The sequence below is a fragment of the Arvicola amphibius genome, chromosome 3, assembly GCF_903992535.2.
Source record: "Arvicola amphibius chromosome 3, mArvAmp1.2, whole genome shotgun sequence".
NCBI lineage: Eukaryota > Metazoa > Chordata > Mammalia > Rodentia > Cricetidae > Arvicola > Arvicola amphibius.
The window spans coordinates 74,099,983-74,170,746 of NC_052049.1; the positions used below are offsets into that span (position 1 = coordinate 74,099,983).

Consider the following 70,764-nt stretch of genomic DNA (forward strand, 5'->3'; position numbering starts at 1 on the left):
TTTTGTCTTCTAATTTTCTGTAAATCTATTTTATTACCTGGGAGATTGATAGAATCCCCTCTCTGCATTTTTTTTCAGGAACAATTTGTAATCCCCAATAAGGGAAATCTTTATTTACTTCTTAAAACTTGTTTTTTTTTTTTTTTTTTTTTTTTTTTGGTTTTTTCAAGACAGGGTTTCTCTGCAGCTTTAGAGCCGGTCCTGGAGCTAGCTCTTGTAGACCGGGCTAGTCTCGAACTCAAAGAGATCCACCTGCCTCTGCCTCCCGAGTGCTGGGATTAAAGGCATGCGCCACCACCGCCTGGCTGTATTCTTTTTTAAAGTGTCTACATTTGAATTAGATAGCAAAATGCCATCCATGTAATGGCAAATTATAGATTTAGAAAATTGTTTACATATTATTTCCAATGGTTGACTTATAAAATATTGGCAAATGGTGAGGCTAATGAGAATTTTCTGTGGGAGGACCCTCCATTGATATCTCCTATTAGGGTGAGAATTGTTATGAGTAGGTACTGTGAAGACAAATTTTTCTCTATCCATCACTTGTAAAGGTATAGTGAAGAAACAATTTTTTAAATCAATCACTATAAGAGGCCATTCGTTAAGTAAAGGAATTCCAGACTGTAGAGGGCCCATTAGTTGAATTACCTTATTGACAGATCTTGAATCTGTTATCATTCTTCATTTTCTAGACTTCTTTTTAACAACAAAAACAGAATTCCAAGGGCTGGTTGATTCTTCAATGTGGTGAATATCTAGTTGCTCCTGTACCAACTGTTCTAAAGCCTGCAGATACTCTTCTCTTAAAGGCCTTTATTTAATCCATATTGGTTCCTCAGTTAACAATTTTAAAGGTAGGACCGTTAGTACCTCTGAAGGTTTGCTACTTGCTTTGTGTTTTGTACAGCCTGAATTGCTGGTGTTTTTTACAGTACATTATAATAGCCTTCTCATAAACATGAGTGCTTTATATCCCATTGGTGAGACTGCAGGAATGCTGATCTGAATATTCTATTGCTGCATAGATTTACTGCTATACTAACCACCTATAGTCTCAGCCTTCCTCTCTGTCCTTTTGTTCCTATGCATTCAACCAATCTCGTGCTTTCTTTTACTTGAGGTAAGGTTCCAATTCATAGGAATTGAACATGTCTCCTGAGGAAGCCAATTTGAAGACCAAGATTCTAGAGTAATAATAGTCACATCTGCATCCATGTCCAGTAATCCTTTGATTACAATGTTATTTATTCATATTCTCAGCTTTGATCATTTATAGAAGTCTTTCAAAACATGTGTTTCCTATTTTCTCTTGAAATTTTTGATTCATCCTCCATGTTTATTCTACCATCCAGAGCAGTATGGTTTTTCTTACAATAGGCCTTGGAGTTTTTAAATTTTCCTGGGGAGACATGTCCTCCACAGTGACTGTGAATGACTAAACCACGTTTGACCTGGAGTTATATGAGAGGCCCTTCAAGGAGTTTCCCAATGGTAACGGGTTGCCTTGTTGGTCTCTTGTTGATCTACATTCATTGGTCCAATGTTGGTCTTTGTCACATCTTCTACATAATCCAGAGGTTTGAGACCTTCTGATTTTGTCATTCCCAGAGAACACATTTTTTTCTAGGAATGGCTTGCCTACAATCCCTTCTCAGAAGTCCTATTTTACCACAATTAAAACATTTGGCAGTTTGATATTTTTTCATACCTTTGGAAATTGTTGCTCATACTGAAACTTCAGCATTATAGTCAAATGCCTCAATGTTTACTGTATGCTGGATTTATCCATCCATTGGTCTGATCTAACCTTTAAAGACCCAAGTACCATTTTGCATTCTAAATTCACATTTTCAAAAGGCAGAGAATCAGTAAGTACTCATCTAGCTTCTGGATTTGTGACTCCTATTTGTTCAGCTTTAATCTTTATAAAAAAATCACTAAAGGGGTCTCTTGTGCCTTGTTTAATGTTAATATATGATTCACTTTTTCTTTCTGGTTCTTGAATCTTGTCCCAAGCATTTAAGGGTGCTACAAGGTATAGGGACAAGATATGTTCATTATAAATAGCTTGACTTTGTGGATGAGCATAACAGCCATTGCCAAGAATTTGATCTTGAAAAGCCTCAAATCCTTTAATCCTTTCTTGCTGTCCTAAGACTTTAGCCTCCTCTCTCCAATAGCACTTCCACTGTAACTGTCACCCAACTTCCAGAACCACTGAAACTAAATGAAGCCAATAATGTGGAGTAGCCTAATTGCTAGAATTCCATTTCTTTACCATTTCCCTAACAAATGGTGAACATATGCCAGAAGGTACTACTACTACTTGTATAACTTCTTTTAGATCTTTCATACCTATAGGTTTCCATTTATATCCATTTGCATATTGAGTGTTTGGTGGCATGTCAGAGGTAATAATGAAATAGGTAGCTAAAACTCTGACTTAAGAGTCATCTCTGACTCTTAAGAGGTACTGGTGATGCTAATTCCTTTGCTTGTACCTTCTCACCAGTTCTAATACTTTCCTCAATCATTTCAAATCTTTTTTTTACCATTGTCTTTTATAAAGCCTAAATCTTTTTACCTGTGAATATTTCTAATGATTTCATCAAATCAAATTATTTCTGGTCCTTATTGTGCACATGTGATTCCAAGGTAGTAAATTTTTCCATGATAAATAATTTCTTATCCTTGGATATTATTTGGATGGCATGTCGATTGCCTTCCTGAAGAGATACTTTATCTACTAACTTATCAACTAGCTTTTAAACAGATTTTGACTGTCAATTCCAAAAGTATGGATCCTTTCAGATAATCTCTCGGTACCTTTTTGTAAAATCCAACACTACTCTGTTGCAGATTATAATAAAATAATCCCATATTAGCCCAGAATAGAATATAATAAAGGTTTCTTTTTTAGGGGATATACTCACAGTTCAGCAGTCCTCTGCATGAGGGGGGAACTGGAATCATTTTCAGCAGCAAAGGGGCCAGGTACACTTTTACAACTTCATGTAGAATACATGTGACCTCATCCAAAGTGGGCCAGTATCTTAAAGGCTATTAACTGAAGGAGCTCCCACAGCATGTGAAGGAAGTAGTACGTGTCCCATTATACATTGTAGTGATTTTACTCTTTATATTTCACTTTTTTGGGTGGCCCATGACCCAGCTCCCAAATAAATAACATGGAGTCTTACTCTTTTCTATTAATGCCCAGTCATAGTGTGGGTTGTTTCTAGCCAGCTTTTCTTAAATTATCCCACTTACATTTTGCATCTGGGCTTTTGTTACTTCTGTATATCTTACTTTCACTATTTCTCCATGGCTGGGTTTTATAACTGGGTGGCTAGCCTAAATGTCCTCCTTCTCTCACTCATTGATTTCCTTACCAGATTTCACCTCCTCTTTATTCTCTCTGCTGACCAGCTCCACCTATCCTTTCTCCTGCCATTCAGCTCTTTACTAAACCATCAGGTGTTTTATATAGGTAAAAAAAAAAAAATCACAGCTTCATAGAGTTAAACAAATCCAACATAAAACAATTTAACACATCTTTACATCATTAAAGCAAATGTCTCACAGCATAAACAAATGTAACATCTTAAAATAATAATAATAAGGGAAGGAAGGTCTTTTCATAGCCCCTAGTTGGGGTAACATCTGTCAGCATCCAGAATCTCCAGGGTAGGGGTGTGTGAATTTAAAAAAAATTAGGAGGAATAGAGATACAAAAGAAATACAGAGACATAGGATAGAACTGGGAGGGCTATCCAGTGAATACTGAATATCGAATAGATCCACATTTATGTTCCATATGCTTATATACTCCAATCCGAAAAGGATAGAAAGTAAAAGATTACTTTTAACATGACACAAAGGAAAACAGAATAATTACTTGCTTCAAAACTTGAGAAATCAAGCAACTATTTCCTGAGTTAAGCATTATGTTTTAGGCAGGTCCTTAGACCAAGTATCTTGCGGGTGGCAGCCACTCCCTAGGTCAAACCTCCTGTCTTAAAAATGAAGGAACAGGAATTATCTGACCTTTTGTTAAGGTGGAGTGGATCTATCTCTATTAACCATCTCAATAGCTACAACACCAAGTCATCACACTCTAGGTCAGGATATCTTGTTTGTAGCCACTCCTTAGGTCAGATATCTTGCCAATAACTTTGAATGGGCAAGAGTAGGCTTAAGCTCTCTGATATTTAGTCAAGCTGGAGTGGACACACTTATGTCGGTCCCCACAAGATCCGAAGTGCTGGAGATTGTGGAGAGAATACCATGCAAATTTTGATAAAATGTAACCCACTAAAGAGATGTTATTTGAAGATCTGATGGAAATAATAGTGGACTGTATAAAAATATAGAGCATTCTAGACAGGGTGTAGGAGTGTGAATGGAAGACTCAAAGAACATGGTATTGGTGAGCTGCTACAAGTGAGATGATGAGTGGAAACCAATAGGAAGTAGGGTCAGGTAAGTATCTTAACCCAGTCCACACAAATTTCTGGCTTTTCCTCTGAGTAAAAGTGGCTGCCAAGAATTAACTGAGATGAGGGAAGAGTGGAAACAGTAAGGAGTCTGAGGTGATCATTCAGCTAAGAAAGTGGCTTAGATGAGAATGATTGCAGTGGACATGGTTTTACAAATTTGTTTTAAAAAAGCAGGTGTTATGTGTTGTTTCTGAGACAGGTTCTTGCCTTGGAACTCCGGTGAGCACTCATCTTACAGGTCAGGGAGGTCTTCAACTTGTATCAATCCTCTTGCCTTCATCTCTTGAATGCTGGATTTACAGAAGTTAGTCACTACACTGGACCAAACCATGTAATCTTCATTCTTTGTTAGCACATATAGTTTGGTTATATTCACCTCCCATTACTCTCAAGGTTCTGGCTTTCCTTCCACTCTTCTAATCCACACACACAGACACACACAAATCTAGGCTCTATGTACAAGAGACAATACTTGTCTTAAGTGTGTGATTTCCTGTGGAGGCATTAGCAAATATCTATACATCTCAAGGCAGGCAAAATAAATGATTCCACTCCAATCTAGGTTACTAGACCAGTAAGTTTATTAATTACTTACAAGTGTGGTGATTTGAAATAAAATGACTCCCATAAGCACGTATGGAGTGGCACTATTATAGGAGGGGTGGCCTTGTTGGAGTAAGTATATCACTTCAGTGGGCTTTGAGATTTCAGATACTCAAACTAGGACCAATGTCTCAGTCTCCTCCTGCTACCTTCTGATCTGGATGCAGAACTCTCAGCTACCTCTCCAAGTATGCCTTGGTGCCATCATGCTTCCCACAATGACGACAATGACTAAACCTCTGAAGTGTGTCAGCCCCAATTAAATATTTTTGTTTATAAGACTTGCTGTGCTCACGGTATCTCTTGATAGCAATAGAATCCCTAAGACAAGGAGTATTAATGTTTTAAGACAGCTGCATCATTGAAAACCCCACACCATCATGGGTATCAACAAATTTAAAAGCTGTATCCTTGGAGCTCCTTGTACAACTATCAGGCAGCTGGGCTGGTCAGTGTCTGCATCCCAGCATTTTCTTTTAACTGTTGTGTTTCATATGGGATGTTTTACATTTTGTTTACTTCCTCAGTGTCAGGAAGTTTCAATTCAAGGGAAACTGCAATACAAGCCTGTGAATATCTCTAAGTCAATTACATTTTCTTTCAGTGACAATTTTATTATCTATGCTTAAATAAAACTTAATTGGATACATATACCACATTTTGTTATCATCCATCTGTTGATGGACACTCAGGCCAAATCCATAACTTGGTTACTATGAATAGGTTCATAAAAACATAAAAAATCTGTAGCATGCCTAGATACCCGGAAGTGGAATATGTAATTCATATGCTATTTTGAAATCTCTTTTTGAGGAATACATTTAGACTACTTCACATGTCAATGATTGTGTGATGTTCTGCACACCCTCCTCCAGCATTTATTTGTATTATTTTTTTCTTCAACCAAACTTTTAGAGATGACATGCGGGAAGAACTATTTAATACAATTACCATCAAATAGAAGATGTATAATCAAACTTTTTACATAAATTTTATTGGCATTTAGATGATATAACAGGTCTTGTACCAAAGAAATTTTTCCACAGTATAGAGTAAATTCTCACAAGCATGGTAAATGCCCAAGCAATGTGGGTTGAATTTATTTAAATTATAAGCCATTGACCTATAAAGCTACCAATACCTCTAGAATAATGTCTATTAAACTCTAAAAGTGCTCTTGAAGAGACAGTACAGATATAGACATAATGACTATCACCCTTTCATTAAAAAGCCAGCACTCAAGTGACAGACAGACTGATCTCTGAGTCTTAGGCCAGACTGGTCTACAAGGTGAGAGCATAGACTAGAGCTACACAGAGAAACCTTGTCTCAAAAAAATAAAACAAACAAAAACAGGTAGGTAGGTAGATAGATAGGTATAGGTAACTAGAGACAGATAATAGATTAACAAAAAAAATCAGTAACAACAAAATAGTATTGTAAGCAATAAATTTCTATTCCAACAATTAAAAACAATGCAACCCTAAGTGATACCATGTTAATTTTGTGTCAGTCTACTAATAGCATGTGTTTACAAGGAGTTATTTTACTTTTGATGGTTTCATATATGTATAGAATATTATTGTGGTCATATTCATCCCTTATCCCATTACCCTTATCACTTATCTCTTAACTCCTGATGTTCTTCACAAGTAAACTCCATTATAAATCCATGTCTTTGTATGTAGGTGTATATGTATTATACAAGTAGTCACAGATGCTGTGTTCATGACTACAGTGACCATGCAATATCCCAAAGACTCTATCTCATGGTACTTCTTTCCAACTTCCAGCTTATAAAATCTTTCCACCCTATCTTCTGTGATGTTTTCTAAGCCCTGAGAGGTGACATATATGTCATTCAGCACTCAGCAGTTAATTCTCAGCACTTCAACAGTTGCAAGTATCTGTATTATATATAGTCCTCTGGAAAAAAAACAAAAAACAAAACAAAACAAAAAGCTTCTCTGACTCAGTGAGTAGCACTGGTTGAGGGATATAAAGATAAATATCTAGGAGGCAGTTTTGCTACATGTCCATGTAGCCAAATATCAGTACATTTGCCTAGGGCCTGTGATCTCACCAGCCATAGGCTTTCACAGTACCAGGCATTCACAGGAAGCTGGCCTCCAATTCAAGTAAAAAGTGGTTGATTATTCCCAATCATGTTACTATTACACCAGAAGATACACCTTGTCTGGCACATTGGTACTGTAACACACAGAACTCACAGTTGGGAAAGTCATTCTTAGTTAGGGTTTCTATTGCTATGAAGAGACAACATTGACTACAGAACTCTTATAAATGAAAACATTTAATTGGGACTGGCTTACAGTTTCAGTACTTAGTCCATGATCATTATGGCAAAAACCACAGAAGCATGCAGGCAGATGGTGGAACTGAGAGTTCACTGCAGGCAACAGTGAACTGTGTACCACACTGGGTGTGGCATGAGACCTCAAAGCACACACTTACAGTGACATACTCCCAATAAGGCCACACCTACTCTTAACAGAGCCATACCTATAGGCCAAACAAACACATTAGTCCATGGGGTCCATGCCTATTCAAACCACCATTGATGATTTACCTCAGCCAGTAACCTGCATAGGGCTTTTTTGTTTTGTTTTGTTTTCTTAATGTGCATTGGTATGAAGGTGTCAGACCACCTGGAACTGAAGTTACAATTTTGACCAGCATTTGGGTGCTGGGAATTGAACCCAGGTCCTCTGGAAGAGCAGCAGAGCTCTTAAGTGCTGAGTCAACTCTTCAACAACCATATCATACTTTCCTGCACTTCCAGCATTTAGGAAGTTCACAGCTGAGTTCTGGTTGATTTCTCTGAGCCATGTATCCAAACTATATGGTGTCTTGAGCAATAGGATTTTATAACCATTTCATTATAGTAGGCAACCAAGAGCAATGGCAATACTATCTGGGAAGGCTCTGGGGGCTCTCAGGCCAACAATTCACTGGTAACTTGCCCATGCTCCAGGAAGTAACCACTTCCTCAAATATATAAAAGTGACACTAAGTAAAAAAACACAAAATAGGAGGATGACTAGTTAGAAAGGAGTCATTATGAATATGATTACAATACACTGTATGTATGTAAGAAAGTCAAAAAACAAACAAAAAATGTGTTTTGTCTGTATAGTCAGATCTTGGCTACTCCCCGCCACACCCAGACAGGGTTTCTCTCAGTAGGTTTGGAGCCTGCCCTGGAACCCATTCTATAGACCAAGTTGATCTCAAACTCATGGCTATCCGCATGCCTCTGCCTCCCAAGTACTGGGATTAAAGGTATGCACGACGATTGCCCACCTGGCTGTGTCTTCTTTATTCCTCAAATAAAACACTATCTGAAAAAAAAAATATGGTATTATGTGCTGGTTACATATGTGACACGAGTCTTCAAGATTCTACTATGCCTGCCCCAGTATTGTTGGTTGTTCACTATTTACCAACACAACACAAAGCTTACAATAGTAGCTCAGTTTAGGCATTGGCATATATACTGAACAAACCTGAATAATAAATCTACCCACCAATCAATAGATGTATGGTTATACTGGCTAGTTTTATGTCAACTTGTCACAAGTTAGACTCATCAGAGGGAAATCTCAAGAAAATGTTTTCATAAGGTCAGACTGAAGGCTAAGCCTGTAGGGCATTTCCTTAATTAGTGGCTGATGTGGGAGAGTCCAGCCCATTATAAGTAGAGCTACCCCTGGGCTGGTAGGCATAAATTCTATAAAACAACAGCAGCAAAACAATCCAAGCTTAGCAAGCCATAACAGAACCAGTAAGTGGCAATCCTCCAGGCCTCAGCATCAGGTCTTGCTTCCAGAATCTTGTCCTACTTGAGTTCTTCCCTCACAACTTCTGATGATAAACTGTTATATGGAACTGTGATCAAAATAAATATACAAGTGTCAGCTAATATTTAGTGGATAAACTGAAGATCCATCTAGCCATCTTTACCAAACTCAAACTGACAGATTCTATGGTTGTATATTTATCCCTTATCCCCAATGAACTTCATTTGCTGTCTTCATGTCTTCTTATTTAAAAATATAAGTAGCTGAATTGCTTTAAGGGAATTTTTTTGCAATAGCCCTATGTACATTCTTCTGTTTAGTTCTCAAAGTTTAGATGGCAACATATCAAATACTGAGTCTGTTTTGTAAACCTAATTCTTTAACAGATTTTAAATACTGAGTAATGGAATTTGATAATTTTTAACTGAAAATTTGCCCAAATGTATAAAATTGCAAATGACAGACAGACACACACCCTTAAATTAACCCAAATTCTTGTGTACATGGTACAATGTAAACGATGTTTTTTTGATCAAAGAGACATGGATATGTTATAAGAAGCAGGGCCCCTTGTTTATCCCTGCTGCCCGGCCCAGCTAGCTTAGCCCCCCGAAATAATCGCACAGAAACTGTATTATTTTAAACACTGCCTGGCCCATTAGCTTTAACTTCTTATTAGCTAACTCTTACATATTAGTTTAACCCATTTCCATTAATCTGTGTATCACCACATGACTGTGGCTTACTGGCAAGATTCTAACCAGCATCAGTCTCAGGCAGAAGATCCATGGCGTCTCCCACTCTGCCCTTCTTTCCAGCATTCAGTCTGTCTTCTCTGCCTACCTAAGTTCTGCCCTATTGGGCCCAAAGAAGTTTTTTTAATTCGTTAGCCAATGAAAGCAACACATGAGCAGAAAAACCTCCTACACCATGGATACTTGGGAAAAAAAAAGTGGAAATTAAAATTATTAACAAAAAAGATGGGCTTGGAGTAAAGACAGGTAAATGATTTATGAAAACATCTAACTTCACATTACTTTGTTCAAGGAACTTTCCCTTTTTCTTTCAAATTATCAAAAAAAAATTCTGTCAAGTGCCTTTGTTATTAAGATGTCAATTGAGATTACATATCACCTAATGGAATACATACTGGGCAAAGGAAGTCAACACAGGAGAGAGACAAACAATCCTCAATATAATAGTGAGGGAGATACCATAATTCTGCTACACACCAGTCACAGAAAGCAAAATGACCAGACAATATAGCCATTTGTTCAAGAGCCATTATTTAAGATAGATTAAATTGACAGTATCAATGCTAGCTGTATAGTTACACAGAAGGTAATCATGAATCTGGCCAGGCCAATTATTAACACTACTGGCACACTATCAAGCCATTTTATTCTAATAAGACAAATGATTTTTCATTTCAGTATTACACTCATGCAGGAGTTAACAATATTTCATCTATTAGAAATGCTACAAGGTTTTCTATGTTTTGTAAAATTAAGCATGCTTAATAAAACAAAAAGTATAAAACATTTTTACTGAATAATTTTATACAACTTACACAATTTTTAATGTTAGTAATAAAAACAGCGACATTGTTCTATTTCTTAATATTTAACAGTAATAAGACTAATTCCTGAAGACATGCACTACAATCATACAGAAGATTCTTTCATCAATATGATGGTCTTGGCGTCTTAATATATTATGTTCACACTTTAAATTTATTTAGTAACTAAAAACAGATGAAGATAAACAAGAGGTTCATAAAAAATACAAATAACCAATAACAATAGCATATCAACCTCATTTGTAATGAAATAAATGCAGACTTAAAATATGGTATCAATTTTCAGTTATTCAGACCAACAAAAGGAAAGAACAAAAAAACTAAAAAAAAAAAAAAAAAAAAAAAAAAAAAAACCCATCCAATCTTCAGAAAATCGAGGCAATATCTACAGATGAACAGAGGGTACACAGATGGTGGTACTCATACATGACTAACTGACGTATAAACCACAGTTTTTCAAGAGCAATATAGTAACGCAAACCAACAATGTTTAAATCCTTTGAATCAATCATTCCATTTCCAAAATCTGTCTGCAAGACACAATTAAGCATGTCTCTGAAAATGCCAGAGCTTTCACTGCACTACCATTTACACTAATGATACAATTAAAACCCCTAAAAGGAAAATTAATACAGTATGGTACATCTTCCTTAAGCCCAGTAGTGTTACCTCAATAAAATTCTCCCAAGCCAGTCTTAGCTTTTCCTTTCAATAGTTTATTCTTGACAGTGGTAAAATATGTCAAACACATTTGACTGATGGAATCTTGGGGGGGGGGGGGGGAAGTTATTCATCTCTAATAAAACAAATGTCACAACTTTATAAAAAATAAACCTGGAAGCTCCAGCAGCAGTTTCTGTTACTGCCGCTAAGGCAAAATGAGTACTGTAATACTAATGACAACTTAACGCCAGAGATATCACAGAAGACAATATTTTAGAACCAAATTTATGCAGCAACAATAGTTACGAAGAGCAGATGTATTCTCTTAAAACTACAAAACATGTTATCACTTTTTAAAAAGTTAATATAGAATTTATTTAAATAAAAGTTTTTGGAACAATAACTCATTAGGGTAGTTCTCTAAAAATGCTTGCCTTCAGCATGTTTAAACTTTACTGTTTTCTTTCTATAAAGCACATTTATCATTGGAAGATTCTGTCATAATTTCTATCAATTACAGTTCTGGAAAGGAAGATGTACACATATTCAAAGAAGACACTGAACTAGAAATCTGCTCTTCAAAAGCCTTTGGGTCTTTAAAAATGTTTTAATAAATAAAATCTGACCACATCTAGCACTTTATTTTAATGAACACAGATTGCCATTTTCATCCCCCCCCCCCCCCCCCCCCGCACTCAGGGAATCTATCATGACTTGGTACCATTTCGTATTAGAATTTCTTCTGTAAAGCAGAAACAGTCCCAAAATGAAGGATCCTCAGGTGTCATAGGAATAGCAGATGCTATCAAATCATTAAAGTTAAGAATGGTAAACTGCCTCTGGGATGGTTTAGAATCATCTTGATATGAACTCTAAGAGAAAAAAAACAGAAACAAAAATAGATTGCCTTGTTTTTATTTATACTTCATGTTAACTGAATGATTAGTTTTATAATTATGAAATAATTTCAGTTCAGGAATATTAAATCAAGGCTTAGGAAAATTTCTAGAATATTGTTTTTACTCCTTATACTATTGTTACCAACTTAAAAAAGTGAAATATGAACTTGCTTTTCAAGTTACATATAGCCACCACCTACAAAATTTGCTTAAAACAGACTTAATGAGATCTGTATGCACAATGTTTGACTCAGCATACATACATACAAGAAATCTGAAGATCTGTAATTTCGGGAAGTAGAATTGGGCCACAGGCAAAATTTTGGAAACACTACTGAAGTGTAGGCCTACTATAACAGATGTGCTGTAACTGCATAGGGATGACACTCATTCAAGAAATTATTACTAAGTACCAACAAGGCACCTGACTTCATGTGACAAGCCAATCAGAACACAGAAACATGATGTGGGAGAGTCTTCTGTTTGTGTTGATTTCATTGGTTAATAAAGAAACTGCCTTGGCCCATTTGATAGGCCAGCCCTTAGGTGGGTGGAGTAGACAGAACAGGAAGAAGGAAGTGAGGCAGATGGCTCAGACAGTCGCCATGCCTCTCCTCTCCTAGACGGATACAGGTTAAGATCTCTCCTGGTAAGCCACCCCTCGTGGTGCTACACAGATTACTAAATATGGGTTAAAGCAAGATGTGAGAATTAGTTAATAAGAGGCTGAAACTAATGGACCAGGCAGTGTTTAAATGAATACAGTTTGTGTATTGTTATTTCGGGGCATAACCTAGCCAGGCGGCAGGGAGCTGGGCGGGATGAAAAACAGGCCTGCTAGCAGCTCCCTACTACAGAAACATTAAAAACATTGTATAGAATTACCTTTAGGCTGCATGATTTCATTTATGAAATCATAAATGAAGTTCATACTTAAAATTGGGTTCCAACTCCAAAATATAATTATATATAAGTAAAATAGTCCAAAATCTGACAAAATCTAAAATCCAAAACACTTTTAGCACAAAGCACTTCAAATGAGGGCTAATCAATGCATATTAAATACTTGAACTTCACACATTACTTTAACAAAGTTAAATTTATTTATATGGTTTCTAGGCCATGTTAAAATATTGTCATCTCAATTTTACAGATGGGAAAACGAGGATCAGGAAAAGTCAAAAGGTAAACTTTGACTTACAACCTAGTTTTCTCACTATGCACTGCTGGAGGTTCTACGGAAAGAAGTACTGAAAGCACAAACATTTAACTGATGTTGCAAAAGTGACATAACGTTATGGTGATAACCAACCACTTTCTTATTGGATATGGGGCTTGATCCACAGGAGGAATTTCACACCTGGTAATGCAAAACTGGGTCAAAAGATCATACTGGGGACAGCACAGGCCCTACGGGCTGAACCTACAATTGTTATGTTGAACTGTCATGTAGTCAAATTGCCTTACAGGGAGAGGTAGACAATCTACTTTGGGGATATGGCTGTCAGTAAAATAGCTCATGACTCAATGGATCTCCCCATTCCTATATGAGCAGCACTAACTGGATTATCAATAACAGCAGCAACAACAGAAACCCTACCCTAAAGCACATGAGTAGGGGACCAAAGAGAGAATTAGAGGTAATAGATATGATCACAATACATCCTATATACATTTAACATTTTCAAAGAACATATTATTAAAATAAAGAACTATATACATGTATTCAAAAAAGTATTCAGAGGGAGCATGAAGCTGAAACTTGAGAATAACATGAATAACCCAAATCACACTGTCTCCTATCAAGTATCAATTTCTAACATTCTAGCCTTCTTAAGACAGTCTAAGACAAAATTCAGTATTTATTTATAAAAGAAATGCTTTGTGGATTACATCATTTTTCTAGAAGTAATAATGAAGGGGTATGTGTGTGCATGTAAAACAAAGGCATAAATTTTGTTACTAGTATTCCACAAAGATATTGCACACAACTACAGCTATATGTAGATTGAGTCTTGGAGTTTTCACCATTAAAAATATAAAGATTATGATTGAAAATACAGAAGTAAGACCAACTTAAGTTCCAATATGATACGAAGTCTCACATAAACTCTGGAAACAATTTATAATGCTAAGAGTAAGTTTAATTTGTAACATGATTCCAGTATTGACCAACCTGGTGATCTTTATATTCAATACACCCCAATTCACCAAGAAATAAATTCTTGTTATAACTAGGATAGTGATGATACTGAATTTCTACTGAAAATTTGACAGTGCTATCAAAATTTTCCTTTGCAGTGTTTAAGGGTATCTAAATATAAGGTTATCAAGATCTTGTAAGATTTTTGTGAGTGTACAAAATACCAGATAATTTAAAAAATTCTGATAATAAAAAAACTTGTAAACTAGAAGCTTGCGAATCAAACAAAACCCAAGACTTCTGACCCCCTAACTCAACTACGTAAATTAGAATTTTCTTCAATAAAAGCAAAACCATCATTTAATCATTCTTTTTTTAGCGAGATTTTTAAAAGACATAAAAGCTTACATTTTGTTGTCTAGATCCATCAGGTTTCCTAACAGCCACTGCAACAAAATGGTGCTCATCTATTTTACTTTCCTAAAGAAAAAAAAAAGATAAATGCAAATTATAAAACATAAATCAAGACTTCTTTTTACATTTCTAAATCTTATTTACTTTCTACATACCTCTATTACCTTCCCCCCGCCTCCACACACACACACACACAAACCCCTACCTCTTGGAACCACGTAACATGTTAGCAAGATTAAGTACTTTATTCACTAACGAAGTATATGCCTTGTTAATCTCCATTGTGACAGTGTGCTGGCTAGTTTTGTGAACTTGACACAAACTAGAATCATCAGAGTAGAGGGAGTGCCACAACTGAGAAAATGACTCCATAAAACCGAGCTTTAGGCAAGCCTGTAAGGCATATTCTTAATGACTGAAGTAAAAGGGCCCAGCTCATTGTGGGTGGTGTCATCCCTGAGTTAGGGTTCTGGATTCTTTAAGAAAGCAAGCTGAGCAAGCCATGGGGAGCTAATAAGCAGCACCCCTACATGACCTCTGCTTGAGTCCCTGTCCTGACTACGTTTAGTAATGGACTAAGACATGGAAGTGTAAGTCAAACAAACCTTTTTCTTCCCAACTGGCTTTTGGTCACCATGTTTCATCATAGCAATAGTAGCCCTAACTAGGACAGACAGTAACATTTTAAAACACAAGTCCCAAGCCTTCTTATTAATATATCGATACTCGTTTTTTGGGTTCTTTGTTGTTGTTGTTGTTGAGACAAAGTTTCACCAAGTAACTGGCTGGTCTGTATACCAACTGGCCACCAATTCCCAAATGCTAAGGTTAAAGGCAAGCACGGCTACTATGCCTTGCTAGGACAGAAGAGTTTTAATAATTAGATTTACATTATACACTTTGAATCTATTCATGATCAAGACAGATATACACTCGTAACTGCTCACATTCTTGTAAATATTAGAAGCATCATAGATTCCTCACACATATAAATATGCAAAGTCTTAGCTATAATAATTACAATAAATTTCTTACCTCAAAAGCCCATTCTTTTTCTTCTTCCCCATCCAAGAACAAACGTGTTTCCTTATAAACCTGGCCTATATCCAAGTTTAATGGAGATATATCAAATTCAAGCCTCTGCATTTCAAATCCCAATCCAACACCAATAGCTTTTATGAAGCTTTCTTTTAGTGCCTACAAAAAAAAAAAAAATGGACATTTTTCTCTTATTCAATAGCTAAAACTTTTCATAACATTTACAAATATAATACATTTGCATTTCTAACCATGTTTTTATTTTTTTCCTTTGCTTTGTTCATTATAACAGCATTGGAAACAAATAATGCTAATAGTATTCAGATAATTTATGATATCTCAAATGTAAACTATAATGACCAACAGGCTGCTAAAAGAATTAACTAAACTATAAAGACACTGAAGTGACATCTTCTGTTAAATAAAGCTCATATGTATCAGTTTAATGCAGAACATATTATTATAAATAAATAAACTTTAGCTTTAAAAATAAGCTATCTACTAATTGCACATTACAGGTTAAAATGTCTCAAAATAAATGGTATAACAATATAAATAATAAAAAATACCAAAGTTCTCAAGGAATTTGTCCATTTAAATAAAGCATTGTATATTGCCAGGAAACCAAGTCTTTCATGCTTATTTCTAGTGAAGACAAGGAAATTATTATATATTATTACTGTTAAAATCACAAAGAAATTATACCCAGTGCCTGTAAAACATATCCAGCTGAGTCCATTCATTACTAAAACTTCTGATTGTTTCCCACTCCTTGTTGGTAAACTTTCTTTTCATAATATGAAAGAATTCTGGAATAGAACCACGACCTGTCAAATCAGAGAATATAAAATTAAAAGTAGTCATTCTATTCAAAAGGGAAATAAAAACAGAATTTAATAAGCTGTTTATCACTGAAGTTACTCAAGAGCACTCAAAAAGGAAAGTCAATTTATACAGGCAATAATTCTAAAAGAAGCTGGAATGTAATTCAGTGGTAGAATGCAAGCCTGGCATATGCAACACCCTGAAATGAATTCCTACTACCATAAACATCAAAAACAATAAGAAATATTCTTACATAAAATATCAGCATATCAAAATTAGCTAGGAATTAAAAATAACTCACCATGGCAACCATGGGTTAACCTAGAAGAGTTTAAAACAAGTTCATGAAATTGTGAACTAAGTAATTAAACAGAGAAAAACAATTTTTTTTTCAAAAGATGCTCCCAAAAACTTAACACTTGGCAGTCAAACTTGTTATAAATATTAAACAAGAAAACAAAATTCTTATATCTGACCAAATACTTCTCAGAAAACCAAAACAAAATTTCTATGCTATACTTGTTTTAAATTTTTAACCTATTACATCACTAGGGGGAAAAGAAAATAACTTGTCTTATAATAGCTTGCAACTAGAAGTCAGCTACACAACGCACACTGTTTATTTGAAATTATTACTGGGAAAACAAAAACCAATATATACATATATAGACACTCAAGTGGTGAAGCTGGAATATCTGGAACAAAATATACGTCTGCCTTCCTTTGTATGGTTTAGAACTTCTGCAATAACCAAATACCTGTCCCATAGTGAGTCAGGGAAGAAAACATTACAAATCAGTTCTTGTGCAAAGATATTTATACTCCCACTTCAAAAATAGATCCTTTCTGCTTAACCCACAAATATGTGGTGCTTCAGACTGCAACAATGATTCTCATTCATTTTCAAGCACTGAAATATTATAATGTGATCTTTAGAGTCCTATAACAGGGAAATATTACCATTTGGGGATGTGGATGGAGCTTTTTAGTAATCTAAAGCTCATTTTCACCTTACTAAGAATTACTAGAGCGTTTCAATAAAAACTAGTTCATTCATTGTTTCTGGCCTTTACTAGCTTCATAAATATCATCCTAGAGAAAGCCTTAAAAAAAGTTAAGGAGCTGAGGAGGTGGCTCAATGGGTAGCTTGCTTAGCAAGCATAGGAACCTGAGTTTCGATCCTTAGCCCCTGTGAAAAACAGGCAAGTATAGCAGTTACCAGTGTCTGTAAGCCCAATGCTGGGGGAAAGAGCACTTGTCAGGGTAAAGGTATGAGAAGAAGCTGATCCTAGAAACTCAATGACCAGTATCCAGGTTTAGTCAAGTGACCATGTCAAAAAACATAAGGTGGAAAGTGGCAGAAGAACACATCTGATGGTAACCTATGGCCTTCAAATTCACACACCCACCCACACACCCACAATCCAAAAACACAAAATTAAAAAGAGAAACATTTGTTTTTAAATTAACTCTGGCATAAGTAGCATATATAAAATCAAGAGAGAAACATTTTAACTTGGATTTGGAACATTTCATTCTTTGTATGAAACTAGTTTTAATGGTGTAATAAACAAAACTCATAGATTTAAGATAAGCCTGTTTTTACCATGTCATTTTGTCTGTTGGGTTTTTTTTTTTTAAGTTTTCCACTTAGAACCTACAAGAATTCCTTTAATTTTTACCTAAGTATAAGGCTACCAGAAAAAAATAATAGGAATACTTATTAAAAAACAATTAACATACAAGGAAGTCAAACAATCATATAAATCATTACTTAAGCCTGAAAAAATACCAATGAGTATAGTTTGCCAAATATTAAAGCAGAAGATAAACAGCAAGCAATGGGAAGTCCATAAATACTTAACTAAGGGCCAGCAGCACCACCCTGTGGTTTAGTGGGGAAAGCACATTAGTCAAATATTTTTTATTCCACTTTACATAGAAAATTCGAAGAAAAACTATTAGAAAAATCCCAAAAGAAAAACAAATTTGTCCCTCAAAATATCAGCATAATTACTGAGCATACATGCAGGAAAATCCTTAACACTACTTGTCTATACTGATGTCTACAATAATCATTCTACTGAATATTTAGTTTAATCATCCTACTGAATATTAAAAACATGTAAGAAAGGTGAAAGACTGGAAAACATGTGAACTCTCAGTTAAGTTTAGAAAAACTTAATCCTTCTTAAGCGTTTAATTAAATGAGTAGTTATTAAAGGAGAATGTCAGTTACTAACTTTTTCTATGTAATCAAGATCACACAACTAAAAAATTGTTGTAAACATAATAACCCAAAACAAAAATCATCAACAAAACCCTTAGCTACCATTCTAGGCTTATGAAAAAAACATTCTAATGTACTACCAGAACCTCAGAGCCCATCTACATCACTCTCAAACAGGGTCTCCAGTACAGCACTCCATGTATTAGAATAGCATCTCAGTTAACACAATTCAGCTATGAACAAAGTTCAAAATTAGCAAAGTGCATACCACCAAATCATGGAAAACTGAGTTAGTCATTAGAACCCACGTGAAAATTCTAAGTGTGGTTGCATGGCCTGGAGTACCAGTGCTGAGAATGGAGGAACCCTAAGGCTCACAATGGCTAACCAATGTAGCTTAATTGCTGAGCTACAAATTTAAAAGGTCCTGTTTCAAGGAGACTGACTGGTGACCTTTCAGAGGGAAACATCAGCTGTGGGTTGCTGTCTGGCCTCCATAAATAATACTGGCACCATTTAAGCAAACATATACAAAAACTCAAACAATAAAATTATTCACCCTCCTCAAAAACTATGGGAGCTACTTAGGGAAGGTGGAGGGATAAGCAGTGTCTTACTGGAAGCAATAAAAGAGCAGCATGGACAGAAAACAATGATCAAAGAAAACAAAGAAATGAGAAATGGTAGATGCCTACAAAGGGAAAGCAGAAAAGAACAAGATAACATGGTTATGTTCAGGAGTTTTGATTCTATGATATGTGTAATGAGAACTTACTTCACAATTTTAAAACTGGTATCCATATCTCAACATCATTCAGCTCTGTCTGGAGAATCACTTAGGAATGTATACTGAGGAAGAATGTGAGCAGAAACAAGAAATAGGCTTTGACTCTTTAGTAATATCCGGGCCTATTTTATACCAACTACACTTAATTTATACTTATAATCCAATAGCTCCTCTACAGATCATTTCCTTTAACAACGTCTGTTTTGGGATGTGTGTCAGACAAGGTCTTGCAATGTAGTTCAGGATGGACTTAAACTCATAATCAGTCTGCTTCTTCCAGAGTACAAAGAATACAGATGTGTTAGTACAACTAGCAACAGTCATTTTTAATTACTTAAATTATTTAAAATTAGAATTGCTTCTCAAAATATTAACTTATTTTTATATATATCCAAAATATTTTATAATAAATTCATACATGAAAATGAAAATCATGCAATTAGAATTCTTCTTCCCAAACTTAAATATTTATTTTGTAAATACTGACAAACTGAACAAATCATAAAACTATCTTCTTTACACCCGAACCTCCAAACATTTTTAACAGTAACTGAAAATCAGGAAATGAGGACAAAACTTGACCAGGCAAAGAACATTCTCCCTGAGCATTGGAATTTCCACAACTTGTGCTAAGATCTCAAAGTCCAAATCTACTTAGGAAATGAGCTGTACTTAGCCACCACAGGTAATACGGAAAACGACTTCCCACATTATATCTGACATTACAGACACTAAAATGTGGATAATAGAATTGTCTCTTTCGATATGCTAATGTACTCCTCTATGGCGATTATATCTCAAGAGTTAACAATGCTTGGTACAGAGTAGTTTCCCTTCTCTTCATTGCTACATCTTCCATCTTTTAACAAGACTGAAGAACATTCCTTGATCAGTTTCTTCACTTATCCTGGTCTAATAAGTCACCAGAGAAGCAAACTGGTGTTTATTTTATCTTCACTTAGAAAGGATGATGCATCCAATCACAATTAGAAAACCAGTGGGATGGTAATGACCATAGTCCCAACATGTATCTCTTCCTTTGTGTTACTGGGCATATAAACTTTGAGCCAAGTAAACTGTGTAGGGAAAGGCTTTAATCAAACTTTCTGGGGGGTCAAAGATTTAATACAGCATTAACAAGAAACAGAATTTTCAACTTCTGCTCAACTACTTTCCCACCATTAAAAACTTCAATTAGTAATGGCTTAACAACACTGCATGAAATCAGTTGTAAAATCTGTTTTTTTCCCACTCAGACACGGTTTATTAGTAAGGACTTATTCAGTACTGAACACAGTTAACCCTGCATGAAACTGGTTGTAAAATCTGTTTATTTCTAGGCAGACACTGACTTGTGGTGTCTTCCTTCTCAATGTTAATGGCCTCTCCACTAACTTCTAGTTAGAGGAAAAACTAGTGTGAAGATTTCCCCTCTATCATCCTGACTCCTTTGCAGTAGCAGTTAATTTTGAATAAGGCTTCTATAATACCAGGTCATTTCCCTGGAGTTGTGTTTCAATAAACTTAGTTACCTTCAAAATTCATGTTGAAACTTACTTGCAAAATACAATATTAGAAGGCCATAGGTGCACCACCTTCATGAATAAATCAATTTTTATCCCAGACCTCAGGATTTCCCTGAACCCAGAAAAATGAGCCCAAATAAACTCTTTTCTTTGTAAACCAGCCTCAGGTATTCTGCAACAGCAAGAAAAAAAGAAAAATGCCAAGAAAAGTTTGTGCATGCCTAGAGAAAATGTAGCTGAAGGTGGTTAAAATGGTGCAGTAACTATAGAAATTAAGTGTGGCAAGTGTCTATATTTACAAGTATTCTGGTCTACAATTGTCTAATAGTTAAGATCTGAGACATAACACACTTAACTACTACGACATAAAAATGAACCATTACCTGGGAAACTAGTCTTCATTATATCAATGCCAACTTGTAACTCAGGTTCTGCAGCAAGAACTGCAAAGTCCCCTTGATGAGAGATATTAAAGTTGAAATTGGGATAGGGATTCAACGAGTCTTTTGCAAGAACCGGCTTTCCTTTTGAAGTTCTTTGCAGACGAATATGATCCCAAGGGATATTCAATTTCTCTGCAACTAATTTCCTTATCATCAAACGACCGGCCTGGTAAGAGACATAAAAACCTACGGTACATACTGTATATTTGGTAACTTCCAAGCTTACTTTTAAAGCGTATGCATCACTAAACAAACGATTACAACTGACTCCCGTTTAAGAGGAAGGCCCTACCCAGGCAACATCCTGGGGAAGGAGTCAGTTGTGAGAACCCCAGGCCTCGGGCACAAAGGCGGAAGCAGGTCGCGCACACCAGAGCCCCTACCCGGCTGGCGACTCCCTGCCCGCCTCCCCAAAGCCGCAGGCCTCGAGTACCATGGCCGCCTTGGCGTCACGGGCAAACACGAACTGGCCGATGCGCTCCTTCTCCTCGGGCTGGATCGACCGCACCGCCAGCAGCCATTCGGCTCGACTCGGCAGCCAGGTGCCGCAGGAGAAGGCCCAGCGAACGCCCTCCATGGACGGCACCACGCAGAGCCTCTTGGCGGGGAACACCATGCGCCTCACAGCAACTGCCGCTCTCCAGGCCGGTGGCGCGAGCGCTGGCGTGACCAAGGCCCCTTGCCTTCCGAGTCTGCGCAAAGGGACTCCACCCACTCTGTGGCGTCCGCACAAAGAAGTTGGGCGCCTGATTATGACGTACACACAGCCTCGCCCGTGGAGCGGATCGGCGTGGCCTTGTGACGCTCCGCCCCCAACCCGAAGGTCGCCTCGGGAAGAGGGCAGGGCTGATGGGGGCGGTGTCGGGGAGAGGCGACTCCGAGTTGGGCGGCACTGTAGGACGCATTCACGGCTCCGGAGCCTCGGAGAGGGCGGGACCAAAGCCTCCCAGAACCGTTAGGCCACTCACAGTGGAGGAAGAGCTAACGGGACAGTCGCACGAGCCAACCACAGCCGGAGCTCTACAGCCTGGCCCTGGGTGGAGACTTCACGCACTGCGGTTGCAGGTGAGTGAGCTGCGGGGGTCTGAGAAAGAGGGCAGTGGAGTCTTCTGGCCTGGACAAGGGGTGTGCGACTCCCGGCCTCAGTGCAGCCCGTGGGCTCTCAGAAAAGGGAGGGTTCACAGTGAGGAACCTGCTGCCCCGCGAGTTGTGCATGGCCGCGCCTCGGAGGTGACCCTTTTCCTCCATGAACGATCCTCCCTGTACCTCCTTGTTACCCTAAGCCCTCCGAGAGCCGCCTGGGTGCAGGCCTTTCTACGTTCAAACGAGTCCCGCAAGAGTTCAAGTCACGGCTCGGTGCACCTTAAGTCTCCATGCTGTTCTTAGATTGATACAAAGTCACAGGGGTGCTTTCCTGTTTCCTTGGTTACTATTGTAAATAGATGTTGGCGGCTCTTCTTTGAACGTACATTTGAGCAGAGACTTCCCGGAGTTAGAGTCCAAGGAAAAGTTGATCTCTGGAGATGAATATGGACGCTGCATTTGATGGTAGATAGGTGCCATGCTGATTCAGCTTATCCCCTGTTAGGACTATTTCTTAAGACGAGCCTCTTCGCAGACGCAAATAATTCCAACCGTATCAAATTAGACCGAATGCCCATGTTTAATGCATTGTTTTTGGGTGGCCCGGGGAAAGCATGGAGAGGGGGAGAGAGGAAACAGGTGACCACGTGAAACCAGGAGACCACATGTTCATTCTCTGGGGGGCAGTTTAAGTAGCCTGTGGGAGTGGTCTTGACCTTCCCTGGAGAGGGGTTACCATTTGGTGGGCTATAATATTCCAGACTCTTTGTATAAAGGGGTGTTAGGGAACTGGGTGATGTTTTTGACCAAACATTTGTAATATTATAATGGGGGCCTCATCCTGGCCCTGGAATCCGTCTTTGGAATACTGGACTGGAAAATCCATTTGAAGCCCCCTCCCCTGGGAGTGGCCTTAGTCCAAACTCCACCTCCAAGAAAGCCTGCCAAATGGTGACCTCTCCTCAGGGAGGGTCAAGAAAGCCCACAGTCTAATTTGGTCTGATTGGAATTATTTGCATTTGCAGAGAGACTCATTTTAAGAAATATTCCTAACATCCCCCTTAAGACTGCCAGGAAGGATCTGGAAAGGCCAGAAGTACTCTAATCTACACAACCACTGCCTATTAGTTATGTACTCTTTAAGATGGCTTTAGTCTGATCCTTACTTGTTCCCATTAACATTTTTGTGATACAACATGCTCCTCGACTTGGGTTTTTTTGGAGTATGTACTTACAGACAGTACTATCTTGATACAGCATCTTGCCTATTAAAAGCATGAATGGGATGCTATTTAAGAATTGAAGATTGCAGAGAGTTCACAATGCCACACGGTATTTGCAGCACACAGAAAAAGCTACAGTAAGCAATGTGAGGATGAATACATAAAGTAAGCAAGTACTAAAGCCCATGACAGCAAATATAATTCAGGTTTCTGCTTTGCGTCTTATGTAATTAAGCATTGTATTGCAGTGTATCACTGCATTTGTTTTTTTTTTTTTCTCATGGTTTATTTTTTTTATATTTAAAAATTTCCATCTCCTTCCCTCCTCTTCCCCCCTCCCTCCCCTCCTTCTCCCCCTTCTCTCCCCTCCTTCTCCCCCTTCCCTCCCCTCCCCTCCACACATACCTCCCCTCCCTCCCTCTCAAGGCCAAGGAGCCATCAGGGTTCCCCACTCTATGCTAAGACCAAGGTCCTCCCAACTCCCCCCAGGCCCAGGAAGGTGATCGACCAAGCTCAGAAGGCTCCCACAGAGCCCGTCCATGAAGAACAATCAGAGCCCAGAGCCATTGTCCTTTGCTTCTCAGTCAGCCCCCGCTGTTGGCCACACTCAGAGAGACGGGTTTGGTCGCATGATCCGTCAGTCCCATTCCAACTGGAGTTGGTGATCTCCCATTAGTTCTGTCCCACCGTTTCCATGAGTGAACGCACCCCTCTCGTTCCTGACTTTCTCCCTCATGTTCTCGCTCCTTCTGCTCCTCATCGGGACCTTGGGAGCTCAGTCCAGTGCTCCAATGTGGGGCTCAGTCACCTTCCCCATCTGTCGCCAGCTGGAGGTTCCCTCACGGTCCTGACTTTCTTTCTCATGTTCTCTCTCCTTCTGCTCCTCATCAGGACCTTGGGAGCTCAGTCCGGTGCTCCAAGGTGGGGCTCTGTCATTTTCTTCATCTGTCGTCAGGTGGAGGTTCTATGGTGATATGCAAGAAATTCATCAGTATGGCTATAGGAACTGGCCTTTTCAGGCTCCCTCTCCTCAGCTGCCCAAGGAACTAACTGGGGGCGTCTCCCTGGAAACCTGGGAACCCCTCTAGGGTCAAGTCTCTTGACAACCCTCAGGTAGCTCCTTAAATTAAGATATATGCTTCCCTGCTCTCATATCCACCCTTCCTATATCCCAAGCACCCCATTCCTCCGAGCTCCCCCCGCTCTCCCCTTCACACTTTTCTCTCCCCATCTTCCCTTGGCCCAGTCTTGCCCAACCCTCAAGTTCCCAATTTTGCCTGGCGATCATGTCTACTTCCAATATCCAGGAGGATTACTATATCTTTTTTGGGAGTTCACCTTCTTATTATCTTCTCAAGGATCCCAAACTTATAGGCTCGATGTCCTTTAATCATGGCTAGAAACCGAATATGAGTGAGTACATCCCATGTTCATCTTTATGGGTCTGGGTTACCTCACTCAGAATAGTGTTTTCTATTTCCATCCATTTGCCTGCAAAATTCAAGATGTCATTGTTTTTTACCGCTGAGTAGTATTCTAGCATGTATATATTCCACAGTTTCTTCATCCATTCTTCCACTGAAGGGCATCTAGGCTGTCTCCAGTATCTGGCTATTACAAATAATGCTGCTATGAACATAGATGAGCATATGCTTTTATTGTATGATTGGGCATCTCTTGGGTAGATTCCCAATAGTGGAATTGCTGGGTCCTGGGGTAGGTTGATCCCGAATTTCCTGAGAAACCGCCACACTGCTTTCCAAAGTGGTTGCACAAGTTTGCATTCCCACCAGCAATGGATGAGTGTGCCCCTTACCCCACAACCTCTCCAGCAAAGGTTATTATTGGTGTTTTGGATTTTAGCCAATCTGACAGGTGTAAGATGATATCTCAAAGTTGTTTTGATTTGCATTTCCCTGATAGCTAGGGAGGTTGAGCATGACCTTAAGTGTCTTTTGGCCATTCGAACTTCTTCTGTTGAGAATTCTCTGTTCAGTTCAGCGCCCCATTTTTTAATTGGGTTAATTGGCATTTTACCGTCTAGTCTCTTGAGTTCCTTATATATTTTAGAGATCAGACCTTTGTCAGTTGCAGGGTTGGTGAAGATCTTTTCCCAGTCAGTAGGCTGCCTTTGTGTCTTAGTGACAATGTCCTTTGCTTTACAGAAGCTGCTCAACTTCAGGAGGTCCCATTTATTCAATGTTGCCCTTAAAGTCTGTGCAGCTGGGGTTATGCATAGGAAACGGTTCCCTGTGCCCATTTGTTGTAGAGTACTTCCCACTTTCTCCTCTATCAGGCTCAATGTGTTCAAATTAATATTGAGGTCTTTAATCCATTTGGACTTGAGTTTTGTGCATGGTGATAGATATGGATCTACTTTCATTCTTCTACAGGTTGACATCCAGTTATGCCAGCACCATTTGTTGAAGATGCCCTCTTTCTTCCATTGTGTACTTTTGGCTCCTTTATCAAAAATCAGGTGTTCATAGGTTTGTGGTTTAAGATCCGGGTCTTCTATACGATTCCATTGGTCAACTTCTCTGTTATTATGCCAATACCAAGCCGTTTTCAATACTGTAGCTTTGTAATAGAGTTTGAAGTCAGGGATGGTAATGCCTCCAGAAGTACCTTTATTGTATAAGATTTTTTTACAAACTGAAGGAAAAAAACCATATGGTCATCTCATTAGATGCTGAAAAAGCATTTGACAAAATTCAGCACCCTTTTATGATAAAGGTCATGGAGAGATTAGGGATACAAGGGTCATTCCTAAATATAATAAAAGCTATTTACAGCAAGCCGACAGCTAACATCAAATTAAACGGAGAGAAACTCAAGGCTATCCCACTAAATTCAGGAACACGACAAGGCTGTCCACTCTCTCCTTATCTCTTCAATATAGTGCTTGAAGTTCTAGCAATAGCAATAAGACAACATAAGGGAATCAAGGGGATTCAATTTGGAAAGGAAGAAGTTAAACTTTCATTATTTGCAGATGATATGATAGTATACATAAGCGACCCCAAAAACTCCACCAAAGAACTCCTACAGCTGATAAACTCCTTCAGTAACGTGGCAGGATACAAGATCAACTCCAAAAAATCAGTCGCCCTCCTATACACAAAGGATAAGGAAGCAGAGAGGGAAATCAGAGAAGTATCACCTTTCACAATAGCCACAAATAACATAAGATATCTGGGAGTATCGCTAACCAAGGAAGTGAAGGATTTATTTGACAAGAACTTTAAGTCTTTGAAGAAAGAAATTGAAGAGGATACCAGAAAATGGAAGGATCTCCCCTGCTCGTGGATTGGGAGGATCAACATAGTAAAAATGGCAATTCTACCAAAAGCAATCTATAGATTCAATGCAATCCCAATCAAGGTCCCATTAAAATTCTTCACAGAGATTGAGAGGACAATAATCAACTTTATATGGAAAAACAAGAAACCCAGGATAACTGCATTTGTTTTTAATGATAGTGTGGGCAGCTTGAGCAGGGCTAAAGAGGAACATGACTAGGTTCATCAGGACTGGAAAGGATGGAACTAGAGTATTGTCTAACTTGTTTTTCTGGATAAGGAGTATAAAAATACAGTGCTGCCTACAGGAGTATAAGAAGTCAAGGGATGGACTATTCTTATTTTGTTTGATGTGATTTTAAAGATGAGAGTTCTGGAATATGCATGCTATGAAAAGTGTCTTTTATTGGGTATGGGTTCACAAGGTCAGTGAAATAAAGAAGACACAGAGGCTCTCTGGAATGAATTTTTAACCTTCCCAGCTGCAAGTGGTCTCTGGCAAACTTACCCCTGCTGCTTTGCAAAGGGCTTTTTGTATTATTATACAATTCACACCTTAAGCAAGTCAATTTCTATATACTAAAACCTCTTATCTATGCTCCCCAAAGAGACAGTGCCAATGCAAATTCCCAAAAATCACAGGACAGTCTCAGATTGCTGAGTTCTCCTGTAACCAGATTTTGCATAGGCTTTAATCCCTTTGGAAACTCTCAGATAAGATTTACATACTTCAAACAAAAGGTAGCCATCACAAAAGACAGATCAAGGCTAATACTAATACTTCGGAATCAAACCAGCTATGTAACTCTGCAGAAACTCACCACAGTGTGTAGCAGAGAAGGAAAAATTGTGTGTGTGCCGGAGAGCTAGAGGTCTGATTACCATTCTAGCAATCACTTTAGAGTCGTGGATAGTGTTGCTTTTTATCATGTCCCTGGGCTAGAGATACAGCTTAGTATTAAATGTCTAGCTGTTTGTTGGCATGCATTTTTAAAATGCCTTCCATAAGAATAGCTACTCTGTAAATATACTAACAAATAATCTTCCTTCAACTTATCTGTCACTTATGAGCTAGAAATACTCTAAGAATGACAATAGCACCAAAACACTGCCATGTCATAAGTCAGTGGTTCTTGATTTTAGAATCACAGCTACTTTACCTGCTTTCTGCTATCTCTGTCTCCTGTGAATTGTACTGGCCACCTATAATTTTCTAAAACTCGCTTTTCACTTGAGGGCTTTATATACTTTCTCCCACCAGTGATTTAACTTTTTTTCATTTAGGTCTCAACAAGCACGTCCACAAAAAGGCTGTAGTGTGTAGTTAATGACAGCAAGGGCTCCAGAGTCTTACTATCTGGGTTTACATTCCGGCTTTCCACTTACTCACTGTATGTGACTTGCATTAGTACTTGATTAGCAAAACTTCATTTCCCCATCTATAAAGTAAGGCTAATAATAGTATTTGCTTTATATAAGTAGCTAGAGGAGTTAAAAAAGGATACAAGACATGCAAAGCAAGTGGAAGCATGTCCTCAGTGGAAGATGGAAGGAAGGAAGGAAGGAAGGAAGGAAGGAAGGAAGGAAGGAAGGAAATAAGGAAGGAAATAAGGAAGGAAATAAGGAAGGAAATGAAGGAAGTATCGTTGTATGTCTGCCATATTCTCCAAAACAGCTCTAGTTCCTACTCAGTACTTGTGATGGTTGTTCTTGGTTGTCAACTTAAGTACATCTGGATTGAGCTACAACCCAGAAATGGAAGGCAACCTGTGAGACATTTTCTGCTTGGTTTAAAGTGAGTGAATCAACTTCTTGTCGGGATGTTTGAGGTAGGAAGACATGCACCTTTGATCTAGATATTAAGTCAGAAAGATGGACACCTTTAATCCTAGTCTTAAGGTGGGAAGACAGCCCTTTAATATACTTCATACCTGCTTCTGGATGCTTATATAAAGACATAGAAGAAGGAAGCCTTTGCTCTTTGCCCACTTGCCCTCACCTTACTAGCACATCCATTCCTTCACTGGCATCGGAGACTAGTTCTTGGCGATTACAGGATATACAGAAGACCAACTGACACCTCAACTTGTGGGACTGAGCTTTCTTGATACTGTAAAATGGGATGAGTGAGGACCGTGGCAGGTGATAGAATACACAATGCAGAGAGAGCCTAAGTGTGGGGTTTATTGGAAATAAAGGGAAAGGGAAGGGAAGAGAAAATGGGAGAGACAAGGAGGGAGGAGGTGAGAAGCAGAGAGATCTGCATCTTCAGAAGAATGACCTGGAAGTGAAAAAGATCAGGAATAGGCAGAGCTTGATTCCTAAAGGGATCTTTGCACCTGAGCACAAGACAGGACCCTGGGCTGGCCAGAATACAGCCTGGGGACATCCTGTCAGATGACAGGCCAGGCCTGCGTAATGCCTGAATTCTAACATTTGGACTTCCCATTCACAGCTAGCCATTGTTGGATTAGCTGGACTGCAGCCTGTAAGTCATTCCAATAAATCACAGTTATGACATATACTTTATGTATATATTGCAAATGTAATATGTCACACATCATGTATATATTACATACATAATATAACATACATATAATGTATATATTACATAGATAATATATCATATATGTACACATTACATATATTAGAGAGAGAGATTCATTCCCTAAGTTCATATATTAGAGAGATATTAATTCCCTAAGTTCTGTGACTCTAAAGAACCCTGACTAATACAGTACTTTTGTTAATTAACTTCTATGATAAACTCCAAATATTTAGATCCCAATGACTGGAGGCTGTAGTGAAACAAAGCTCAGATGAAGTTAAACCCAGCCTAGCCTTAATTTAATTTACTTATTTCAGGTAGCACGTGCATGCTTTTACGTTACTACTTTATAACAAGAATGTGTTGTTAAGCCTAATTCTTTAGCTTTTAAATTTTAAAAATGATTATTGTAATTTCAGTATAGTCTGTTTGAAAGTTACTTCCATAACCACTTAGCATATATGTTCTTCTTCATAGTAGTTAATGATAAACTAATAGCACAAACTGTATGAATTTGGAATCTGACTTTAAGAGGCAACATTGAGTAGATCATTCCTGTGATCCTTGTATATAGGAGGTTAATATACAGGATTCCCAATTAAAGCTCAGCCTGCTATATATAGTGAGTTCTTTCAGATGCCTCTGGCTGTTCTCTCTCTTAATTACAGTAAAAACCTAAACCATATTGTAGAGTGGTAAAGTTGGTCATTTTTTTACTGCACCCCCTCAAGTGGATCTGTTGCAGAAAATTGGGGATATGTATGAGTGTTTGACACCAGATATATGGAAGAGGGGTGCAGTAAAGAAACTGCTGACGTAAGCACTCTGCAGTGTGCTCAACGTGAAAGTGATTTTTTTTTGTCTGTTTTGTTTCGTTTGTGTGTTTTTGTTTGTTTCTTATTGTGCGTAAGAGAGAAAATATACAAAGGCATTTCCAAAGTTTAAAGTAGAGAGGGGAAGGGGTTGGACTGGACATGGCTAGTGAAAAGGGGATACTAGACAGAGACAGAGAATAGACAGAGCCCAGAATAGTGAGAACAGTCAGGTTATAAGGGTGAGGAATATAGGTGTTACAGCTCAGATGGAAGGTTAGTTATCCTGGCAGTCAGGAGTTAAGGAATACCACAAAGTCATAGTACATAACAAACCTCACAGAAGAGATTTATTGAGAGGGAAAATCCCAGGAGTGTGGTTGCCTCTGCTAGGACAAAAATAAAAAGCAGAGAACTGAAAGGAAGGCAAGACTTATATAGACTTTCTTTGAGGAAGGGTATTTGGGGGCGATGGGACCTTTTCAGGATGAAGCTTTCCAAGGTGGGCATTGGTGGCATTGGTGGGATTTCACTTCTAGAACTTGGGCTTTTTACTCTGTAGGGTGGGGCCTCAGTGCAACTGTTAGGACAATTGGAGTTTTCTGTGGGTGGAACCTGACAGTTGGAGGTCCTAGGTGAGTGGCCTGGCCACTCCCGTTCCTCAAGTGGCTTACCCCCCTCCCCATCTTTTTTTTTTTTTATTATTTATAAACAATCAGGTTACGGGAAAGAGGGGTGATGTTATCATTGTACTACTTCCTGTTGAATGGGATATTGAAGTCCTTTGGGCAAACTTGATCTTAGCCATCAGAGTATAATTGGGAGTCATCGACCTCTCACTCTGTAGCTAGGGACCTATAATCCTGTAATGGCGACTGATTAAAAGTCTCGTTAGAAATCATTTGAATCTGTTATTGAAGAAATCTAGACAAGAACTTTGTAAGGTAGGGTTCAACTAGTATGATTAAGAAAAGGAGGAGAAGGCCGGGCGATGGTGGCGCACACCTTTAATCCCAGCACTCGGGAGGCAGAGGCAGGCGGATCTCTGTGAGTTCGAGACCAGCCTGGTCTACAAGAGCTAGTTCCAGGACAGGCTCCAAAGCCACAGAGAAACCCTGTCTCGAAAAACAAAAAAAAAAAAAAAAAAAAAAGGAGGAGGAGAAAGGGGGTTATGAAGGGTAGTATCCAAGACCATATTATACTCATCAGTGATCCACTGGCCAGAGTCATCGAACTGTTTCTTACATTTTGGAGACCTATCTGGAGTTGTCAGCGCTTGTCTCTTCCTATACCTGATTGGTTGACACAGAAACAACATTCCTCCTAAGGAAGAGACAAGGACAACCTCTCAGTGCTGTTGGTAAATCTCATCCTTGCTGACGTTGTAGCACTTATGGCGGCAAGCGAGTCTATTTGACCCTGGAGCATAAAGATGATCAGAGTTACCCATTGGAGATCCTGGATGAACTGAGAGGAAAATGTATGGTAAATAGCTAAGGAAGTAGTCAGTCCTGCTGCTCCGTTGGTGACACTAGTGGTTGTACTCAAAACTGCAAAAAGGGTAGGACCTTAACTGCTTATTTTCATCCCATGCAGCTATAAACCCTGTGATGGGAATTGGCAAGTTCTTCACCATGTACTGTAGTGACATTTCATTTGTTTTTTTAATAAATAAAGCTTGCCTGAAATTCAAAAAGTAAAACAGTCACACTGATCACCCTTACAGACCAGGTAGTGGTGACATATACCTTTAATCCCAGTAGCCACACTAGTTTGACACAGCAGCCAGGTGGTAGTGAGGCACACCTTTAATCCCAGCCCTAGAGAGGAATATAAGACAGGAGAAGACAGCTCTCACAGTCAGTCTTATCCTGAGATTCCTGGAGGCAGCATCACCATTTTGGACTGAGGTAGAGGCAAGAGACAGTGGATGGCTGTTTTGTTTTTGTGACCTTCAGATTGAGCCCTAATTTCTGTCCCTAGGTTTTTATTAATTGTACTAGAAGGTACGACCTCTAGTTTCAAAACAGGAGCTTCAAGGCACAAGTCCCAGACCACCCAGCAGTCAGGCAGTGATAAATGTGGGTGCTACAGAGAACTGAGGCACTGTAAATGTTTGGGCATAGGGGCTGGGTGATAGTACTAACAATTAAGGAATTATTGCAGTTTGTCGAGTCCAGTGTGCCCACAAACCATGTTTCTAAAGAGTTAAAGCAGTCTGTGATACTAAGGAGAGAGATGGGGGATAAAGGGTGGTAGTGATATTTATTTGGTTTAGAGCAGTTAAGAATTGGTGAGAGAGTCTAAGGCCACAAAAGATGGTTATAAGTGTGACCCAGGAGGGACACAACCAGTATTCTCCAAAACAGTCAGGCAGAGCATTATTCAATAGCTGATAAGTAGAGGTTAAGGTTTGAAATGAGAGGGAAGTGTGATTAGTGTCATCGTAGAGGGATGTTATTAGGGATGTAAGGGCCTCTGAGAACCTTTGGACCACTTCTTCTTCCTGTCTGTACTTAGGGGTTGAGAGAATGGGATGTGTACCATCTATATTTTGATTTTACTTAATGGATGACTGTGATAAATGCTGTAGTAAAGTCTACCAAGACTCCTATATCCCATCTGGGGTGTCATAAATAACATTAATTAGAATATAAAAGATTGGTTCTTTTGCATAAATGGTAGAACACTTTTATGCATCACATCTCTTACAGGACCTATAAGGACATCCTTCATAAGTCTCTGGCCAACATCTACAATAATCTCCAGTGTGGAGATAGAGAGGGCAAGCACAGGGGACAGGTGTTTTAGACATCAATTTAAGTTGCAATAGGGACAAGTATTTCCTTTTGGCAAAATGCTTGTGAATAGTCTCAGTACCCCACCATATGAGTGGTCTGCTTGAACAATTAAGTATAGGTTTCCTAAACCTTTGAAATATTAATATAACAGTAGCATGGGCGAAGGGGGGGGGAGAAATCTGCAACTTTTTTTGTTACCGTAAGTCACTTTCTGTGCCTTCAGAACCTTCATTTACATGCCTTAAAATACTTTCCTATACCTTCAGAACTTAAACTTTTGTATCCTCAGACCTTTATACACTTTCTTAGACCCTCGGAACTTACTGAAGCTTTTGTATTCTTAGACATCCATAACACTGTCTTCAACCCTCATTGCAAATGGAGTGCATTTTCACCAGTAGCTTCACTTGGTCTCTCTTTAGGAACTTCAGTCCTGCCACACGGTGCCAAGTCTCAGTTTCTCTCCATGACCTCCTTCATGTCTTTTTAAAACTACTACCACCTAGTTGACTCATATTACAAAGTTTGGCTACAGTATGAAGTACATTCCTGTATGAATACATGGAGGTACAGCTTTAATATTTTATTAAGCAAGTATTGTTTTTTACATCTGATCATAAACCCTGTTTGATGTGTTTTTTTAATTTTTATTTTCAGGACAGGAATTATCACACAGTAATAGAAAAGTAAGCATGGGGGTACATCCCCGCGAAGGAGAGATAAACAAAGAAGCTATATGGAATTGAATCAGCCTTTGATAGCCTGATTATTATTTCCTGACCCTATTAGGACAAGCTCTTGATTAAAGGTACAGGGTCTATTGAATGATAAACATCTATATGTAAGAGCTACCCCAGATAGGTATAGTTAGGAAGAGAAAGAAGAGAACAATTTTAGCAATAAAAAATTTTTCAGATCATTTGTTAGTGCAGTGGTAAAAGTTGCCACCACTGAAAATTGAACATGCAAATTTAGGCCACCAAATTTTCTAAAACCAAGAAGTTCGTAGTATCAAAGTGAGATTTTAATAAACCCAAGTCTGTGGAGGAAGAGAGGAAGGGTCCCAAAACAAACTCTGTTGGAGGGAGTATCTATAAACTCCAAGTGGGAGCTGGAGGGCAAGAGAGAATTCTGTGCAGGGGGGCATCGAGAATCTGTGATTTCCAGAACAGAGCCGGGAAAGAATAAGTCAAGAGGCAAGAGCCTGGTCAAATATATGTGGAATATTCCAGAACCCTAGGGTAGGGCTGTCCAGGAACTCGAATGGAAAGATGAGTGTCTGAATCAGTTCAAGTAAAGGGAAAGGTATTAGTGACTGGGGAACAAGAGGTATGGAAAAGAGGTCTTTGAGGACTAGGATAGAAAAGTGGGAGGTATCTGAGGGGATGGTAGAGAGGAGAGTATAGGGGTTACTACTGTGGGGTAAAGGGGAACAACTGTGGAGTTGATTAGTCAGAGATCCTGAAACAAGTGCTAGGTTCCATTGCCATCATCCCTCCATTCCTGCATGCCCCAAGAATATGGAGGTATAAAAGGAGGAAGAAATGGGTTACAGAAGATTCTTTCTTAGAGGTCAAAAATAAGAGGCTTAAGTCCCCTGAGACTGTGCAGAGAGAGTGGGTATGGAGCCTTGGTGATATTTGGTTTGGTTTTGTGAGACTGTTCCCATACTCTAGTAATAGAGGAATAAGAAAGAGAGGTGGATTCCTAAAACTCCACTAAGTAGGTGGTCCCAGTGTCTAGGAGAGAGCTAAGTCACCCTGATACTATATCTAGCCAAGGCTTCCAGTCAGAGATGGCAGTGGTCAGACCAAGGGAGCACAGGCCTCTCAGTTGTCCATTGCCAGATCTAGAAGGTCATCTGAAGGGCCACCTGGGCTTGATGCTCCCATGCCTCAAGGGACATGAAATCAGTAAATACCCTGTGCACCCTTCTTGATGCACCTTAAAGATGGTTTAAGTGATTTGCATGGGTTCAGACAGGTTTTTGTTCTGTGACCTTCCTAACTGCCTTTGAAACAGGAACCCTGAGGTTCACAGGGTTTGGGAGGTCAGGGAGCCTATGTGGTTGTTATGGCCACTTGAAAGGCTTTAGCCAGAATCAGGTATTTTTGCTTTCAGGCTCTTTTATCTCTCCCATAGTACACCTTAAAAGCCATTGCTAAGACTTCTGCATATGGAGTCATGGGTAATTTCTATAGATGTATAAATTAGGCCCTAATAGTAGGAAAATTCTGGGGAGAAGTACATCATAAGGGGTTGCTTTCCATCTAAGGTCTCAGGATCCAGATTGGTATATTATGAGGACCTTTGTAAGGCAGTGTAGGAATTGAGATGGGATTTCATGTTTGTCCTCTTGAATTTTTACATGATTTACCACTTTAAGGGTAGCCTTGTGAAGACCAGCCAGGATGCTAGTTGCAAATTAATCTTAAGCAAGGATGCCCCATTTGTATACTGTAATTCCATTCAGGGTTGCTGGTTGGAAACATCCTCAGTCCTGACTGGGTGGGAAGCCTGTTGCTGAGGAGGGAGAAAGGGATACTAGAGAGGCTGGAGAGGAAGATGAGAGTCTGTGGGCTGAGGCTTGTTAGTGTGATTGAAAATAGTGGCATCATCTGGTTTAGGCCACAAAGCTAGATGGAGTTTTCTTTTCTTGGTTGGCTTATGTCATGTGGGCACTTTTAATCAAGCTGGGTATGAGTGACATGACAAAAATCATCTTTTCCAACCCTAGAAAATATGACTATCAGACACATGGCTGCCTCCACCCAAATGAGGGGAGAACAGGTAAGATGACAGCAAGCCACAGGTTTCTTTTAAGATTACCTATGTATAGCTTTTTAACTATCAACTATGGTGTTATTATGATGGTAAAAATAAAATGGTTCTGTTCCAGGGGTGGGGCAGCAGGCCACTGCAGGTAGTTTAGGGCAGTGGCAGGTAGGAAACCACAGGGGTTCAGCCAGTCCCACAAAGAGCTGCAGTATTTGAGAGACAGAAACGGATAGACACACTATGCAGAGACAGTGGGTATTTATTTAGTGGGTTGTGGAAGGGTTGGAAAAAGGGGAGAGGGAGAAGGGAGAAGAGCAGAGAGAGAGGAAGAGAAACAAGAGGTGGGAGAGGAGAAGAGAAGCTACTTCTTTGGGAGAGAAACGGAAAGGAAGCATCTCAGTCTGAAAGCAGAAGGAAGATCCACTTGCCTTGATGGACAGGGGAGGAAGTGGGCAGGGCTTGTCTCTTAAAGGGACAGGACAAACTATTACATTGCCACCTCTTTTTATAATAAAAAGGCAGGAGGTTAGGCACAATAGGTTAAAGGAATTGGGATGGCGGATTCTCAAGACTGCTTCCTGCTTATTTGTGGGCATCATCTTGGGGTGGGGGAACCTGAGAAAGCTGGGGACTGGTCATATCCTGGCGTAGCTGGTTTCTTTGCTCCTGTCCGGTGTTTGTGGTATAGAAATCTCTGGTTTCTCTTACACCTATTTAAGGTATTGGCAGAACAGAGGACAAAGTTACGTTTAGGGAAAAAAATTAGAACCAGGGAATTGAGAGGGGTATATCTGACCTGTTTAAGGTAGATCCTTCAATTTGGCCCGTGGAACTCACAAGAATTTTTTGGGTTTGTGAAAACATAAGTTTTAGCTGTCAAACTGCATCAGAGTTCTTTGAGAAGGATAAAATTTTATTTGAGTTATTGATTTAAAAAACAACAGAGAACTTACTTGGTTGGCACCTAGAGCTACTCCTTAGGGTCCTCCATGGTCATTGAGGGTTGTATTTTTCTTTTGCTGTTTAGTGCAGGGTCTCCCAGGCTCCAGAAGATCCTGTGGGTTAATAAATATGTAGGAAGACAAGCCTACCTTGACCTGAGCAGCTAGGCTGTTGATTCCAGTGACTCTGTCCACTGGCTAGAGATCTTCAGTTTAGATGAAAGGCAGTTTTTCCCAGTGGTCAGTGCTTGGAAGTTGAAGTGTATTGCGGATGGATGTTATTTTGTGCCCATTTGTCTTCTATCTTCTTTGGAGGAAATAGAGTGCTGATGCTAGGAGCCAGCCTGTCTCTTTTTGCTGTGAAAAGTCTTTTAATAATTAAATATTTAAATGCCATATTCCCCAGATCTTTGAGCAGTTAAGAGCTACTTAACGGATATAGATGAGTTGTAAATATAGTATAGAATCTGCCTAGAGAGCTGGGTTTGTGCTTGAGTGTACTGGCTCTTAACAGGTAGGATTTACACTTATAAAACACAGGAATAAAAAACTGCTTGCAATAGAAAGTTAACAGCAGAACTGACAATAGTAGAGAACAGCTTAATATATTTTATACTGTATTTTTGTAAGAGACTTAAAAGTATATACCAATTTAAAACATGAGGCTTATTGTTTTTATAGTCTGAAATGAGAAACAATGAACAGACAATTATAACATTTAACAGTAAACATATGTGTATTTAAGTTACATGTATGCACACATACAGCGAACAGGAATTGGGTGAAGAAGAATATTAAAGGCATGCTACTGCACAAAACACACATGTAACCGAGTCAGCACTGGGGACCAGGCAGGGAATACCTCAGTAAAGCTGGAAGGACTTGGTTACCTGATCTGGCCCTCAGTTAAAATAGCAGTGAAGTCACCTGACCTCAGTTAAGATTGCAGTAAGGTCACCTCACCTCAGTCAAAATGGCAGCAGTCACATGTTGCATGGAGAAGCCACATTTTTTGAGCCACGGGAGTTTTAAACATAACAACAAGAGTGATCTAGAGGTGTGATTCACCGTGTTGCCATGCCTCTGCACCAAAAGCTGTGGTGGGGAGCAAAGGCTAGAATTTTAAACTGCTGCCTGTTGGACCCAGTTAATATTTTCAGTTTCCACGGGACCAGCGGTGGTGGTGGCAGGGATAGTTTGAGGAAAAGCAGAGCCAGCGTGACACCAGCAGAGTGTTTACAGGTGGGTGGCTGATAGTTTCAGGGTTTATATTCCATAGCTGAAAATGTGAAAAACCCATGAAAAAAACAACAAATGAACACCGCAAGGCCTGTAGATGAACATCTCTCTACAGCAGGGGTGTTCCACCTGTAGCTGAGTGGCCCCAGTCCAGGCGACTGGGAAGCCAGAGGCTAGAGAGCAACGACCCTACAAAACCTATGGGAAAATGTCTTTTCTCTACAGACATTGGGTGTTGATGAGGCCTGACTGGCAACAGTCTGGGCTACTTGGAATCCAGAGAGTCTAGAGGCCCCTCCAAGTAGTCTCTCATGGTGGGGACTACTTATGAGTGGTCCAAAGGAAAAGGAAAGGAAAGGAGAGGGAGAGGGGGAAGGGGAGGGGAGAGGAAGGGGAAGAAGGGGAAAGGGAAGGGAAGGGAAGGGAAGGAAAGGAAAGGAAAGGAAAGGAAAGGAAAGGAAAGGAAAGGAAAGGAAAGGAAAAAGGAAAGGAAAAAGGAAAGGAAAAAGGAAAGAATAATCATCCAAGGGACCCCAGGTCCCAAAGCGAACTTACTGTTCAGCATTTGCAGTGCTAGAGTGGCTGGACTACCCTGGGTCATCCAATCATAGTTTTAGCAGTGGGAAGCAACCATAGATGAATGTCAGTAAAGGGCTCAACCGTAGCCGTGAAGGATGTGGTTGGGGGCAATATGGTTAAGCTGACTGAAAGGGGAAAACTCACCAGTGAAGCTGCTGGTGTGTGTAGAGGTCAGCGTTCAGGTCGATAAAATAGGGGGGCTGTTGTAAAGAAACCTGATTTCCAAGATCATGGTTCCAAGTGTCCTCAGCTGGCCCACCTGTGGGCAGGAGGGAATGAGGAGAGAACCTAGCCGAGTCATGAGCGCCAAATGTAATGGTAAAAATAAAACAGTGCTATTCCCTGAAGGCCAGCGGCAGCAGGCCATGGGGAGCAGCGGGTCCTAGGCAGGGATCTCGGTGGGTCAGCCAGTCCCATGAGGAGCCATGATGGGTGAGAGAAAGAGATGGACAGGCACGCCATGCAGAGAAAGTGGTGTTTATTTAGTGGGTTATGGAAGGGAAGGGGAAAGGTGAGAGGTAAGGAAAAGGGGAGAGAGAGAGAGAGAGAGAGAGAGAGAGAGAGAGAGAGAGAGAAAGAGAGAGAGAGAGAAATGGGGAGAGAGGAGAGAAGAGGAGAAGATAAGCTACCTCTTTGGTAGAGAGACAGAAAGGAAGGTGCTCAGGCTAGAAGTGGAAGGAAGATCCACTTGTCCCAGAAGACAGGGGAGGGAGTGGGTGGGGCTTGTCTCTTAAGGGGACCTTATTCTGCTGGTGTCCTCTGGCTCCACTTTTATGGAAGCTTTCTAACTACTGCCAGCGCACAGGCAAATGAAAAGAGTTTCCTCAAACTGTCTCTACCACCGCTACTGCTGCCAACAAGATTGGTCAGATCCATGAGGCGACTGTTTTCAGTTCCAGCCTTTTGCTTCCTGCCATAGCTTGTGGCATGGTGGCTCAGCAACAGTGCGGATCGTGCCTCTAGGTCCCTCTTTCTTACTGTTAAACTTAAAATCTCTGCAGCTCTAAAATTGTGGCTTTTTCATACATGTGACCACTGCTATTTTGACTGTAGTTAGCTGAATTCACTGCTATTTTAACTGAGTGGCTTTTCTGTGCAACATGTGACTGCTGACATTTTGACTGAGGTCAGGTGGCCTTGCCAGCATCTTAACTGAGGTCAGGTGACTTCACCACCATCTTAACTGAGAGCCAGATTAGGTGATCAAGTCTTGCCATCTTTACTGAGGTATACCCTGCCTGGTCCCCCGATTTACTTATGTTTTTGTCTCTAAATTTCTCTTGTTCACTCTGTTGCATGTGTGTTTTGTGCAGTTACATGCCTTTGGTAGGGCCGACCAAGAGCATCCACTTCATCCGATTTCTGTTCATTCTGTGTGTATGTGTTCATACATGTAATTTAAATGCACCTGTGTTTACTGTTGAATGTTAAAATTGTCTGTTCATTGCATCTCATTTCAGAATACAAAAACAATAGGTCTCATTTTAAATTGGTATGTATTTTTAAGTCTCTTACAAAAACACTTTATATTTAATCCAACCCTCATTTAAAATATATTAAGATGTTCTCTACTATTGTCAGTTCTGCCGTTAACCTTCTATTGCAAGCAGTTTTTTTTTTCTTGTTTTATAAGTATAAATCTTACCTGTTAAGTTCAGAACCAGTACAGTCAAGCTTGGGCCCAGCTCTCCAGGCAGATTCTATACTGTAGCTATACCTGATAAACGGCCCTCAACTGCTCAGAGATCTAGGGAATGTGGTGTTTAAATATTTAATGATTAAAAAAACTTTTTATAACAAAAAGAGACAGGTTGGCTCCTAGCAGCAACACTCTATTTCTTTCAAAGAATACAGAAGACAAATGGGCACAAAACAATGTCTATCCACAATTTGCTTCAACTGCCAAGAACTGACCACTGGGAAAACATTGCCTTTCATCTAAACTGAAGATCACCAGACAGTGGACAGAGTCACTGGAATCAACAGCCTAGCTGCTCAGATCAAGGTAGGCTTGTCTTCCTATAGATTTCTTAGCCCACCAAATCTTCTGGAACCTGGCAGGCCCTGCACTAAACAGCAGAAGGCAAATACGACCCTCAGTGACCATGGAGGACCCTAAGGAGTAGCTCTAGGTGCCATCCAAGTAAGTTCTCTGTCGTTTTTTAATCAATAACTGAAGTAAAATTTTATCCTTCTCAAAGATCTCTGATGCAGTTTGACAGCTGAGAGGTTTTGTCAGTTTAAAAGGACAACGTCATCAAACAATTTTCAGAAAATTACAAATACAAGTTATTAAGGTGTGTACCTGCAGGTTATAAAGGTGTGAGGACAAGTGCATGCTATTAAATTTCTCTCCCTCTGCCTTTCATAGTCTTAAATATACTTTTTATTGTGGAAAAATATCTGTCAAAGTCATTTTCACATAGATATGGTGCTGTTTATACAATGTATATATCTAAAATCCAAAGAATTCTTGTGAATTCCACGGAGCTGAATTGAAGGATCCACCTTAAACAGCTCAGATACACCCCTCTCAATTCTCTGGTCCTAATAATTTTATTTTCCTAAACTTAACTTTATCCTCTTTTCTGCCAATACCTTAAATAGGTGTAAGTAACATGAGACATTTCCTTACCACAAATTCCAGACAGGATCAAAGAGACTGCCAGGTTGTGACCAGCACCCAACTTTCTCAGGTTCCCCCCAAAGACGATGCACAGGAATAAACAGGAAGCAGTCTTGAGAGTCCGCTGTCCCAATTCCTTTAACCTGTGGTGCCTAACCTCCTGCCTTTTTATTATAAAAAAAGAGATGGGAATGTAATGATCTCTCCTGTTCCTTTAAGAGACAAGCCATGACCACTCCCATACCCCTTCCGCCCAGGCAAGCTGATCTTCAGCTTCCAGCTTGAGTTCCTTCCTTTCCCATCTCCCTCTCAAAGAGGCAGCTTCTCCCCATTCCCCCTTCTTTCTCTCCCTTCTCTGTCTCTTTCTCTCTGCCTCTCTGCTCTTCTTCTCTTCTCCCCTTCCCATCCATAACCCACTAAATAAATATCCAACTCACTCTGCATGGCGTTCCAATCCATGTCTCTGTTTCTTGCCTGCCACATGGCTTGCTGCCCAGAACCAGCCACCTTTGGAGACCTGTGCTGTGTTCTCGTGGTGTACCCTATCTGTCTGTCTTTCCTCATAGTCTCATGTGCTATCTGTGCCTGGGACTGGCTCCTCTTGTGACCCCCCTGCTTGCTGTCTGCCACCACATAGCTCATGGCCTGTCGCCGCCAGGGATCTGCAGCATTTTACTTTTACCATTACAGGTACCTCTACCTCCAAGAGTGCCAGAGAAGTACCAGATGCTCAATGGTCACTTCCTCAGATTGGGAAATGTTTACACCAACCAAAGGGGAAACTTATGTATTTGCCACTGGTGAATGGGATTCCAAGAGATTGGTGAGCCTGAAGGTGAGTCTGTTGTGGGTGGACTGGAGATGAAGATAGGGTCCCAGTGCAGCTTAGACCCAGAAGGGAAATGCAGGCACTAGGAGAGCCTATCCCAGGTTTCAGCAAAAAATGTAAGTATTACATCTCTGATGGGAAGGTGACTTGGCAATGAGAAGCCAAAGAGTACCACAATGTCACAGCACAAAACAAACCTCACAAAAGAGATTTATTGGGAGGGAAAAAACCCAATGGGGGCTGCCTCTACTTGGGTGAGAAACAGCAGAGAACCGAGCAAAACATAGGTCTTATGTAGAATTTCTTCTGTGCAGGGTGAGGAGTGGTCCTTTTCAGGGTGAAACTTTCCAAGGTGGAGATTAGTAGGATTTTGCATGTACAGTTTGGGCTTTTTACTCTGTAGGGTGAAGCCTGAGTGCAGCGATTAAGACATTTAGAGTATTCTGTAAATGGAACCTGGCAGTTGCTGGCAGTTGGTGGTCTTCAGGGGAGGGGCCTGGCATCTCCTGTGCCTCAAGTGTCTTACAGGGAGTTTCTGAGGGAAGGGAAGCCCATGAGCTGGAGGGAGTTTAGGGTAGAGGAGATGAGAAGGACTAGGATGCTGGTGTGGACTTTGTTCTTCTTTTTTTTTTTTTTTTCTTTTTTTTGGTTTTTCGAGACAGGGTTTCTCTGCAGCTTTTTTAGAGCCTGGCCTGGAACTAGCTCTTGTAGACCAGGCTGGCCTCGAACTCACAGAGATCCGCCTGCCTCTGCCTCCCGAGTGCTGGGATTAAAGGCATGCGCCACCACCGCCCGGCTTTTTTTTTCTTTTTTCTTTTTTCTTTTCTTTTTTTTTTTTTTTTTGATGGAATTTGTAATGTATGAAAGGTACAGGAGATATTGAAGGAACCTGAGACCAGCACATACTTTTGATATGCTGATAGGTAGCCATATGTTCCTTCTTCCAGAGGTAAGGGAAATGACTCTGACAGACGGGAACTGGGTTAACAGTTCCTGATGGATGCTGGCTTTTATCTACTCACTACAAATCCTCGGGTTGAGCTCATTTCTGGACTATGGACTGCCTTTTCTAGTTTGGGAAATTGGAGTTCCTTTAGACCAGACAATCATGTTATAATAGAGTTATAGGCAGAAGCCTCCTTGAATTCAAAGCTAGCCAACATTGTGAGGCCCTGTCTCAAAATTGATCTCAATTTATTGTAACTTTTTAGCATTGCCTTATAAGTAAAACTGCTTTGTTTATTTGCTTGTTTGTTTGTTTGTTTTATCTGTAGAGACAAGGTTTCTCTGTGTAGCTTTGACTGTTTTGTACCTTGCTCTATAGACCATGCTGGCCTCCAATTCAGATCCACTTGTCTTGTCCTCCCAAGTGTTGGGATTAAAGGAGCTACTCTTTAAGTTTGGCATTGATTTTGGAGGAAAGGAGTGTTCTAGACAGTATGAACTTCAAGTGAACAAGCCTGTTTCTATACTGAATGAAAATGAGTGCAGGAAAAAAAAAGTAGCCACTCTTTGAGGGGGTTGGGAGGTGGGAGTTATTTTAACAAGTCAAGACTGTCTCCCAGAAAGCAAGGTGAAAGGACAGAAGAAAGATTTCCAGGGTTAAATGGGAACTAGAGAAATGGGGCTTGTGAGCTGGGGTGGGGCTTGTGTGCACGGGAAGGAGGGGGCCTAGAGGCTAGCAGTGACCTTGCCACAAGTTCCTCTTGCCAGAGATAAGAATGACTCCCTTTTAACAAGCTGGACCTTTCTTTAAGCCTCTGAGGGAATGGTGGCCTTTGTCTAATTTGCCTGACCTTGGGAAAAGGACTTTTTTAAGAGACCAGAGTGCATTCTGTATTCTTAGAAATACTGTTTAATCTGAACCTCAGCATTCTTATTGTTTTGCAGAAAGCATTGTCAATAACAGTCTTAAAGAGTTATTATCAACATTGAGTGAGGTAACCATGGAGATTATCCAAAGTCCTAATGATACAAACTGGGGATTAAAGAAATAAAGGCAGGGAAAATCTCAAGGGCAACAGGTAGCAGCTGAGAAATCTCATGCAGGGTGCAAACTGGAGCGGAAAGAATCATCAGTAGTTGAAGAAAGACATTTATAGGGGGTGAGGAAACACATGTATGCAGTAGACACACAGAGAAAAATACCCATTGTCAACCCAAAACTGTTGTTTCTTCTCAAAATCTGGGGTGCTTACAGTCCCTGAAGGGTTTTCTTCTCCTAATTTTTTCCCTTACTTTTTAAAAATTTTTTTTAAAAACAATACCAATCCCAGGATCCTCTCCCTCTCCTCCCCCTGACTCCCCCACCTTTCCTCCACCCCACCCATTCCTCAGAGAGGGTGATGCCTCCCACGGGGAGTCAACAAACTCTGTCAAGACATTTGAGGCAGGAGTCAGTTTGAATAAAGATAGGATGGTTGGTTGGCCCACAACTGTTGTGTAACCTGTCCTGATCATCTTGAACTTGTGAGACAGTCTATCTTGTAAGACAGGTTGACACAAAAGCCTATATAGGGCCTTTGTTTTAAGCTGCCAGGCTTTCTCCCAAGTCAGAAGGGTGAGGAAGGGACCGACCATCTTGAAAATTTGCTACCTTTATTACCTAACCATGACCCCTCTCCCTATCTGTTGGTCTGTCAGAGAGTCTAACTCCTAGTCTCTCACTGGTACTGTCAGGGTTGTATCACTAAGCAACTATAGAAGTTCTAACCATTTGTTTTTCTGCCAATGTTTACTGCTTAACAAAAGTGGAATTTTTATGTATAATGTTATTGTTCAGTTTATTGTATAAAAGTTTAAAATTTTTAATTTAGGTATGAATGTAGATGCTGAATTTAAACTATTGTTAAAAGTTCTCTTCATACATACCCTCACTTCTTTGTGTACTAATATATTCCATGTTTCTCTCTCCAAAACAAACAGCAAATGTGTATACATATATATATATATATTATACGTATATAATATATATTATATATATAATTTCTAAGTACCTACTTATTCTTACCTTGACTTTGTTGGATTTTTTAAAAGAATAATTGAGGGACCAAAGACCAGAGATGGTTTAGTGGATAAAGCACTTGTCATGCTAGCATGAAGAATTCAATTTGTATACCTATCTCATGTGAAGTGGGTCTATAGTCCTAGTGCTCCTAAAAAGACATAGGAGGTAGAGATAGGACAATCCCAAGAAGCTAGTGGACCAGCTAGCCCAATGTACACAGTATTGAATAACATGAAACTCATCTCCCAAAAGGTGGAAGTTGAGAGGAGCCAGGAATCCTGCTTGGCAGCAGGAAGAGTGACACTGGGTTGAGCATTTGAAACCTTAAAGCCCACCTACCACTGACATACTTACTCCAACAAGGTGACACCTCCTAATAGTGCCACTCTCCATGAGCCGATGGGGGCCATTTTCAATCGAACCACCACAGCCATAAATCAATTGATACCACTAAACTTGGTGGCTTTTTTTCTTAAGTCAGTTCTCTTATGAGGGTTTAGGTTGGAGTTAGAAGACATGAAGTTGGTATGTCAGCATCAGCATTTTAATCCTGATTTTTTTCCCAAAAGATTATACATAAAAGAACACAGACTGTGTAGTGATGAGCTGTGGGCAGGCTTGCTTTTCATCCCACCCGGCTTCTGTATAGCTAGCTTAGCCCTGGAAATAACAACACACAAACAGTATTCATTTAAACACTGCTTGGCCCATTAGTTTCAGCCTCTTATTGGCTAACTCTCACATCTTGACCAACCCATATCTAATAATCTGTATGCCACCACGAGATGATGGCTTACCGGGAAAGATTCAGCATGTCTGACCTGGTGGCTGGCTCCATGGCATCTGTCTCAAGTGGGAGAATCATGGTGACTGTCTCACTTCCCTTCATCCCAGCATTCTGTTCTGTCTACTCCACCCACCTATGTTCTGACCTATCAGGCCAAGCAGGTTCTTTATTAATTAACCAATGAAACAACAGATAGATAGAAACACTCCTACATCAAGACTGTATACTGTACCCTAAAAGAAGAACTGCTTCAGGAATAATACTTGTTTAATAACAATAAGATAAGGCATGTAGTGATGGCCTAAAAAGGGTAGGCATTCATACAGCCTGCACAGTCAATCCTGTTACCATAGATATCAAGCCTCAATTATATATTTATCAATTCAAATAAGAAATTCATTAAAACATGTTTGAAAAAAGGTTTACTGTCATGTTATTGCTGCTATTGAATATTATAATTTCACACCATGAGTACATTTTTATGATTCATTTTATTTAGTATTGAGTGTGTGTGACAAGCATGTGCATGTCAGGACATAATTTTATGGAATCAGTTCTTTTCATCCACCTTTAGTGGGGTCTTTGTGTGAACCTGATTTAGGTCACTAAGCTTGCAAGGCAAGAGCTCTTACCTGATAAGCTATTTTGCCAGCCTGAAGAGGGCAAATAAGTCTGAAAAATTCATTAGCTTTCTACATTAATTTTTTTTTGTTCCAGTTCTAAGAACAGGTGGAATTGGATATGGCTAATTCATATGATTTCAATGAACAAAACTCATGGAATGGAATCTCATCTGAAAAGAAGAATTTCCTTGCATCAGAAGATCATGGACAGAAAATATTAAGTGTACTACAGAGTTTTAGAGAACAGAATATCTTTTATGATTTCAAAATAGTCGTGAAAGAAGAAATAATCCCATGTCATCGGTGTGTGTTGGCGGCTTGTAGTGACTTTTTCAGGTACTCTACCCCCATCTGTACTTTAGATTTTTATATATGGAAAATTACATTGTATTTTACAAATATACTCACTGCCCCCTGAACATACTATAGTAATTTTTAGTTTTTAATTAAAAGCCTTAGTTAGAACTAGTTGGTTAATAATGTTTGAATAGGGATCTCAAGCTTCAGCTGTAAAATTAAGTTTTCCCAGGACACCATTCCCAAAGTTCCTTAAAATTACTTCCTTGAGCTTTTCTGAGTAGGGGTGGGGTACATGTGGGGTCAGCTTTGTTTGAAATGACAAGTTGAACAAAAATAGAAGCTGAATTTATAGAAAATGACCAAGAAAATATAATTTCAGTTGTGTCCATGCCATATCCCAGGGAAGAAACTGCAGTCCAGTGGACTTATAAAGTTTCTCTTTCCACATGTGTTGGTTGATGCCTATAATATCAACCTTCAGGAGAATGAGGAATAAGGATTGCCGTGATGATAGTGGATTTCTGATGTTTAAGGTAAAGATCGGATGTATTATCATAGTACTGTGCCAATTGTCTACTGGCCAGTAGAAAGATATCTTTTGCTGACATCCTGTAGTCAGGCCTCCTAGTTATACTACAGTAAACTCAAATCCTCACTTCAGCATTATGTCCACTTCTAGAGTAAAAATTAAGTAGGATTTTAATCTCTCAACAACGTCAATTGGTAACAATGGGATAAGATATATGAAGCAAAATGGAAATTATATTGCATTTACAATTTTTTAATTGGGAACTAAACCCAGGACCTTGCTCTGTTCCAATTTTAATCATTAATTCAAAACCTGCTTTTTATGAACATCTAATTTAAGATCTTTTGTACTGCCGTTATAGTAAATTTTATAGGTAAAACTTTATTTAATAAGCAGTTCTTGCAATTTGCTACTGACTGAACACCTGCCAGTGTGATGTTTTGCTTTGATTTTGGAACGCAGTATGCAATGTCCTTGGCCAGGGATGCTCCAGCAGTCTTAAATTAACTGTTTGCTTAGTTATGTCTAATTTTCCTTCTCTGCTTTTTGTTTCTTCATAGCCTCTAAAGCATTCTTTTACATCCGTTGGAGACCCCAGTGTTAAGACTCTGTTACTTTCAAGCCACCTTTTTCTTCCCCCCCTTCTGAAAGCAACTTTCTTTGCAGTAACTTTTTGTAACCATTATCCTTATAAATGTGACTTTTTGTTCATAGGCATCTGTCTAGTTAATGACTAAATACTTAGTTTCTTAATATATATGCCCTAATCTAAATCCCAGCTCTACTGCTTACTAGTCATGTAACCTTAGATACTCACTTACCTTTTTCAGACCTTGGTCTCTTTACTATTGACAAAGAAGTTAGAAAAATAAAAATAGGAATTAATGCAGAGGGTCATTCAGGAGGTTATAACTTAAATAATGTATAAATGGTTAGCATCTTAGTCAATAAACTCCTTGTTTCATAATGTAGCAAAACAGAACGATCCTGTTCTGAGCGTACATTTTGTTTTCCCTGCAGTGTTTTTGAGCATTTGATTTTGCAAACCTTTTCTCTAATTACACTCATTTTTAATTCATTATTTTAGTATGTTTAGTATGTTAATCAGGTAGTTTTTAACATGTATATAATGTATTCTGATTGCTCTCTACTTGTTGCCTCTCTCTTTCTACCTATATTAGTGCCCTTCCCTTCCCAACCTGTCCCTTGTCAGTGGTGACTGTTTGTGACCCATTTAGTTCGACAAGGGCTGGTGACTGCTGGATTGAGCATTTAAATGCTTTAACATATGGTGTTTTGTTCAGTTTATTCCTATTTTCCTCAAGTGATTTAATGCTCTGCAGATGAGTGGGCAGTTATCAATTATAAAGTTAAATAATTTTAGCAGTATTAGTAAATAGTACATGACATCACAGAAAGAACCTAAGTACTCTCCAAGCTTTTTGAGTCTGATTTTCATCTTTAAAATTACTATTAGATAGAATAATAGTTATTTTTTTATTTTAGAATGTTTTAAATGGCAGATATCAACAGTTCTTTATTGAATTTTAATAAATGAATACAGAGCTCACATGAAAATATGTACAGATGTGTACAAATATGGCTAGAAATTTAATCATTTATACTCTTAAGGTAAACCATTAATTCCTATTATTTGCAGTTTGATAAAATTAACTACATTGCAAGAATAATGTAAAATGAAAATATCAGAAAAGCGTGCACTACAAAGCAAAAAAAATGATTAATATGTAAAATCAAGGAACTGAAAATGAGTCATATGTCTTACAGAAAACTACTTAGGATAACATGACAAACCAGAGATAAATGTCAATTACTTAAAAAGTAGGATAATGTATAGGAGTTTGATTGTATATATGCCTTCTGTGAGGATCAAGTTAAAAAAAATATAGAACCTGGACTGGAGAAATAGGTCAGTGGTTAAGTGCACACTCTTCCTTAATTCCTTAATTCCAGCCTTAATTCCCAGCATCCATATGGTAGCTTATAGCCATCTATACCTCCAGTTCCAGAGGCTCTGACTCCCTCTTCTGTCTTTCTTAGGCAAAAGGCACATATTTGTGCACGTATATACATGCAGTCAAACCACCCATACACATAAAATGAGTAAAATCTTAATAGATAGATAGGTAGACAAATAGACAGTGATGTGGTGAAGGTGGGATATCTCTCAGGAAGCAGTTGAATTCTTGATGTGGTAGCAGTTAATACTTTGCAGACATTAAGTAATTTATTCTTCTAAACAACTCATTATATCCCTTTATTTTTCAAGTAATTTTGTTGGTAGTGAGGTGATTTTTTTTTGAGTATGTAACCTGAGTTATTTTATAGCATATTAATAATCCTTTAGATAAAATAATGTATCCATTTAGAACTTCCCATTACAATACAAATTAATATTCTAGTTCTAGTTCTAGTTTTTCAGATTCATTAGCCATGCTTTTTTTCTCTTCTTATATTATTCATGTGTGATCCAGGAAAACAGTAATCATTAATAGAATACCTTTCATATTCATTATTAATGAAACTTCCTGCTGGTCATGTAGTAAATAAAGAAGCTGTATCACTGAGATAGCTGTCTCTAGGGACCATGAACTTAATACTACATTGAACCAATAACATAGCACATAGATAGCTGGCATACATTGTTGAAGGTCCTTGTATACCATATATCATGTATATAATTTTTGTTACTACATTTACTTGGCTTTGTATTAAGAAGTATTGAGCAGCCTTGTAAAAAGTCTCTTTATCATTCTTTTCTTTCTTTATTTGAAAGATCCCATCATATTCTTCAGGTAGATCCTGTGCTCGCAAATAGATTTATTTACTCTCTTGGACAGACTCTAAACAAAAAGTCAACTCCAACACTACCAAGTACAAGCAAGTACTTAGATATGCATAGCACAGATATAGCACACAAAGTATTTGTCTTAGTTGCTTTTCTGTTGCTGTTGTGAGACACCATGACCAAACCAACTTATAAAAGAAAGTGTCTAATTGGGCTTATAGTAAGAAGATTAGAGTCCCATGACAGCAGAGCAAAAGTAGGGTGGCAAGAAGAGCTAGCTAAAAGGTCACACCTTAGTCCACAAGCAGGAGGCAGAGACCACCACTCTTGAAATCTCAGATCTCCCCAATGACACACTTCCATAGGGCCACCCCATTTAATCCCTCCCAGATTATTTCACCATCTAGGGACCATGCAGTCAAACTTGACCCTGTGAGCGTCATTCTAATTCAAACCACCACAGTTTTTTGATGTTATCAGCCCAGGTGCAGGCTTTCATAAAAGCAGCATAAACAGTAAAGTACATTTTATTCCCTGACCAGACACCTCCAAATAACCTGTATTTTTGTCTTTCCTGAGTTCAAAATAGTCCCAATCTCTTAGTTTTAATCTCCAAGATTGTCTGATTATTCAGATTCAAAGAACAGTCTATATCTTAGTGATTGTTACCCCAAAAATGTAGGTTTGGCTTTTTTTGACTTTGTGTGGACCAGTTTTTGGGTATTACATTCCCTTGTCCCTTTTACAACATGAGTCTGATTTTATAGATTTCTCCACAGCTATACAAAGTCATTGGTGTCTGTGGGCCTCTCTAGTGACCCTAAAACAGGAAGACTTGAACAACCAAATATTGATGAAGCAAAAGAAAATAATAACTTTTGGAGAATGTTTGAGGCCCTTACAGAGGAAATGAAAAATTCCCTCAAAGAAATGAAAGAAAAGACAAACAAAATATTGGAAGAAATCAACAAATTCCTTTAAAAACAAAACAAGAAAAAGCAATCAAACAGATGAAAGAAACAAGAAATTCAAGATTTGAAAACAGAAATAGAGACAATAAAGGAAACACAAACCAAGGGAATTATAGACACAGAGATTATGACAAAATGATCAAGAACTGCAAATACAAGCATGGACAACAAAATACAAGAGATGGAAGAGAGAAGATGCAATAGAGGAAATAAACATTAAATCTAACAAAAGATTAACACAAAATATCCAGGAAATATGGGACACCATGAAAAGACCAAACCTAAGAATAATGATAGAAGAAAGAGAAGAACTCCAGCTCAAAATCATAGTAGAAAACTTATCCAACCAAAAGAAAGATATGCATATGAAGATACAAGTTGACAGAACACTAATAAAAAAAAAGGTCCCCTTGTCACATAATAATCAAAACACTAAACATACAGAATAAAGAAAGAATCTTAAGAGCTGCAAAGGAAAAAGGCCAAGTAACTTATAAAGGCAGACCTGTCAGAATTATATCTGACTTCTCAGTGGAAAGTGAAAGCCAGAAGGTCCTGGTCAAGCATTATGCAGACAATAAGAGACCTTGGATGCCAGCCCAGATTACTATACTCAGCAAACTTTTCAATCACCATAGACAGATCAAACTTGATATTCCATAAAAGAACCATATTTAACCAATACCTAGCAACAAACCCAGCCCTACACAAAGTACTAGAAGAAAAACTCCAACCCAAGGAAGTTGGCTACATTCACAAAAATACAGACATTAGATGATCTCACAGCAGCAAGTCCCAAAAAAGGGAAAACACACACAATAAAATAACATCACCACCAAAAATGAAAGCTAAAGTAACAAGAACACAATCACTGGTCATTAATATTCCTTAATATAAAGACACAGGCTAAAAGACTTGATAAAAAAAAAAAAAGAATCCATTCTTCTACTGCATACAAGAAACACACCTCAACCCTCAAAGACAGGTATTCCTCAGAGTAACAGATTGGGAAAAAAAATCTAAACAAATGGGCCTAAGAAACAAGCTGGTGTAGCTATCCTAATATCTAACAAAATAGACTTTAAACCAAAATCAATCAAAAAAGACAAAGAAGGACATCTCATATTAGTCACAGGAAAAAAAAATCCATCAAGAAGAGATGGCTCAACTGTTAAGAGCACTGACAGCTCTTCCAGAGGTCCAGAGTTCAATTCCTAGCACCCACATGGTGACTCACCACCATCTGTCATGAGATCTGGTGCCCTTTTCTGGCCTGCAAGCATACATGCAGGCAGAATACTGTATATATAATGAATAAATAAATTTTAAAAAATCTCAATACTGAACATCTATGCCCCAAGTACAAGGGCATGCTCATATGTAAAAGAAACATTTCTAAAGCTTAAATCACACATTAAACTCCCAACAATAACAATAGGAGACTTTAACACCCCAAACTCACAGGTCTGTCAGACAGAAAATTAACAGAAAAATAAGGGAACTAACACATGTTATGACTCAATGGACTTACCTGACATCTATAGAACATGGATCCAAACATAAAAGAATATACTTTTTCAGCATCTCATGGAGCCTTCTCAAAAATTGACAACATACTAGGTAACAAAGCAAACCTCAACAGTTTAAAAAAAAAATTGGAATAACCCCATGTATCTTTTTTTTTTTTTTTTGGTTTTTCAAGACAGGGTTTCTCTGCAGCTTTTTTAGAGCCTGTCCTGGGCGGTGGTGGCGCACGCCTTTAATCCCAGCACTTGGGAGGCAGAGGCAGGCGGATCTCTGTGAGTTCGAGGCCAGCCTGGTCTACAAGAGCTAGGTCCAGAACCCCATGTATCTTATCGGATCACCATGACTTAAAATTAGAATTCAACAGCAACATTAATTTCAGAAAGCCCACAAACACAAGGAAATTAAACAATGCTTACCTCCGTCATCAATAGGTCAAGGAAGAAATTAAAGTTTTCCTAAAATTCAATGAAAATGACCACACAACATACCCAAATTTATGGGACAAAATAAAAGCAGTGTTAAGAGGAAAGTTCATAGCAATAAATGCCTAAATAAAGAAGCTGAAAAAAATCTCACACTAATGAGATAAAAGAACACCTGAAAACTCTAGAACAAAAAGAAGCAAACTTGGGGGGGGGGGGCGCTAGACAGAAGGAAATAATCAAATTGTGAGCCAAAATCAACAAAATAGAAACAAAACAATACAAAGAATCAATGAGACAGAGTTGGTTCTTCGAGAAAATCAGCAAAATAGAGAAGCCATTATCCAAACCAAAAGGCAGAGAGAGAGAGTATCCAAATTAACAAAATCAGGAAAGAAAAAGGGGATATAACAACAGACATGGAGGAAATCCAGAGAATCAACAGGTCATACTTCAAAAACCTGTATTCCACAAAATTGGAAAACTTAAAGGAAATGGACAATTTTCTGGATAAGTATCACTTACCAAAGTTAAATCAAGACCAGATAAGCAAATTAAATAGACCTATGACTCTTAAAGAAGTAGAAATAGTCATCAAAAGTCTCCCAACCAAAAAAAGCCCAGGACCAGATGGTTTAAGCACAGAATTCTATAAGATTTTCAAAGAACTAATGCCAATTCTCAAATTGTTCCACACAATAGAAATAGAAGGAATATTGCCAAACTCCTTAAAAGGCTACAATTACCCTGATACCAAAACCACACGAAGACATTACTAAGAAAGGATTACAAACTAATTTCACTCATAAACATGGATACAAAAATATTCAGTAAAATAATGGCAAACTGAATCCAAGAATACATCAGAAAAATTATCCACTATGATCAAGTCAGCTTCATTCCAGAATTACAGGATGGTTCAACATATGAAAATCTGTCAGTGTCATTCACCATATAAACAAACTGAAAAAAAAAACATAATCGCATTAGATACTGGAAAAAGCCTTTGAAAATAAACATCTCTTCATGATATAGGTCTTGGAGAGAGCAGGGATACAGGGAATATACCTAAACATAATAAAGGCAATATACAGCAATCCAACAGCCAACATCAAACTAAATGGATAAAAAAACTCAAAGCAATCCCACTGAAATCAGGAACAAACAAGATTGTCCACTCTCTACATAGCTATTCAACATAGTTCTTGAGGTTCTATCTAGAGCAATAAGACAACAAAAGGAGATTAAGGGGATACAAATCAGAAAAGAAGTCAAACTCTCACCATTTGTTGATATGATAGATTACACAAGCGACCCCAAAATTTCTATCAAGGAACTTCTACAATTCATAAAACCTTTCAGTAATTTAGCAGGAAACAAGATTATCTCAAAACAAACAAACAAACAAAAACACAAACCGGTAGCCCTCCTTTACACAGATAAGTGCCCTGAGAAAGAAATCAGAGAAATACCACACTTTACAATAGCCACAAATAGCATAAAATATTTGTTTGACAAGTAGAAGAAGACCTATATGACAAGAACTTTAAATCTTTGAAGAAGACACCAAAAAGTGGAAAGATCTCCCATGCTCTTGGATAGTTAGAATTAACATAGTAAAAAAATGGCAATTCTATCAAAGTAATCTCCATATTCAATGCAATGCCCAGCAAAATTCTGGCATTTCACAGAACTCGAAAGAACAACACTCAACTTCATATGAAAAGCAAAAAACCCAAGATAGCCACAACAGTCCTATACAGTAAATGAATTTCTGGAGTCTTCACAATCCCCTTAGTTCAAACTCTACTATAGAATACAGTACTGAAAACAACATAGTATTGGTATAAAAACAGACAGGAGGACCAATGGAACTGAATCGAAGACGTAGATATCAAGCCACACACCTACGAGCGCCTGATTTTTGACAAAGAAGCAAAAAATATAAAATGGAGAAAAGAAAGCATATTCAACAAATGGTGCTGGAATAACTGGATATCAACTTCTAGAAGAATGAAAATTGTTGCGTATTTATCACCATTCCCAAAAGTCAAGTTCAAGTGGATCAAAGACCTGAACATAAAGCCAACCACACTGAACCTCATAGAAGAGAAAGTGGGAAGTATACTTGAATTTGTTGGCACAGGAGACTACTTCCTGAATAGAACCCCAATAGCACAGACAGTGAGAGAAACAATTAGAAAATGGGATCTCCTAAAACTGAGAATCTTCTCTAAAGCAAAGGAAATAGTCAATAAGACAAAACGGCAGCTTACAGAATGGGGAAAGATCTTCATCAGCCCCACATCAGACAGAGAGCTGATCTCCAAAACATACAAAGAACTCAAGAAATTGGTCTTCAAAAGAAGAAATAATCCAATTTTAAAAAAATGTGGTACAGACCTTAAAATAGAACACTCGACAGAGGAATCAAAAATGACTAAAAGACACTTAAGGAAATGCTTAACATCCTTAGCCATCAAAAAATGCAAATTAAAACAACTCTGAGTTGCCATTTTACACCTGTCTGAATGGCCAAGATCAAAAACACTGATGACAACTTATGCTGGAGAGAATGTGGGGTGAAAGGAACACTCCGTCATTGCTTGTGTGAGTGCAAACTGATACAGCCCCTTTGAACATCAGTATGGTAATTTCTCAGAATACCAGGAAACAACCTACCTAAAGACCCAGCAGTGCCACTTTCAGGTATATACCCAAAGGCATGTGCTCAACTATGTTCATGGCACCATTTTTTGTCATATCCAAAATCTAGAAACAACCTAAATGCCCTTTGACCAAAGAATGGATAAGGAAAATGTAGTACATTTACACAATTGAGTACTACACAATAGATAAAAATAATGACACCTTGAAATCTGTGGGCAAATGCAGGGATCTAGAAAACATCATATTGAGTGGGCAAGACAAATATCATATGTACTTACTCATAAGTAGCTTTTCTACATAAAGCAAAGAAAAACCAGCCTACAGTTCATAATCCCAGAGAATCTAGACAAGGACCCTACGAGAGACATACATGGGTCTAATCTATATGGGAAGTAGAAAAAGACAAGATCTTTTGAGTTAATTGGGAGCATGGGGATTATGGGAGAGGGTAGAAGGAGAGTGGAGAGAAAGGGAGAGGAGCAGAGAAAAATATATAGCTCAATAAAAACAATAAAAAATAAAATAAGCTTTAATTACAATGAAAAATATAATTTTAGTTTTTACCACAATTGTAATTAATTTGCCATTGAAGAAAACTGAGTTTTATAGAATTCACCAATGCAAAAAATTTGAACTACTTAAAGCCTTTTTTTCATTTTTTACTATGTCTAAGCTACATTGTAAAGCTTTTAATATGAAGGTTACATAATATCTCATCAGATGCATATTATGGCATATAATTATTTTAAATGCTAAAATAGTTCATTAGGATGCCATTGATTGTGATTTCATGAACATATTTAAATTAACTAAAGGGTAAAGAATCTGTATGGTAATATTGTTAATAATTGTAGACTAAAACACTAGCGCTTCTTTGTTCTTTATTTTTTCAGGGCTATGTTTGAAGTAAAGATGAAAGAAAGAGATGATGGATGTGTTACCATTACTAACTTGTCCTCCAAAGCAATAAAGGCATTTCTTGACTATGCCTATACCGGAAAAGCAAGAATAACAGATGATAATGTAGAAATGTTTTTTCAGTTATCATCCTTTCTTCAGGTTCCCTTTTTGTCAAAAGCTTGCAGTGACTTTTTAATAAAAAGCATCAGTCTCGTCAATTGTTTGCACTTGTTATCTCTATCAGACAGCTATGGCTCTACACATTTGTTTAATCATGTTTTATGCTTTGTACAGCATCACTTTCATTTGTTATTTAAATCCAGAGAGTTTTTAGAGATGAATTTTGGAGTGCTGCAGAAGTGTCTGGAGTCAGATGAGTTAAATGTGCCAGAAGAAGGAATGGTCTTGAAGGTTGTCATTACATGGATCAAATACAACTTAGAGTCCAGGCAAAAGCACCTGCCTCACTTGATTACAAAAGTAAGGCTACATCAGTTATCCGAGGACACACTTCAAGACTATCTGCTCAATGAGGAGTGTTTACTCAAAAGCACAAACTGTTTTGATATAATTGTGGATGCCATTAAGTGTGTGCAAGTTTCTAGTGGCCTCTTCGCTGATGCTCGACCATCCACAACTGAAAAATATATATTCATCCATAAAACTGAGGAAAATGGAGAAAATCAACATACATTTTGCTATAACATTAAAACTGACTCATGGAAAATACTGCCACAATCACATCTGATTGATTTGCCAGGATCTAGTCTGTCTAGCTATGGAGAGAAAATATTCTTGATGGGTGGCTGCAAAGGGAAGTGCTGTAGGAAGATTCGACTTCATATTGCTGAGTCTTATCATGATGCCACTGACCAGACCTGGTGCTACTGTCCAGTCAAAAATGAGTTTTTCTTGGTTTCAACCATGAAAACCCCAAGAACCATGCATACATCGGTCATGGCTGTCAGTCGATTATTTGTTATAGGTGGAAAGACTAGAGGATCCCAGGACATTAAGAGTCTCTTAGATGTTGAATCTTTTGATCCACTATCCAAAGAATGGATATCAGTTAGCCCTTTACCAAGAGGTATCTATTACCCAGAAGCCAGTGCATGCCAGAATGTCATTTATGTTCTTGGATCCGAGGTAGAGATTGCAGATGCTTTTAACCCATCACTTGATTGTTTTTTTAAATACAATGCTACAACTGACCAGTGGTCTGAACTAGTAGCAGAGTTTGGACAGTTCTTTCATGCTACTTTAATTAAAGCTGTCTCAGTAAACTGCACTCTGTATATATGTGACCTGTCCACCTATAAGGTATACAGTTTTTGTCCTGATACTTGTGTTTGGAAAGGAGAGGGCTCTTTTGAATGTGCAGGCTTTAATGCAGGTGCGATTGGGATTGAGGATAAGATTTACATATTAGGTGGGGATTATGCACCGGATGAGATCACAGATGAAGTGCAAGTTTACCACAGCAGCCAGTCAGAGTGGGAAGAGGTGTCACCAATGCCAAGAGCCTTAACTGAATTTTACTGCCAAGTTATTCAGTTCAACAAATATAGGGACCCATGGTTTTCTAATCATTTCTAAAAGTAATATTTGCTTGAGTAGTCTAAAATGATGCCTAGGAGAATTAGTAAAACATTATATCAGCACAATAAAATATTCCTTCTATTGAAAAATGACTATAGGTATATGGTGTCTATAAGTGGACAATTTCCAGAAAATTATAATATAAAGTATATTTTACCAAAGTTACATTGAATGTGAATAGTTCAGAATACTTAGTATTTTCTTATGTAAATAAAAATCACAGGTTTAGGTAAAAGTTGGCAAAGAAAAGTCAGTGTTCATAAATGTTCATGGAGAATTATTTTTGTATATATCCAGTAGCTTCAGTACAATTTCAGGATTTAATTAGTAGCTTACCATTTTCCTGCCATGGGTTCTAATCATAAAGCACCATGTTGTTTTACTACTTTAGTAAATTCTAAGTGAATCACTCGAAAAATTACAGGATTTCTGATATCAGTAGTTTAAAAATCTATGTCTTTGTCAACTTTAACCAGAGCATGACCATCCTTGTTCCTGAGCAAGGTCATTCTGTTGCAAGAGGCATGCTTGTTTAATTGCTCTAAGAGATACTGCCAATTTAGATTTTAAGATACCTGATTCATATCTCAGGCATTATGTAGATCACACAACTTAGAATTAGTGTGATTTCATTCACTACATTATAAATATTAATTTGTAGTAATTGTAGAGTTAAGATTATTCAAAATGAAAGTTCTTTGATTTTATCATGTAAATTTAAGATGTGTTTTCAAAGTATATTTGCATGCAGCTTCAAAATCAGACTCTTAGATATCAATTACAGGGGATTCAGAACAATCAATACCTAGTTTTAAGCACACAGACTGGTTGGCTCTACCATTTTCCTTCATGTCTACTTAAAAGGTTGCTTCTCTGGCATTCTTTGAGAAAGCAGGTAACAATTAGTAATCTATGCAGAGCTGTTACATATATCTTAGTAAAGTATGCTTAAATAATGTCATCAGTGAATCTAGGGAATATTCATTTCTTCCAAATATATATATATTCTCTTTCAGAGAGAGAGAGAGAGAGAGAGAGAGAGAGAGAGAGACTAAATTAAAACAATCCCCTCCCAACAGTGTTACATTCTCTAATCCTTTTTATTTCTGCTATTCTCTGTGATAATGTCCTTGACATCAAGACCCAACTGGTCTACTTTGTATTTGTTTTCTTTGCTTATACTGGTTTGGGTTCTTTGATATATTGCTGTCTTTCCTTTTTGTAAAATATGTTCATTACTTGCCATCCCTGTACATCTACACCTTGTTCTATTTTTCATTGTGAAGAAAATATTATATCCAGTCATAAAACCCAGGCTCTTCATTTCTTTATCACCACCACAACAGGCTTGGCTCTACTAACGCCTAACTTTGTATTTCCTTGTCATGCTTTCACTTCGTCTAACTGCCACAAAGAGGAAAATAGTCCTGTGTTCAGAATCTCCAGAATTCTATCCATACTGGATTCTTTGCTCCATGACTAAACTGGTGCATCCAGCGCACTGTGGCCTTGCAACCTAAGAACATAATGTATCACTCTGGCTTTCCTCATTCTGGTATTCTAATATGCAAATCTCTGTGATCGCTGAGGTCTATTCTCAGAATATAGCACCCTTCTATGATGTCTTCCTTTAGTTCTCTTTTTTTTCTTTCTTTTTAAAGTCACTCTTCCTTTCATGTTGACATTCAGCCAGGACTACATTGTAATGGCCAAATAATTGACCTCACTATCTCATTCTTGTGGGGGGAAAAATGTTTAACATTTCTCCATTATTTTTGTCTTACTTTACCTCATTAGGTGTAAGCATTCAGAAAAAAAAAAGAAATATTTGAATATTATATACTAAAATTGAAAATATGTATATGGCATATTTTCTATATTGTTAAATATAAAAAAGGGTTAACATGAAACAAATTTAGAGTTATTAGACATTCTTGTTGTGGTCTTTGAACTTAAAGTTAAAATGCAGTGTACCTTTGTTTATGTACAGTCTTGAGGAAGAGTATTTGCATAACCAAAATTAACAAATCTCATAACACTTAACTCTATTGGTAAGGAAAGAAATATTTACCAGAGCAACATTCATTGCATTCGTTACTCATGAAAGCTGGATTATTTGAGGGCAACCATGCATTGCAACTAAATTCCATCTTTTCATATAAAATTGAATGTGTAGTCATTGTGTTTGGCTCAAGGATACATTTGACAACCAAAGTCTAAGACAGAGATATAGATCTGTTTTGTATTTTGATATTTGAATGCAATAAATATTATAATGATTGCATGCATATTTTTTTCATTCTCATGGTTTATTTTTTTTATATTTAAAAATTTCCATCTCCTTCCCTCCTCCTCCCCCTCCCTCCGCTCCTCCTCCCCCTTCCCGCCCCTCCTTCTCCCCCTTCCCTCCCCTTCCCTCCACCCATACCTCCCCTCCCTCCCTCTCAAGGCCAAGGAGCCATCAGGATTCCCCACTCTATGCTAAGTCCAAGGTCCTCCCAACTCCCCCCAGGTCTAGGAAGGTGATCGACCAAGCTGAGAAGGCTCCCACAGAGCCCGTCCATGCAGAAGAATCAGAGCCCAGCGCCAATGTCCTTTGCTTCTCAGTCAGCCCCCGCTGTTGGCCACATTCAGAGAGACGGGTTTGGTCGCATGATCCATCAGTCCCATTCCAACTGGAGTTGGTGATCTCCCTTTAGTTCTGTCCCACCGTCTCCATGAGTGAACGCAGCCCCCACGTTCCTGACTTTCTCCCTCATGTTCTCGCTCCTTCTGCTCCTCATCAGGACCTTGGGAGCTCAGTCCAGTGCTCCAATGTGGGGCTCAGTCATTTTCTTCATCTATCGTCAGGTGGAGGTTCTATGGTGATATGCAAGAAATTCATCAGTATGGCTATAGGAACTGGCCTTTTCAGGCTCCCTCTCCTCAGCTGCCCAAGGAACTAACTGGGGGCGTCTCCCTGGAAACCTGGGAACCCCTCTAGGGTCAAGTCTCTTGACAACCCTCAGGTAGCTCCTTAAATTAAGATATATGCTTCCCTGCTCCCATATCCACCCTTCCTATATCCCAAGCATCCCATTCCTCCGAGCTCCCCCCATTCTCTCCTTCACATTTTTCTCTCCCCATCTTCCCACATTACTTTGGGATCAATGTTCTCAGATTAATTGGGTCCATTGTTCTGGAAGTTTTTCTGCTGTATTTAAAATTAAAGTATAAGTCTTTAAAACATCTCCAAGAAAGCAGCTTCAGAGGTGAGCCCTTTAAAATAGGGGCTAGACTCTATAGGAAAGCAGACTTCTGTTCACTGTAAGAAACAGCAATTGCACTTTATAAAGTCCTAAGGTTGAGACTATTACTACACATTTTAACTATTCTGATTTAATTTGTTTACATACTTGAGAATTTTAAAAATAGGACTTTATTTTATGGAAGGGAAATTTTCTCTGTCCTTCTCTCACTCCTCCTCCATGTTTTTTCCATTCTTCCTTCTTTCCTACTTTCACACAGGAAAAACATTAAACTGCGGAAAAACACAAAGACAAGAAGCAAAACTTTACGAACTATTTCCCTGACACAGTACTTATAAAAACTACTTATATAAGCAGAAATGGTGATTACCTACCTTTATATCTTAAAATTTAAAGTATGTTTGCAGATTAAATATGATGACCTAATGCCTACTCAAATTCATAACAAAGTTGAGAATTTAATCAAGGGGTGATACTACTGTTAATTTACAAGATGTTAACTCTTCTAAGAGATGTACATTCAAAGTGTAAATAATCTTGGATTAAAATATGGGGAAAATCTAACAAACATTTAAGATAAATGATTTTGTCTTAGAATTTATAGTTCAGTGCTTTCAGGGATAAAGAATTACTGTACTGTACTGATTCCAAGCAGTTACCTTAGAAAGTGCTGTAACAATGAAATTATCTTTGAAGTCGTGATAAGAGCTTCAGTTCTTCCCTTAAAGTTGTTGTCTCTGCCTATCAGTCATTCCAAGTACTAGTAGCAGCACCATGCCTCTTGTTGGTGCAAAGTATATTCTCATTTTCCTTCTTGTTGCAGAACTTAACATATTAACTTTTCTATCAGTAGCCAGGTTGCATGATTTCTCTTTGTAAGGTTGCCACAAAGAATTTGTCTTCGTTGTAGTACCATGTTGTTCATAATATGTCAGTTCATAATAGTAGCAAAATTACAGTTATGAAGTAGGAACAAAAATAATTTTATGGTTGGAGATCACCACAATATAAGGAACTATATTAAAAGGTGATAGCATTGGGAAGGTTTAGAACCACTGGTCTAGAGCATTGGTGTGTATCCTGCAAACCCTCATCCCATCAACATAATAATAAACATATATTTTGCTGGAAGAATTTAAGGGAAAAATTTTAATAAAAATTTTTGTTATTAGATACAATTTTCAAAATTTTAAAAATGCTTTAAAAGTGTTCTCCAGAAACTATACAAAACAGAAATCATAGATAACAGTTACATTATTAAAAGAGGACAATTTACTCATAGATCAATATAGACTAGCCGTATGATAATAACAGAATTATATTTTCATAAAACAAGGCCACAATTCCATAATTATCAACCATGAAACTTTATTCACCTCACTAACTTTGAGCATCTTCCCAATCATACAGGTCTAACTAGCTCAACGATTTGTGCTATTGTTCTTAAGGGTAATAAAGTGGCTGAAATAACTCAGAGTATAGCCTTCTGTTAATAATATCACACTAAATAAATATTTATATTTCTCATCTACCTGTATCTCACAGAGACTGAGAGATAACTTATTTCAGAACTCAGCAATTAGCTCAGTGCCTGTCACAGAAATCTGTCCAATAACCTAATTCTATTTCACAATGTGTTTATATAAAGCAAAATATATTTATCAGTTATATCATGACTGTGATTCTTCTGTAACTTTGGCAAATTGTTTCCTGAAGGTGATGTTCTAGCTTTTAAGTAATTCTTATAATTTTTTTCTGGAGGTGATGTTATAGCTTCTTCCTCATGATGATGTTATTACTTCTAAGAAATTCTCTACCTATTTTTCAGGTAGTTGATAATATTTGTTTCCATACATTTTAACTATAATGGTAACTATAACAGCTAATCCTTCATTTCCTTTAAGTGGCAATAATGAGTAAAACACTCAGTACAAATTCCGTTAATATATCTGCAAAACCCATTTCTAAGTGCAATTGCTTCACTGATGTTTTCTCCAGTTAGGGGAACTAATGCCCAATGCTATTACACAGGTAATATATTTTATTTGTCTGTTAGTGAAATGTGGGGCTTCTGTCATATGCTATGAGAAATAAAATCAGCATTTTTCAGGCTTGTATTAACCTTTATGATTATGTAGTAAGATATCTCAGTTCTATAAAGTGTTAATTTATTTAAATGTGTCACGATTCTGTATTATCAGAAATAAAAGAGAGAAAAGTAGATGCCAAGACTCTTCTTTTATTGCCTTTTTTCAGATGGTCTAGACTGATAAACAAGTCTGATCTCAGACCACTGAGACTATGGCATTTAAGGGGGTGGGTGTTAGAATCTTAGCCTCTGCTTGAGAATGAAAAACAAATATCTATGGGCCAGGATAATGAAAGCATTTTTTCAAGACTGTACTTAAATATCTCTAAAACAAACTGTTCAATATCACACTCTAGATATTTGAACTAGTACTAACTATCTAGGTCTTGTTGAACTAGATTTCCTTCCTGCTTCTCATTGATCATTTCTTGACTAGCAGTAAACATTTGCAGGGACCCACACAAGTCATCTTCTAATTGGGACCATTGTATCTCATACCAGAAACTCATAATGATTTAGAAAAAAAAAAAGCCAAAGCCGGAACATCTAAATGGAACTACAAAGAAGGTTCTTTTTTTATGTACTAGCTTTGGACAGTATTATCTTTATTCTTGCTTCTATAATTTGCTTTCTGACAGCACTCTTATCTCTCATGTTTTTGATCTTGCTAAGTGACGATTTTATAGTTTACTAAGAGACATTGACTTCTAAATCCTTATTCCAGACACGGCCCTAGATTGCAACAGTTCCTTCTCAAAAAACAAAATTCTCTGTTGATTCATTCTTTGACAGGTGTGTGTGTGTGTGTGTGTGTGTGTGTGTGTGTGTGTGTGTGTGTGTGTGTGTTTGTGTTCAATTTATCTTGATCATATCCATCTCCAGTTTCCCTATACTATCTCTATCCAGAATCTACTCAAGTATATGTCCATTCTGATTTGTGGTTTCTCTTTTTAAAAACATAATCCTCTTAGACAAATTAATGTTGCCTACATGCTCATGAACAACCTATCAGTGACTACACTCCTGAAAGAAAAATGAACATCCTCTCCCAGTAGCCAGCAATTGTCTCCACTTGTGGAGGTAATCTTAGCTACAGTGACTTCATGGTGTAACTACCATGTTTCCAGCTCTTATACATTCTATGTGCTTTCTCTTCCATGATGTTCTCTGAGGACTTTTAGATTTGATAGTGTTTCATTTAGGGCTGTACCCTCAACAGTCCCTTTTTCTTGGTATTTAACTGGTGTATGTACTGACTGCTGCCTACTACAAAAAGAAACATTGACCTATGTTGAGAGCAGCACTTATTTATTGATATAAACAAATAGTTAGAAGGTAATTTAACATGTATGTTTAGCAAAAATCAGTATTAGGTCTCTATACTCAAGTTATAAACTTTTGATCAAGTTTATAGTACCAGGCATGAATTACCTCTTGTGTAGCAGACCTTCACATCAAAAAAAAAAAAAAAATGCAGTTGGTTACCTTTATAACAGTCATGCCACTATTGCATCTGAAGGCATATCTTGCTGGGCAGTTCAGCACTGTATCGTGTGGTCTTCATTGACTGATGAATTTTCCCCCTCAGCAAGAAAGCCAAACCCTGAAATAGGAAGTGTCTTAGTGTACTATAGGCAGAGACTGCTTGATTGTTCCCTGCAGCTCAGACCTGAAATAATCACACAGAAAATATATTATTTAAATCACTACTTGGCCAGTCACTTAAGTGTATTGCTAGCTAGCTCTCATATCTTTTGTTAATCCATTTCTATTATTTTATATATTACTATGAGGCTCGTGACCTAACAGCAAGGTTAGAGCATTTTTGTCCCCAGTGGCAAACATGGGTTCTCTCTTGACTCTGCCTTCTTTCTCCCAGCATTCAGTTAAGTTGTCCCTGCTTTGCTCTAGTCTGCCTTATCACAGACCAAAGCAGCTTTTTGATTCATTAACCGATAAAAGCAACACATATGCAGAAGGACTTTGCACATCATTTCTCCTTTTCTGTCCAAATAAAAAAGTAGGTTTTAACTTTAAAATAGTAAAATTACATGTAACAAGACAGGTATCAAGCAAGAATTATAAACTTATAATTAAATTAAATATATTAAAGCTTATATTAAAGAGATATTTTTCAGTTAAATATATCTCTATATACCTAGAAAATCTATCATGACTACAAACTCGACAATTATAGATGATTATCTATTAACCTGTATTTCTTAATTATCCATTACATTTTTAAGTAAGCTGCAGAAACACAACCAAGAACATTTATATCTACTTTATCTTTTATCATCACTAAAGAAAAGTATAATTATAACTATTCTTCAAGTCCACCAAAGACTACAGAAGGACATAGTATTACCTAAGGAAATAGGAAGTGCATTATAAGCAACTTCCAAAACACTAGATTTAATAGAGACATCTTGCTGCCTGGACAGTCACCCAAGGTTCTTCTCTACCATCCATCTTCAGCCTGCAGGCCCATAGTATCCGGCAGACTTTTCCACAAAGCAGGAAATTTCAAAGACAGTTCAGTCACTTTCTGCTCTGCCCTGCAGAATGTCTCGCAGACTCTTTGAAGAATCAGGAACCCCGAAAGACCATCTCACCTATAGACAAGTTCAGCAATCATTTTTCTGTGGTACCTGCATGTCCAGTTCATAATATCAAGCAGTCCACACAAGAGCAGTTTCTTGCCCAAATGGCTAACAAATTCCATGAGGAACCTCTTCAATGCCTATTATCCTCTTGAAGTAGATTGGTGCTGCCAGGAGCAGATGTGTGTCACTGTCATAAAAAGTTCTAAGTTCTTAAAACGTTTTAAATGTCATACTCTAAAGATCTCTGAAAGATTTCCTTAACTGAACTATGTCTCTATATATCTAGAAAATCTAACAAGACTACAAACTTGACTACTATAGATGATTATCTATTAACCTATATTTCTTAATTATACATTACATTTTTAAGTAAGCTGCAGAAACACAATACCTTAATCAAGAGCATAAATATATATAACAAAATTAATCTTAAATTTGTATCAATAAACCAAGATCCATATGAATGCAAAGTATTCATTTCTATAGCATATTCCCCTTTAAATGTAAATAAATATGAACAATCCTTTAGGGAATTTGGGCATTGTTCTTTGCTGGTTCTGGGTACTGTTAAACAGGTCTTTCATGGAGTATCCTGTGTGGCAGGTCCATCTCAGCCAGCAATCCTGAAACTGTCAAGGATGTTGAACCATCTGGGCCATTGCTGCAGGGAATCTTGTTTGATCAAACCATATTAGTCCATAAGGAATCCACAACTTTCTATCCTCCATGGAAACAAAAACAGAACCTCTTTTTCAAAGCAACAAGTCCTTAGAACCAAATATTGAAGTCCAGATACCTTTAAAATATATAGGTTGGGTAAGCTTAGAAGCCCTTACAATGAAATGTCTCTCTGTTCTTAGCTCATTCACAATAAAAAATTTAAATAACACAATAATATACATAATCCAGACTTTCTGAGTATATTCCATCTTTATCTGGCTTATTTGTTTTTACTCTACTACTTTGTAATATTTTATTTTATTACCTTTACTCCTTTAATCTATGATTGTATGTACTCTGTCTCTTTAAAGACTTTATTTTTAAAAACCATTCACTTCCCTTCATAAGTCTGTATTCTTTTTCTTCTCTCTCACAAGCCTATGTGCATTTATCCAACACTGTGACCCATTTAGAGGCCTGAGTCTGTCTTTATTGCATATCTGTAATTATTTTCTGACCAGGAGTGCCTTTTTTTCTAATGCTAAGAGGGCATGGCTTGGGCCAACATGGCCCTGCCTGCTTGCTCCACCCAGTCCAACATGGCAGAGGCATGTTCTCTGCCTCTGAGAGCCATGTACATTGCCCCACTTTTAGGCACACAGTGGGTCTATGTTGCCATTAACCAAGTTGTAGTACTGCTCACAGACCCCATTTACATGCTCAATAGGCAGACCTCCCTGAAGAGTCAGAACCTTTTGTGCTAGCAAACCAGGAATCCTTCTTAAAGGGGCCACACAGTTTTTGCTGGTACCACTGGGTCAGGAAGCCTTCTCTTAAAAGAATCATGCCTCTGCTTCTGGTTGCTATGATAAAAATACCCTGACAATGGCAAATTAAGAGAGAACAGGTTTATTCCAGCTCATCTTTCAGGGGTATAATGTATCAAGAATGAGAATTCAAGGCAGCAGGAGCTTAGAGCAGCTAGACATCACATCCACAGTCAAGAATAGAAATTAATGACTTAATCAATACATATATGACAATAATCATCTGGCTCTCTAATTTTAGAGTCTTGGATCAGAGAAAATCATACAAGCCACCGTATAAAGTAACATAAATGAAATAATCTCCAAAGATGTTCTCCAAGACTTCTCCCAGGTGAATCTACACTTTATTGATTTGACAATACCAACCATCTCATGAACTTTGTCACTCTCACACATGTTTTTATAAGGCCAGTGTTTTCTTTGAATTTATTGAAGTCTCTAGTACATGTTAGAATTGGATTTAGATTCATTTCAATATACCCAATTTTCTCTGTGCCTCCAGCTTCCTGAAGTTTGCTTTGACTTCAAACACTGCCCCATTCTCTTCCTTTTAATTCATCCAGATAAAAGACTTTAATGGTTTATTTAAAAATTTACGGTGGGGAGACTAGGATAAGGAAGTATGTGATGGAGAGAGAAAAAGTGGAGCAGTTTGTGCACTGTGAAGAGAGGCAGAACTGGAGAAGTACAGCCTGATGTGAGAGGCCTGAACTACCACCTGAGGCCATAGTGATTTTCTGGGCCACTACCACAGCTGAGGCCCATGTTGGTGTATGTGACTTATCATCAAAGGCCACGTGGATGTCTGTAGTCGAGGCTGCCACTGGATATCATGTTGATGCCCTAGAGTCACTCTGAACTGACCCTGTCCCTTGCCTGGGCAGCAAAAAGTTGCTGGCCCAGGTAGTATAAGCACAGTAGTTCTGGTTGGGTGAAAACCCCAGCTAACATTCAGGCAAAGATTCAAGGTTTGGATTGGTTTGCCCCAACATCTATCCCATCTATGAGCAGCTAGAGCATATGAAAGGGTTGCTCTTGTGGAACCATAGCTGCAGAATCTCTGTGACTCAGGGCAATAGCTGGATATATTAGAGGAGTCCAGTATTGATGCTGAACCAAAATCCAGAGACCTTGAAAGAGACCAATAACTCATTACAGTGAAATAGAAGTGGAATGGTACATGCACAGACGAACTGGAGGAACAGGTCTTGCCCAGAAGGGTCAGCAAAATTTTTGTTTGTTTGTTTGTTATCTTTTAGAGGGAGGTTGCAGGAGTAGAAGGCAGTTGTGGTGGGACAGGAAAATAAGTGGGACTAGGGTACATGATTTGGAATTCCCAAAGAATTGATTAAAAGTTAATAATAATAATTAAAAGAATAGAAGTCTCAGGGGTCAAAGAGTTAGCTCAGAAGGTAAAAGTGCTTTCCACAAAACCTGATGTCCAGAGTTCCATCTCCAGGACTCACATAATGGAAAGAGAGGATCAATTCCAATGAATGTCCCCTGACCTTCACATTTATGTAGTAATAAATGTACACTTCCTCACATACACACATAATAAATACAAACATACTAAACTTTTTTTTTTCTTTCTCATGGTTTATTTTTTTTATATTTAAAAATTTCCATCTCCTTCCCTCCTCCTCCCCCTCCCTCCGCTCCTCTTCCCCCTTCCCGCCCCTCCTTCTCCCCCTTCCCTCCCCTTCCCTCCACCCATACCTCCCCTCCCTCCCTCTCAAGGCCAAGGAGCCATCAGGGTTCCCCACTCTATGCTAAGTCCAAGGTCCTCCCAACTCCCCGCAGGTCCAGGAAGGTGATCGACCAAGCTGAGAAGGCTCCCACAGGGCCCGTCCATGCAGAAGAATCAGAGCCCAGCGCCAATGTCCTTTGCTTCTCAGTCAGCCCCCGCTGTTGGCCACATTCAGAGAGACGGGTTTGGTCGCATGATCCATCAGTCCCATTCCAACTGGAGTTGGTGATCTCCCTTTAGTTCTGTCCCACCGTCTCAAATAAGATATCTGGGGGTATCTCTAACCAAGGAAGTGAAGGATTTATTTGACAAGAACTTTAAGTCTTTGAAGAAAGAAATTGAAGAGGATACCAGAAAATGGAAGGATCTCCCCTGCTCGTGGATTGGGAGGATCAACATAGTAAAAATGGCAATTCTACCAAAAGCAATCTATAGATTCAATGCAATCCCAATCAAGGTCCCATTAAAATTCTTCACAGAGATTGAGAGGACAATAATCAACTCTATATGGAAAAACAAGAAACCCAGGATAGCCAAAAAAATCTTATACAATAAAGGTACTTCTGGAGGCATTACCATCCCTGACTTCAAACTCTATTACAAAGCTACAGTATTGAAAACAGCTTGGTATTGGCATAAAAACAGAGAAGTTGACCAATGGAATCGTATAGAAGACCCGGATCTTAAACCACAAACCTACGAACACCTGATTTTTGATAAAGGAGCTAAAAGCACACAATGGAAGAAAGAAAGCATCTTCAACAAATGGTGCTGGCATAACTGGATGTCAACCTGTAGAAGAATGAAAGTAGATCCGTGTCTATCACCATGCACAAAACTCAAGTCCAAATGGATTAAAGACCTCAATATTAATCTGAACACATTGAGCTTGATAGAGGAGAAAGTGGGAAGTACTCTACAACAAATGGGCACAGGGAACCGTTTCCTGCGCATAACCCCAGCTGCACAGACATTAAGGGCAACATTGAATAAATGGGACCTCCTGAAGTTGAGCAGCTTCTGTAAAGCAAAGGTCATTGTCACTAAGACACAAAGGCAGCCTACTGACTGGGAAAAGATCTTCACCAACCCTGCAACTGACAAAGGTCTGATCTCTAAAATATATAAGGAACTCAAGAGACTAGACGGTAAAATGCCAATTAACCCAATTAAAAATTGGGGCGCTGAACTGAACATACTAAACTT

General features: G+C 38.5%; 2 protein-coding genes across 4 annotated transcripts; one reads left to right on the top strand and one right to left on the bottom strand.

Annotated features, from left to right (window-relative positions):
- Positions 1-10,191: 10,191 nt before the first annotated feature.
- Positions 10,192-22,179, bottom strand: Aasdhppt (aminoadipate-semialdehyde dehydrogenase-phosphopantetheinyl transferase). The gene is made up of 6 exons (XM_038323452.1): positions 21,907-22,179; positions 21,414-21,639; positions 16,368-16,489; positions 15,660-15,821; positions 14,619-14,690; positions 10,192-12,040 (listed from the first exon to the last, which is right to left on the bottom strand). The coding sequence occupies exons 1-6, from the start codon at positions 22,087-22,089 to the stop codon at positions 11,876-11,878; spliced, it is 930 nt and encodes a 309-aa protein (XP_038179380.1). The 5' UTR covers positions 22,090-22,179; the 3' UTR covers positions 10,192-11,875.
- Positions 22,180-22,417: 238 nt separating this feature from the next.
- Positions 22,418-60,637, top strand: Kbtbd3 (kelch repeat and BTB domain containing 3). 3 transcript variants are annotated; one of them, XM_038323491.1, is made up of 5 exons: positions 22,488-22,538; positions 35,980-36,032; positions 42,096-42,240; positions 46,746-46,987; positions 56,773-60,637. In XM_038323491.1, exons 4-5 carry the CDS (start codon positions 46,770-46,772, stop codon positions 58,373-58,375), a joined length of 1,821 nt encoding a protein of 606 aa, XP_038179419.1. In that variant the 5' UTR covers positions 22,488-22,538; positions 35,980-36,032; positions 42,096-42,240; positions 46,746-46,769; the 3' UTR covers positions 58,376-60,637. The 3 variants fall into 3 exon arrangements, with proteins under 3 accessions (XP_038179418.1, XP_038179419.1, XP_038179420.1); XM_038323492.1 differs by lacking the exon at positions 22,488-22,538 and adding an exon at positions 33,733-34,050; XM_038323490.1 differs by lacking the exon at positions 35,980-36,032 and having other exon boundaries at positions 22,418-22,538.
- Positions 60,638-70,764: the final 10,127 nt, after the last annotated feature.

What these genes read in the sequence shown, in the direction of transcription:
- Kbtbd3 (XM_038323490.1), top strand. Translation starts at nt 46,770, where the DNA reads ATGGCTAATTCATATGATTTCAATGAACAAAACTCATGGAATGGAATC. An exon ending in GCTTGTAGTGACTTTTTCAG is followed by an intron (nt 46,988 to 56,772) that starts GTACTCTACCCC and finishes TTATTTTTTCAG; the next exon opens with GGCTATGTTTGAAGTAAAGA.
- Aasdhppt (XM_038323452.1), bottom strand. Translation starts at nt 22,089, where the DNA reads ATGGTGTTCCCCGCCAAGAGGCTCTGCGTGGTGCCGTCCATGGAGGGC. An exon ending in AAAAAGAATGGGCTTTTGAG is followed by an intron (nt 14,691 to 15,659) that starts GTAAGAAATTTA and finishes TTTTTTCTTTAG; the next exon opens with GAAAGTAAAATAGATGAGCA. An exon ending in ATGGATCTAGACAACAAAAT is followed by an intron (nt 12,041 to 14,618) that starts GTAAGCTTTTAT and finishes TTTTTCTCTTAG; the next exon opens with AGTTCATATCAAGATGATTC.